Source organism: Protomyctophum parallelum (genome assembly GCF_964188405.1).
Source record: "Protomyctophum parallelum genome assembly, chromosome: 5".
NCBI lineage: Eukaryota > Metazoa > Chordata > Actinopteri > Myctophiformes > Myctophidae > Protomyctophum > Protomyctophum parallelum.
Window position 1 is genome coordinate 374,646 of NC_139702.1, and position 72,089 is coordinate 446,734.

The 72,089-nt window shown below is 42.9% G+C and overlaps 2 protein-coding genes and 1 long non-coding RNA gene across 3 annotated transcripts in view; all 3 read right to left on the reverse strand.

Annotated features, from left to right (window-relative positions):
* Positions 1–2,232, reverse strand: part of LOC310858829 — a 5,170-nt gene extending 2,938 nt beyond the window's left edge. Inside the window, exons 1-2 of the long non-coding RNA XR_014569235.1 lie at positions 2,130–2,232; positions 1–106 (exon numbers count right to left, since the gene is read on the reverse strand). The exon at positions 1–106 is cut by the window's left edge and continues 83 nt beyond it. This is a non-coding gene — a long non-coding RNA (uncharacterized lncRNA). The remainder of the gene's footprint in view (positions 107–2,129) is intronic.
* Positions 2,233–12,770: 10,538 nt separating this feature from the next.
* Positions 12,771–17,986, reverse strand: LOC310859177 (serine/threonine-protein kinase TBK1-like; the record flags this gene model as incomplete). The annotated part of the gene is made up of 7 exons (XM_083765579.1): positions 12,771–12,873; positions 14,140–14,241; positions 15,407–15,446; positions 16,373–16,449; positions 16,599–16,720; positions 16,905–16,983; positions 17,892–17,986. 7 exons carry the CDS (start codon positions 17,984–17,986, stop codon positions 12,771–12,773), a joined length of 618 nt encoding a protein of 205 aa, XP_083621705.1.
* Positions 17,987–22,459: 4,473 nt separating this feature from the next.
* Positions 22,460–36,427, reverse strand: LOC310859178 (uncharacterized protein; the record flags this gene model as incomplete). Its single annotated transcript, XM_083765580.1, has 3 exons — positions 36,325–36,427; positions 26,771–26,911; positions 22,460–22,654 (listed from the first exon to the last, which is right to left on the reverse strand). The coding sequence occupies exons 2-3, from the start codon at positions 26,882–26,884 to the stop codon at positions 22,460–22,462; spliced, it is 309 nt and encodes a 102-aa protein (XP_083621706.1). The 5' UTR covers positions 26,885–26,911; positions 36,325–36,427.
* Between the last annotated feature and the right edge of the window lie 35,662 nt (positions 36,428–72,089).

The window sequence follows — 72,089 nt, forward strand, 5'->3', positions numbered from 1 at the left end:
CCCCGTGGCCCTTTCTGAAACCAGTCGCTTGACTTGAAGTGCTCTCGGGAGGTTCCCTCGTCAGGAAGTGCCCCTCCAGCTGAATCAAGTTCCCTTGATTAGGGTCCTGGGTATAAAAAAACAGTTTGGAAATACACTCGCCCTCCTTGTGCAGAAACAGGAAACAGACACCATTCGTTGCCATGGTTACCATCATGCAATTGTGTTACCTGTTATTTTGTTTGTACAGTTATATTGCATTGCATCGTGTACGTTTGTGTGACATGTGGATTTCATTAATATGGAAAAAGGAAATACAGCGTGACTGTCAAAAATGACATGTCATATACATCCATGGTGTTTATAAATCATTGTTAAAAGTTGTTTTGTTTGTGTGGTTTCATTTATAGCTTTTCACGGTGGGGTAAATAAAGAGCCCTTGTGAACATCAGTTAGAGCGTTGTCTATTCTGCATCAGATGAAGATTGTTTAGGAGGAGTTTATTTATCATTTATTTGTGGTGGTACTTACATTTGTAGGTGGCGGTTTCCATGCGGACAGAGAGCAGGGCTGCACAAGGCAATCGAGTCTAGATCGGCACAGACTCGCTCTTGAGGGCTTTATAAGCCACTTCCACTCAAGGCTGCTTGGTTTCAGACGACACTTAATATGGCGCAGCCTCGCGTGAACGCGCATATCGAGGGCAAGTGTGTAGGGCGAGTGGCGAGGAGCTGGTTTCATCCAGGTCTATCAGCTTCACGTCCACCTGCATGCTAACAGACACACACAGACCAAACAGATCAGCTGTTATAGTAGTAGACCACAGCTGACTTTTAACCTCTTTTTGGGAGAAATGACAGCTAATCAAGTCACTTTGTGTTGGCTTACGGCTCTGCTGGCAGGTAAATGAATCCCCTGGCAGCTAAATAAAACACTAAGGGTTGCCCACCTTCCCCTGGCAGCTAAATAAAACACTAAGGGTCGCCCACCTGCCTCTTGCAGCTAAATAAAACACTAAGGGTTGCCCACCTGCCCCTGGCAGCTAAATAAAACACTAAGGGTCGCCCACCTGCCCCTGGCAGCTAAATAAAACACTAAGGGTTGCCCACCTGCCCCTGGCAGGTAAATAAAACACTAAGGGTTGCCCACCTGCCCCTGGCAGCTAAATAAAACACTACGGGTTGCCCACCTGCCCCTGGCAGCTAAATAAAACACTAAGGGTCGCCCACCAGCCCCTGGCAGCTAAATAAAACACTAAAGGTCATTACACACTGGCGAATTAGCGACGCGATATATTCGTGCGAATAATTCGCATTTAAAAAAAAACTATTGAAGTCCATGCAAGCTTCCACATCAGTGGCGAATGTGCGAATGTGCGAAAATGCGACCGTTTTCGCTTTTATTTGTTCGCTCTGGTGTCGTATTTTGCAGAGATTCGCAGGCGAACTGCAACATGCAATATTTCGCATTTTCAGATCGCTTATTCGCATCGCGTCGCTAATTCGCCAGTGTGTAATGACCTTAAGGGTTGCCCACCTGCCCCTGGCAGCTAAATGAAACACTAAGGGTTGCCCACCTGCCCCCTGGCAGCTAAATAAAACACTAAGGGTTGCCCACCTGCCCCTTGGCAGCTAAATAAAACACTAAGGGTTGCCCACCTGCCCCTTGGCAGCTAAATAAAACACTAAGGGTTGCCCACCTGCCCCTGGCAGCTAAATAAAACACTAAGGGTTGCCCACCTGCCCCCTGGCAGCTAAATAAAACACTAAGGGTCGCCCACCTGCCCCTGGCAGCTAAATAAAACACTAAGGGTCGCCCACCTGCCCCCTGGCAGCTAAATAAAACACTAAGGGTTGCCCACCTGCCCCTGGCAGCTAAATAAAACACTAAGGGTCGCCCACCTGCCCCTGGCAGCTAAATAAAACACTAAGGGTCGCCCACCTGCCCCCTGGCAGCTAAATAAAACACTAAGGGTTGCCCACCTGCCCCTGGCAGCTAAATAAAACACTAAGGGTTGCCCACTTGAACCCTGGCAGCTAAATAAAACACTAAGGGTTGCCCACCTGGCCCTGGCACGTAAATACATAAGTGTAGTGTAGTGTAGTGTAGTGTAGTGTAGTGTACAGTACAGTACAGTACAGTGTACGTACCAGACAGTGAGTATAAGTACTCTCAGAGTAGTGGTACATCAGAGACAGAACCAGACAGAGGATCAGTCCAGTCAGAGCCAACAGAACCGTCCCTACGGCCAGGTGGGGAAACGGGACTCTGATGAGAGGACGGTCCCTCTCCAGCCCGATGTACCCCGCGTGTACCATCCTGGAGTACACACATATACACATGTATTTATACACATACAGTATATGTGTACAGTATAAATACTTCACTAAGATACCCATGTACCTGTCCAAATACTTCACTAAGATACCCATGTACCTGTCTAAATACTTCACTAAGATACCCATGTACCTGTCTAGATACTTCACTAAGATATCCATGTACCTGTCTAAATACTTCACTAAGATACCCATGTACCTGTCTAAATACTTCACTAAGATACCCATGTACCTGTCCAAATACTTCACTAAGATACCCATGTACCTGTCTAAATACTTCACTAAGATACCCATGTACCCGTCTAAATACTTCACTAAGATACCCATGTACCTGTCTAAATACTTCACTAAGATACCCATGTACCTGTCTAAATACTTCACTAAGATACCCATGTACCTGTCTACATACTTCACTAAGATACCCATGTACCTGTCTAGATACTTCACTAAGATACCCATGTACCTGTCTAAATACTTCACTAAGATACCCATGTACCTGTCTAGATACTTCACTAAGATACCCATGTACCTGTCTACATACTTCACTAAGATACCCATGTACCTGTCTAGATACTTCACTAAGATACCCATGTACCTGTCTAAATACTTCACTAAGATACCCATGTACCTGTCTAGATACTTCACTAAGATACCCATGTACCTGTCCAAATACTTCACTAAGATCAATATGTCAGTTTGTCACATTCAATAGATCCTGTGATCTTTTCAGATGAAACAACAATTTAATTGAACATGGTGGACCCTCTTGTAAACAAGTGTAATACTTAATGGTGTCGTCCAGTCATATAGTAACGGTCTTTGTATTGAGTTGTGCTTGAAATGTACTGTAATTCTGCAAACTGTTAACAAATACTTCAATCAATAATTATAATGTTATAACAGATAAGTGCTCTTACCTTCAACCTTCACAACTGCAGCTCCATGTGAGCCAATCACATGGACTTTAATATGACGACACCATAAAGCAGTGGTTCCCAAACCTTTTCATGTCAAGGACCCCCAAATAAACACGAGTAGAATTCATAGTTTTATAATTATTATCGTTAGCCTATAAACTTCATAGTTAGGCTATATAATTAGTATCGTTATAAACACCAGCAGCTAGAATGCATAGTTGTGTATTCTGCATGTGTCCATGGTCACCACAAGGCGGCAAATATTTTGCGTGTATGTTCTAAATGTTAGTCATTGTTGTGGCGAAGCAACGTGTGTGTGTGTGTGTGTGTTCGTGTGTTCGTGCGTGTGTCCAAATGGACCCATATTGTATTGATCAAAGTTTGCTCGTTATCTCTTATAGAGGGTATGCACATCAGCACATGCATAAAGTGAATGGCAAATCGAGTGGAAAATTGAGTGACAAAGTTAATTTAAGGTTGTTTAAAGTCATTTAATGCAGTCAAATAGGACTTTTCTGTTTGGATGTATGGGCTGTCAAGGCCAGAAAGTAGTTTTTTGCCACTCAGTGGGGCAGTGGGCATTCCTGCATAACTTACAGTTATGATGATGATGTCACGTGCATACCCTCTATTATCTTATTGGTCCTTGAGCTTTATCACATTCTACACATTTTATCTAAATTTACATACATAGCATCCATCTAGATGTAGATCTGTTATCTCTCCTATTAGTTCGGGAGCATTATATCACATATCTAGATGTCTCACCATACATTATCTGTTATCTCTCTTATTAGTTTCTATCTATATATAATATTAAACACATGCAAAATAACTGACTAACTAAAAATAACAAATGAACGAAAACAAATAACTATAAACCAACTAATTTAAAATATTATTCATTATTTATTTATATATTTAATATTATTTCACTATTTATTGAACTGTATACGGCAACATAGAAAGGTGAAATAGTTTGACTCAACACAGTGATTGGCATAATATGCATTGTATATCATAATATATGGTATACATTATATAATTATCTTAGGAATCACATGTGACATGTTTCTATTTCCTTATTATAAACCACCTGTTTATACAACATAGGGCTGGGCAATTAAAGAACCAAATGATACAAATATTTAGAAGCAATAACCAACTTAATCTAGTAGGTTAATCAAATAACCGAGAAGCTGTTTTCTTTTTTTCTCTCCACAACAAATTGAGTCGTTGTACAAGGGTGGCTATTTTAGATTTTAGATTAAATCAAAGACTTTGTTCAGCTGTGTTGCAACCATAATATTTACAGTATAGAGCAGCGTCGCAGTCCCGCCCCCCTCAAGAGAACCGGAAAATAAATAAAGTATTTATTTAAAGACATTTACGCCGCCGACAAAGCCAACTCTTGTCGTGACAAATCATGACAACAAACACAATTTTTCGGGCTGAACAAATAATTAGAAAGAAGTTGAAAACAGCAGGTTACAACACTTTTTTTGTTGTTTTTCAAGAGTTGGCTTCGTACGACGCTTATAAGGTCTTTAAATAAATACGTTTTGAAATGTCTATGAGGGGAAAATGCATTGGGAACTATTTCCTGGGCCTGGCGTCGTCATGAAAGGGGGGCGGGACTGCGACGCTCTATAGGCCCTGTAAAACAAAGAGTATAAAAGAATCCTTCGTCTAATGTTTGAAATAAATTGTGATATATATTGATTTGACCGTATCGCCCGGCCCTGCGACACGCTTCCCTTTTTGCTTTGGCACATTGTATTAAGCTTCTCTGAGTGCGTCGGGGGTTCTTCTTCCTGCCACAAGAGGGGGTTAGAGGACACAGCACCTCTTCGGCTTCTTGCCACTAGAGCCGTTCTTCTCTTTGCTCTCCAACAGTTTCTTTTTACGAACGTCACGCATGAGATCAAAGAACACCTGGGAGAGAGGGAGAGAGAGAGAGAGAGAGAGAGACAGAGACAGAGAGAGAGAGAGAGAGAGAGAGAGAGAGAGAGAAAGACACACACACACACACACACACACACACACACACACACACACACACACACACACACAGAGAGAGAGACAGAGACAGAGACAGAGAGAGAGAGACTGAGCGATCATAGTCTGGCAATAGAGAAGGGCGGGCAGACAGACAGACCTGGCTGCCCAGAGAGGAGAGGCTGTGCTGTCACTGTGATGACGGAGCTATAGAGACAGAGTTACACTTCTTAACACAATGTAAAAACTACACACTGTGATGACGGAGCTATAGAGACAGAGTTACACTTCTTAACACAATGTAAAAACTAATTACTATTAGAGAGGAGTTCTTCCCAAAATTTGAAAGAAATTTCCCAGAATTTCGAAGTATGACAGAAAGGGAAAGATTTACCAGTCCTTCTGGGGGAACAGAAAGAATGTGCCATGTGGCTGCAAAATATGTCAATTCCTGTCACAAGAAAAGGGACAACCAGTAGGACACACATACAGTATGCCATGTTTTATTTTCTGCACCACCTGCTTTATTTTATATTATTTCTATTTATTTTTTCATATCATTGATATTATGTTATGTTGTTGTTTGTCATATCTGATTGTGCTTTGGCAACACTTGTAAAACGTCATGCCAATAAATCCTGTTGAATTGAATTGAGAGAGAGAGAGAGAAAGGAGGGAGAGAGATACTTTTAGTAACCCTTTATGTCACCATTACAGCCCATTTGAAGCAGACGCTTCATCAGATCGTCATGTATTTCACACAACAGTCTTTTTTTTTAATCGTCTGTCATTATATCGTTGTGGCTTTAATTTCACACTAAACGATTGGTCGCCGACTAGGCATCAAACACACAAGTTCACCAAGACGCCATCTGGACCCCATACATATAGACTACAAAGGAGAACGGCCATAGCCATAGACCTCATCAGTTTGTGATGAGGTCAGCACATTTTGGTCAAGTGGATATGGCCTAATTTAGCCCAAGGAGTGTATTTGTGTAAAACTAATGCTTGGAATGGATTTAGAATCATGAAAACCCCCTAGTTCCATATGTCACATGCTATGAGGATGTTACATATTATGCTAATAACTCAAATTCCCACGGGAGTTGAATTTAAATCTTTTAGTAGACACCTTTAGAAACACATTAGCATGTGCATCCCATACATTCCCTGGGGCTGGAGCACACATGGACTGGACATAATGTCATATGACATCCTCAACTTGCGACAGGAGCCGTTTCTATTGAGTGAAAGATAAACAGTGTACACTACCCAACTTTATTTTATGAAAGAAATACAAATATTTATGTCCAAATACATTCTTAAAAAATAGCCAATTTAACCCATTTTGGGCGAGAACCCCTTTTGGTGTTAGCATCATGTTATGCTTTAGCTATTGAAAAATAGCAGATCTACGAGACCTACGAGCTTGTAGGTCTGCTATTTTTGAAAAATCGAAGAATGACTGACATAGAAACATAGCTTTTTCAAAAAACTGTCAGGACGTAGAAAACATTCTTTTAATCAGGTCAAAATGGGTCAATGTTTAGGTGCCCACTCTTCCTGCACCCTTTTGCAATGTGAAATGCCACTGAATCTGTAGGCCTAATCCTTTTCCATTTTGATTCTGTCTCGTCATATTATGGGTTTTCGATTAAAATTTCGATTAATCGTGCAGCCCTAGTGGGAACCTCTTTTGGTGTTTTAACTAATCTTTATGTTATACTTTAACTATTGAAAAATAGCAGATCTACAAGCTCATAGCGCGCCTCCGAGTGGCGCTCTACGAGCTTGTAGGTCTGCTATTTTTTGAAAAATCGTGAAAATGCGGCACAAATCTTTGAATATAGCCTATATTCTTTCAGAAGACTTATTTTTAGATTTTTTGACGTCAGGCCTAAATGGGTTAAAGGTCGCTGTACCTAGATTTCGAGTTTAGGGTTTCCAGGTCCGACTTGTTCCCCACGAGCAGGAGAGGAATTCCCTCCTCCTCCCCCTTCACACGCAGGATCTGCTCCCTGAGACAGACACACAGACACAGACACAGACACAGACACAGACACAGACACACACACACACACACACACACACACACACACACACACACACACACACACACAGGAGAGTGAAGGTCAGTTTGTGGGAGGGGAGATAAAAACGGAATAGTAAAGGAGACGAGGCTGGCAGACATACAGCTTCATTCACTGTGGCTGGGCAGATACAATGTATCCACTCAAAGCACAGAAACATCAACGGACAGTGAAAAGGTTAATAATGTAGTAGTAGTAGGTGAGAACATTAGATTGGATGAGGCCAAACCAGCCTCAAATAGGAAGGTCACGCTAATGAGACTAGGTGGGTGGTGTGGGGCGGCGCTAGAACATGACACGGACACATCACAGGATGATTGACACAGGGGTGAAAAATGGGTTACAAAATTGTGGGACAAAAAATATAAATTTAGACAAAAGAGCTAATCAGATGACTGGAGGAGGGCGGTTGGTGGTGTCCTACCTGTGACGTTGATAGGGACAATGTCTGTGGGCACGTTCTTGGCCACCTGCCTCATCTTCTCCTCCGGGGTGGGCAGGGGGGGCGGGGCCTTTTTCCACGCCGCCTGTCCGTCAGGCACGTCCACGCCGTCCTCCTCGTCGTCGTCCCCGCGGGGGGTCTGGGGCCTCATGGAGAGCAGGGACGACGAAGCCGTGGACTGCATGGGGGGAGAGAGAGACAGAGAGAGGAGGTTAAAATGAGAGAGATCCTGATTTAACCTTGTTGATCAACTGTCTTTGAGATTGGGCTTCAGGCTTCGGGGCGGCGGTGGCTCAGGGGTAGAGTGCCTGGATGGTAACCGTAAGGTTGCCAGTTCGAACCCGGGCTCCCCCAGAGTTACTGTCGAAGTGTCCTTGAGCAAGACACTGAACCCCTAATTGCTCCCGATGTGCTAGTTGGTGCCTTGCATGGTTTCCGCTGCCATCGGTGTATGAATGTGTGTGTGAATGGGTGAATGTAATGCACAATCTCTGTAAAGCGCCTTGGATAAAGGCGCTATATAAATGCACCATTTACCATTTAGGCTACACACCTGAGCCTCTGAGGAGAGGACAGGTTTGTGTGTGTGTGAGTGAGCGAGCGAGCGCCACATCTGTGGCTGCTCTCTGTTTACTACTAATCTTCTTCAGAGCAGTTGAGCGCACCCAGACACACACTCATGGGTTATTATGTATACAAAGGCTGGGGGTGCAGTAAACATGTTCATGGTCAATCACACCTAGGGGTGGGTCCCGAATCTCGGGACCAAGTATGTACCGAACCGAACGTGCCTGGGTACCGGGTACCCATTACAATAATTCAATTTCGGTTCTCTCTATCGGTTCCCACAGACACGCAGTCACACGATATTTATTTATTTTCTTCCCTTAATAGATGCGCAGGGAACAGAGCTGATCTACAAGTCTACATTGCGTTGCATTAGCGACGAGTTGTGGGCTTGTGGCTTGCAGAGGCGGAGCCATCTCTCTGCATGGAGTTAGTTGTCGAGGAGTCTAGAGACAGTGACACGCGCTGTGCCTGGCATCATTATTAAAGTTTCTTAAACGTAATTTTCAAGTGAAGTTTATGGGAGGAAACTTTTAAGAGGGGACAGGAATCTTGCGCCTTGTCTGAGTCTTCACTGCATACGTGCGCAGCACGCTGGCTGCGCAGCATTGAATCAACATGAGACAAGGAGAGAAAGCGCTGGTGCACTCACTTCGAGTGCGCACCCGTGTGTGTGTGTGTGTGTGTGTGATCACGGCGTAGGATTCAGATACCCAGTCTAACTTCGAGAGGTGGCGAAAAAACAACAAAAGATAGCCTACTTTGGGCAGCCCGTGTGCATGCACATTTCTGTTTGTAGCAAACCACAGCATGCAAGCCGCCTTTGTTTTCAATGATCCCCCATTGATGCGCTGCCCCCTCCCCTTCATTAGCGATGCTAATTTACACAGTCAATCGTGTGTGTGTTGCTCTCAGATCTCAGACATGCTTTTATTTGTTATTGGTAATAAGAGAAGTAGCCTACAACACTATTGCCCTGGGTAAATACAGAATCGATATTATATAGATACATTTAAAAGAATCACTATATTATCCACAAATGGTTCAATAAAGGAGAAGATGTTATACTATTCATTATACATGTCTTTAGTATACAGTATACACTCTGCTCTGACATGCCATGCAGACTGCACCACATGAGACTACATGAGACTATCTTTTTATTTTTTTCTAGATTTCTGACTTTGTGTTGCAGTGATGTGATGCAGTGATGTTTATGTTGTGTAGTCTCTCAGGCATATTTGTTGTCATTGTCAGTAGTAGTAAGAGGTAACTGTAGTATCCACAAATGGCTCAACTGTTAAAGGAAAGGATGTTGGTCTATACTCTATTCATCAGTCTTAAATCAAAGTCTTAAAAATAAAAACTTTGTGACAAACAATTGACCTTAAGTTTAATTTATTTTTTTACTATATTATCCACAAATGGCTCAACTGAATGAGGAGGAAGAGGATGTTACACTATTTATTCATTACATCTCTTAAATTGACATTGAGCTTTTTTGTTAAACATTTGACCTCTTTTATATCATTTTGGAACCGAAATAGGGAACCGTTAAGAACCGGAATCGATAAGCAGAACCGGAATCGGTACCGGACTCGAAAAAATCCTAACGATACCCATCCCTATGTGTAGAGAGTACTTTTGGATAGAGTACCACAGTCTACATGTAAACAACAATGTGGAGCAGAGAGCCACCGATAAACACAATGAAGGAGTTCTTATGGACTTCTGAAATACACACAATAATATAGTATAAATACACACAATACATTACCCTGAAATACACACAATAATATAGTATAAATACACACAATACATTACCCTGAAATACACACAATAATATAGTATAAATACACACAATACATTACCCTGAAATACACACAATAATATAGTATAAATACACACAATACATTACCCTGAAATACACACAATAATATAGTATAAATACACACAATACATTACCCTGAAATACACACAATAATATAGTATAAATACACACAATACATTACCCTGAAATACACACAATAATATAGTATAAATACACACACTACTAGTTGAAATACACACAATACATTACCCTGAAATACACACACGATACATAAACAGAGTTCTTATGGACTTAATATACTTGGCTGTAGACAAATGTACAAGAAGCAGATCCGACTACATTTCTTTTGGCCCCAGACGGTTGAAAAGGGTTTGGTTTCATTAAGGATCTTAGATGTACAGTCCAACAAGGATTGGATATAAAGGCTATTTTATGTGACTACATGTTGTATTTATATCTGGGCCACAGACAAGACAGTACTTTCATTACAGATGTGACTACAGGTTGTATTTATATATCGACACCACAGCGGTCAGTAAATACTTACTGAATGTCTCTGTGGAGGAGACGTACGTGAGCAGTAATAATAATAATACTTACTGCATGTCTCTGTGGAGGAGACGTACGTTAGCAGTAATAATAATAATACTTACTGTATGTCTCTGTGGAGGAGACGTACGTTAGCAGTAACAGTCCAGTGTTCTCACACAGAGAACACAGACACACCGCGGCCGTCAGCAGGCGGTCAGTCAGGCTGCTGCTGCGTCGCCAGTATAACATGCAGTAAGAGGCGGTGATCAGATAGCGGGGGGCGCTGTGGAGCCCGATGCACGTCCTCCAGATGTAGCGCTCTGGAACCAGACTGATGGAGGCGGAGATGGAGGGGAGGTAGTTATCCACCTAAAACACAATGCACATACCAGACAGTTGAGTATAAGTCACAGGCGTTGACACCAAGGGTTGCCCACCTGCTCCTGGCAGATAAATAAAACACTAAGGGTTGCCCACCGGCTCCTGGCAGCTAAATAAAACACTAAGGGTTGCCCACCGGCTCCTGGCAGCTAAATAAAACACTAAGGGTTGCCCACCTGTCCCTGGCAGCTAAATAAAACACTAAGGGTTCCCCACCTGCCCCTGGCAGCTAAATAAAACACTAACGGTTGCCCACCTGCCCCTGGCAGCTAAATGAAACACTGTTTACTTACTGTTATCCTTATATCCTAATGTTTTACTGTATCTCAACGGGTGAGCTCTGATTTTGGCGTAAGTTAAGATGCAGTCAAAACCATGTAAAACTAATAACTAATAAACTGATTTATGTGTGTGTGTACATGCGTGCGTGTCACCTCCTAAGTAGACTTATCTTAGCTCATGCCGCTAAGTGGCACATTATGAAACAGGAGAAGGAGAAAATGTCCGCACACTGTTGAGTAGCTCCCACTGGCAATTGTATTTGAATAAAGGATGACAACGTTTCGACCCCTTATGGGTCTTCGTCATGTATGACATTATGAAACAGGAGCACGTCCAAACACGAACGCTTGACATGATGTGTGGTGAAAGTTAATTAGATTGTAGTTTAAAATATATTATGTGAAATGATTTTCAAGACGTGAGTCTGTACCCCTCGCTCAGTCCCATTAGGGACAAACCAGGGCCACACAATACGTTGCTCCGGAACTACTCTGCCGGGACTGGAAGAACCAGCCGTCTACATTCCGGCTGTCACCCGTCTCTCCAGTGGTCACCATAATATAGTATAAATAGTAAATACACACAATAATATAGTATAAATACACACAATACATTACCCTGAAATACACACAATAATATAGTATAAATACACACACTACTAGTTGAAATACACACAATACATTACCCTGAAATACACACACGATACATAAACAGAGTTCTTATGGACTTAATATACTTGGCTGTAGACAAATGTACAAGAAGCAGATCCGACTACATTTCTTTTGGCCCCAGACGGTTGAAAAGGGTTTGGTTTCATTAAGGATCTTAGATGTACAGTCCAACAAGGATTGGATATAAAGGCTATTTTATGTGACTACATGTTGTAGTTATATCTGGGCCACAGACAAGACAGTACTTTCATTACAGATGTGACTACAGGTTGTATTTATATATATCGACACCACAGCGGTCAGTAAATACTTATTGTATTTTCTCTGTGGAGGAGACGTACGTTAGCAGTAAGAATAATAATAATAATAATAATAATAATACTTACTGTATGTCTCTGTGGAGGAGACGTACTTTAGCAGTAATAATAATAATACTTACTGTATGTCTCTGTGGAGGAGACGTACGTTAGCAGTAATAATAATAATACTTACTGTATGTCTCTGTGGAGGAGACGTACGTTAGCAGTAATAATAATAATACTTACTGCATGTCTCTGTGGAGGAGACGTACGTTAGCAGTAATAATAATAATACTTACTGTATGTCTCTGTGGAGGAGACGTACGTTAGCAGTAACAGTCCAGTGTTCTCACACAGAGAACACAGACACACCGCGGCCGTCAGCAGGCGGTCAGTCAGGCTGCTGCTGCGTCGCCAGTATAACATGCAGTAAGAGGCGGTGATCAGATAGCGGGGGGCGCTGTGGAGCCCGATGCACGTCCTCCAGATGTAGCGCTCTGGAACCAGACTGATGGAGGCGGAGATGGAGGGGAGGTAGTTATCCACCTAAAACACAATGCACATACCAGACAGTTGAGTATAAGTCACAGGCGTTGACACCAAGGGTTGCCCACCTGCTCCTGGCAGATAAATAAAACACTAAGGGTTGCCCACTTGCCCCTGGCAGCTAAATAAAACACTAAGGGTTGCCCACTTGCCCCTGGCAGCTAAATAAAACACTAAGGGTTGCCCACCTGCCCCTGGCAGCTAAATAAAACAATAAGGGTTGCCTACCTGCCCCTGGCAGCTAAATAAAACACTATGGAAAGGCAAACGTCCCAGGCTTAAACTAGAGAAATTACAGGTACCAGAGATAGAAGGGGGATTAGCGCTCCCAAACATAATGTATTACCACTGGGCATCACAAATCAGATATATAGCGGTAAAAATGATACAAATTCATCTTTTCTTGACTTGGAGGGTGTTGGATGTTTGTCCACTCTTTCTGAGTTGCCATTTATAAAACGGAGCTATTTCACACTTTATCGTGAGAAATACCTTGAAATCTTGGAATCAAATACGTAAACATTTTGGTATTACTAATACATACTCAGTTCTTGCTCCTGTTTTTTGTAATCCTGAATTTGCTCAATCATGTTCAGATGTTGGGTTCAGAGCCTGGAAAGAGGCTGGAATTTTAAAAATACAAGATCTCGTTCTGGGTGGAACCTTAAAATCCTTTGCCCAAATTAGGAATGAATTTAATTTGCCTCAAGTACAATTCTTCAGGTATCTACAATTTAGGAGTTATATTCAATCTGTACCATTTTACAAAAGAGAGGTGAGGGAAAACAATTTGGAACAAATATTAATGAAAGCCTCTTCCTAAAAGAAGACAGTGATAAGCTATATATACTCTCAAATGTTAATTAAAACCACAAATATAAGTAGTAAAACATTTTGGGCAGAGGATTTTGGGTGCCAAATTGATTCTAAAAAGTGGAAAAGAATCTTGCTAAATGCAAAACAAATTACATGTTCTAACAGAACTCATGAGACACAGTACAAGATCATTCACAGGTTACATGTAACTCCAGCTATACGCAGTAAATATGATCCAACATGTTCTGGGCAGTGCTTTAAATGTAAAAATAATGAAAACCACCCAAAAAGGTAACTTTCATTCCACATAGCATTGATGGCCGTCCCCAACGTGCGTCGTTGCCGTGTTTGAAGTGATAGCGGTTGTATTAACGTCAGCCTCAGTAGTATCATCTCATGTGCTTGCCTATGTTTAGCAGTAGTTGAGGCCCAGTTGGCGGAACTACTCACCTCATCCACTCCTCGCTCTTGGAGATGAAGAGGCGGTATTTCATGGCACACTCCTCTGTGAACAGAGACCTGGCCTTGCTAGCATGAAGGACCAACTTCTGCCTGCGGAGGAGAAAAAGAAACACACACACACACACACCAATGACACCATTGGAGCATTTCTCAAACAGTGGGTTGGGTCCCATGATTGGGTCGCGGATCATTTTGTATGGGTCGCGAGTAATTATCCCCTTTTTTGTCTTCCATTCAACTCTCTCTCTCTCTCTCTTATTATTAAGTAGTGAAAATAGCAGATCTACAATCTCATAACGTATGCTATTTTCACTTGTTTGGGTCGCGGGTCTTGAGCTAAAAAAGTTTGGAAACCACTGGGCAGAACACGTCAGGAAACTGGACAATAGAAGAGTGCCCAGTTAGTCTAGTGAGTGTTTATTTCCTCTGCGACATTGGGATTGTATAGCATCTACAACATGAAGAATGGATCCATCCTGCCTTTTCAATGGTTCTTGTTGAATCTATGCCACAGTACTATCTATGGCTCTATGCCAGTGGTCCTCAACAGGCGGACCGCGGCACACTACCGGACCGTCGCACACCTCTCTGCGGACCTTGGAGAAATGATAGAATAAAGAGAAAAGGCCTGGGCCGTGGCTCAGCGGGAGTGACCCCCCATCTCTCTCCCCATTTCCTGTCAGCCTACTGTCTGTCAGCCTACTGTCTGTCTGTCTGTCTGAATATTTGTCAAAGTGAAAACATATATTTTCATACTCTGCCACCCCAGTGTTGGTTGGAATGGGACCCGGTTTGTATAGCTTGGTTTGACTGTACTAAAAAGGCATAGTTGTTTCTAGGGGTGGGGGACGAGGGGGGCAGCCCCACCCCGTGGGGCCCACGTGGCCTGCGACCCGCAATTGTAGTGCGCATGAGACTGGACTATGGTCTTATTCAAAAGATATTTGTGGACCTTCAGCATTTCTAGTTGAGGACCTGCTCTATGCCATAGTTAGGCAGTTCCAAAGGAAAAAAGGGGATCGAACCCTGTACTAGCAAGTTTTGATGGATTTATCCTCAAACAGAGGAGTCACTCTACGACACAGTAGGGGAATTACGTTCTCCTCTGCATGTATTCATTGTATTGTAGACATAATATTCATATCTAGCTAAAATAAAGCATGCCCACACATGCTACAGTGCGCGCACGCACGCACGCACGTGCGTGCGCACGCACGCATGCACACACACATGCACGTGCACACGCACAGCTTACTTGTCAAATTTATGGATCTGTTCCTCATTGTAGGGTAGACCTAAATGGAAAGGACAGGAAGAGCAAACCTGGAATCACATATTGCCTTCTATGCATACTAGTATTGCATACAGTAGGAACACAGCTAAATCATTCTTCATTTATCAATTTGTAACTCTGAGAGTGTACACTTTGTGTATGTAAGCAAATGTACCCATAAATAATAATATTTCTACACTCAATATTGTGATGCTAGGGTTTAAGTGGTTAAAGGTGCCTCAAAAGAACAAAGAATGGTTAAAAGAAGAAAAAAACCCACATACCAAATGTTCAAGCTCACAGCACGTTAGCGAGCTTGTACATCTGCTATTTTTGAACATTTATGAAATAATGTTGAGTGCGAGAACTACCGAATTAGACGGCATTGGAAGAATCGGCCTCAGGTCTTATAGTCTGGCAGCCGAGGTGGACGGGTGGGAAATTTGGTATATAGTCTTTTTTATTGGCCTAAAATATTGTCTATATACATACCGGTACATTCATGAATCCACTTGCTGAACGGGCTGAAAGTATTGGGCAATTCTTTTATAGGGGTTTCTTGTGACCCTACCACTAACATCCTATGGCTGGCAAAAATGTCAAACATTCCTTTTGCTTTAAGTAGCATGTGATATGTTAAACTAGGGGGTTGTCATGAATGTATGTATATAGTATATATTTTAGGCCAAAAATGTCCCACTTTAAACAAAATAAGTCTGTCAGCTGCCGGACTAACTCATTGCCTAGGGACGAGTTTGGAGTTCTGAGCAGTCCTAGACAGTAGACGGCCATCTTTACTTACGGTTCATTGGGGTGAATTTGGGAGTTTTGAAAATAAAAGGCCCTGTACATCATGTTGGCAGTGAAGGGACAGCGCCGGAGTTCAATGGTGGCAGTCAAAGTGTTTTAAGAAGCATTTCTCTGTGTTGGCTCGGTTCATGTACTCACGCCTCTCCGCCTTGTCCTTCTTGAACTGCTGGTAGATGGAGGAGATGGCATCCAGCAGCACTTTGATCTTCTCCACACTGTAGAGACATGACAACACTCACACACCGAGACCCTGCTTTGATGTGTGCGCACTGCTGCACAGCATGTGACTGGACGCATGGGCGCACAATGCACATACACACACACACACACACACACACACACACACACGCACATGCATACATACTTGCGATCTTCTGGGTGTGTCTCCACTTGCTGTATCCATGTTTCTGACAACTGACCCCCTGGCATGATCTTGTTCTTGATGTCCTGTGTTGTCCTTTCCATGGGCTCCAGGGAGCTGGAGATCTGCAGTGCACACACACACGTTACAAAGGTGAGACAGTTGTTGTCATACAGTGATGCATAGCATTACAGACACGTCAAAATCAGTTAAAACATAGTCACAACAACCCGCAGATGCTATGATCGACGAGTGACGCGGTCGCACGACGGAGCATGAATGAGGCTCCGGGGTTGGCGGTGAACTCACTCTCAAAACCTTCTTGCGCATGTCGGAGATCTGGTCGTATTCTGACGACAGCATGTTGGCCTGCATCAGCACCTCGAACCTAGAGAACGACACCATGAGACAAACAATGATGACACACAGACACCACGAGTCACACAAACCTATACAAAGACACTGTGGGAGTCCCTCTGTAAGCAGTGCTCATTTGGTTGACTAAGACTAAACTATTTCAGATGATCAAAATAAGACGTGTGGTCAGGCCCGGATTAACAATGGAAGTAACTGTGTAAGACTATTTCAAATAGGTACAGCTGTTGCTTCCATTGAAAAATGTAACGCAACACAGGAACCCCAGCGAGTGTTTTGGTCGTCCAACAGTTTCTTAACCACTAGGTGGGAGGAGATCCAGCATCAGGGAGAAGCCGTATAACTCTCTGGGAACAGCGGTGATAGTGCTGGCGGTGCGCTGAACGCACGTGCGTTCATTCACTGGACGCAAAGTGTCATTCTTGATTGTATTACATGCATGCAGCGAATCACATGCACGCATACGAATTGCACATGCATGGGGCCTTTTGATTTGGTATGGCTCAGGGCCCTCGGCACCGTGTGTGGTGTGTTATTCAAAAGACTAAGACTAAATGAGAATTTGCTGCCAAAATTAACACTGGATCAAGGGCATGTACTTATTTCTTGTCATTCGATACTAAAATAATAACAAGACATGTTTTATGTTGTTTTATGTGACTGCAATGCACATTCAAACCAAACATTTATTTGACTAAAGATTAAAAGACTAGACTAAAATATTTTGATATTTTGTCGACTAAGAAGTCTAGACTTGGATAGATTATCATTAGTTCAGCCACTAAACCATTTCAGATGACAAAATTAGGACAAAAACTATCTGGTCTGCTAATGTCAAAGTGAAATTTGTCAAAGTGTGTGTGTGTGTGTGTGTGTGTGTGTGTGTGTGTGTGTGTGTGTGTGTGTGTGTGTGCAACTCACAGCCTATCCGTCCTCTCCAGGATCTGGGTGCAATAGTTACATAGATGGATAACCTCTGCTGTCTTGTGCACAATCTCAGTGTAGTCCTCCTTCATCAACTCACTGACGGACGGACAGACGGATGGATCGATGGACAAAGAGGTTAAATGTATAGAGTGACAGAAGGAATGCATTAGTTACATCCTACTCATCTAGAGCTTACATTCAAAGCCATTGTTAAATAGAGAAGTCCTGATGTCACTCGCTCATCGCTTGGTTTGGGGAAGTAATTTCTCAATTGGAGAATATCATCGGGCCATCTTAAAATAATCACATATAAGCATTGTGGTCCAAAGATAAACAAGCCGCCTCTATATCGTAATCGTTTACGGCAGTCAAGTTACTCATATTTGATGCAGTCCGTTTCTGGGGAAAATGTAACAAATTTGGCGGCGGCAACATTAGCGTTTTCTCGATGTCGGTTGATGCTTCATATCCATACGAGTCAAACCGCCGTGCGCATTTGTTTATTTGTTTATCTCATAGCGCGCCACTTGGTGGCGCACTATGATCTTGTCATAGAAACATAGCTTTTTCAGAAAACTGTCAGGATGTAGAAGACATTTTTTTAATCTGATCTCAGGTCAGAATGGGTTAAAACAGCATATTTGTAGGCTCACGTGGACTAAGTATAAAATAAAATAACCATTTGGCAGTACTCCTTTTCTCACCAGCTCCTGATACACCAACAGTGACTCCCAGGTCTTCCAGAGGTGCCCGATGTCACCTGCAAAGGTCTGGACGGGGGGAAAAACACTGTGAATGTGTACAGTATGTCTAATAAATCGGTTTGAGCAGATATTTATATCGGTTTGAGCAGATATTTATATCGGTTTGAGCAGATATTTATATCGGTTTGAGCAGATATTTGTATCGGTTTGAGCAGATATTTATATCGGTTTGAGCAGATATTTATATCGGTTTTAGCAGATATTTATATCGGTTTTAGAAGATATTTTATAATAATTATGTTAAATAAATAAAAGATCCTGAAACAGCCTTTTGTGATGATGCAGGCTGCAAATTATATCAGTGTTTTCTGGGGAAACTTTCAAAAGAGTCAACAAGTTGGAACATTTTTAAACTAGAAAAAGTGCCCTTCTGGGCACAGGTCTCCACCAGGAGGATAGGAGTGTGTGTGATGTTTGGCAAAATGTTTAGGAGTAATATAAACATGTTTTTGTGTTTGTTTCTTTTTCTTCATTTCTTCATTTTGTTGAGGAAATGCAGAGCCAGATCACTCATAGCATCTCTGAGGATAGAATTCTGGATGAGCAGGACATGTGCAGCATTTTGTAATCAGTGTAGAATCTGAGAAATCCAACAGGCTCGTCTTGATCACATGACTACAGAGATCATTTGTACCGATTTGCGTGAGATTTGGATGAAATCTGTGCGACTAACATAAACAATGTGTTTTGCAGAAATCGGCCTCATGGTGGCGCTATAACCGGCAGATGTGGAGGGATGCAGGGAAAATGTTTTTCCATGGCCTCTAGTATAGGGAGTGCACATACATAAGTTGTATAGACCGATTCACAGAGGGTTTCCTGGGTGCGGCCATTACTGAGGGTGTACCATTGAGTGCAGCAGCACTGATTAGCTACACCTGGCCTACGGAGCACCTGCTCCATGGATTACCCCACAGTAATGGCCGCGCCCAGGGCACCCCTCTGTGAATCGGTCTATACAGATCGATGCAGTTATAGGTAAAACAGGAATTAGCCCGTTATAGCACCACCGTGAGGCTGATTTGGGGGGGGAAATAGTGGCATGTTGTGCTCGGCCTACTGGAAATGTGTGAGTATAATTTCATGGGAATTGGACACTGTGTTTGTGATTTGTGGCATTTTGTTCGAAACGGACCAATCATGTGAGCTTTGGAAGCCAATCAGGATGGCAGATGGGATATTGTGCAGATCCGTGTTGATCACATGACTATGGAGATAGTGTATAGTACCGAATTGTGTGATGTATGGATAAAATGTACAATCTACAGAAATGTGTTTTGCCTAAATCGGCCTCATGGTGGCGCTATAACAGGCCGTTGAGGAATATTTGGGGCAGAGGTTCGTCGTTGGCATCCAGGGCGTTGTGTGTGCACAGTTTGGCATGGATTGGGCCAACGGTGCCGGAGATTAGCTAATAACGGACGGACGGACAGAAGGATGGACACACGGACGGAGTGCAAAACATACTCTCTCCCCATACTCTCTCCCCATGCCTTCGGCCTGGTGGAGACAATAAAAATACTACATTCAAGCAGGTTAGGTTGGCATATGGGCCAACATTTCAATACTGGCGCATCCCTGTTTTCATTTACTGTATTACTTATGCACGTCTTTGTCCTCCGTTTTATGTGAGAGCAGTCAGGACCACAATGGACTTACTCCATTGACTTACTCCATTGTGTTTATTTTAATCCTCGATTGTTCTTTAACCCTCGAGTGTCTTGCGATGGTTTCAAGCCATCAAATCAGATCAGATCAAACAATTCCAGCCAGTCCCAGATGAGTGTGTGAGTGCAGCTCTTTGTTGGACACAAAGCTGTGTCCATTTCCATTCCTGATCAATTATTCATGATCAAACAGCCTACAAAAACCCAGCAGCCTTTTGCAATTGTAATGTTGTACTCTTTGTCTTTGCCTAAACCCCTATATTAGGTGTTACTGGTTACCGGCAGCCAGCTTGATGTTATGACGTGTGTTCCAGAAACTGATGTTCAAACATGTGCGTAGAGTACATTAAATTATATTTATTAGCTCTGCTAAAGTGCTATACTTTTTACATACTTTGCCTATAAATAAACCAAAATAGTGTCTCAATCACACAGAGAATCAGCCTTGAATAAAAATGGTGCATTTATATAGCGCCTTTATCCAAAGCGCTTTACATAGATTGTGCATTACATTCACCCATTCACACACACATTCATACACCGATTGCGGCGGAAGCCATGCAAGGCACCAACCAGCACATCGGGAGCAATTTGGGGTTCAGTGTCTTTGCCCAAGGACACTTCGACATGTAGACAGGAGGAGCCGGGATTCGAACCGCCGACCCATGGATCATTGGACGATCTGCTCTACCTCTTGAGCCACAGTCGCCTCGAATCACAGTCTAAAACTGTCAGCAACACCTGCACCTGATTAGGGCCTGGGTTAAATACCCTCCCCGTAACCATGGCAACCTAGGCCTTGACAAATTGCCAATGCCATGCAGTGACATCATTGACACAATAAGGAGGCTCAAATGGCTCTTACTGCTACTATAGGCCCAATCGCAATTACTTGAGATAATCACAATTATTTTTGATTGTGTGTGTGTGTGTGTGTGTGTGTGTGTGTGTGTGTGTGTGTGTGTGTGTGTGTGTGTGTGTGTGTGTGTGTGTTTGTGTGTGTGTGTGTGTGTGTGTGTGTGAGAGACACACTTGAACAATGGGAAATGTGAAAGTGGAGAAGAGCTCTATGGTGGAAACTTCATTTAGTCAGAAAGTTGCACTATATCTGAGTATTTGTTTTATTTATTTTGTATACAGTTCATAAACCTTTCAGTCTGTATGCAAGTTGCATAAATATAATTTAAGTTGTATGTGTGTGTGTGTGTGTGTGTGTGTACCTTTGCATAGCTGGCGTTCAGGTCTAAGTCATAGCGAGGCTGGACTTTAGGTGGGCTGGCTGTAACGACAGGGGTCAGCGTTCAGTGGCTTTGTTTGAAGTTCTTCTAGCAGCAGCAGGTATCAGTGTCTAACTAAGTACATATACTCAAGTACTGTACTGTACTCCAAGGTGTGCCGTGATTTTTTTTCTTCCAGTTTTTCATGTGTTTATGAGGTGACAGTACCCCTTGGAATGGTTCATATGTGCAATTTATATTTAGGGATTCTTCCTGGAAGCTGAAACCTTGACAGTCAAACGTGCCAATGAAAAAAACTGATATAGTGACATCACTATATCACTGCCACCATCCGACGCAGTCCACAAGTTCACAATGTGAACAAAGTGAACTTGAGAAGCAGTGTTGATTTCGTCGACTAATGACAAAAAATTGTCGACTACCTTTTTTCACTGACGAAAACTAAATGAAAACTAAGCTATGATGACTAAAACTAAGACTAAATAAATTGACAATTTTGTCAACAAATAAAAACTAGACTAAAATGTTAGGAAGGGACAAGAGATCCAGTATAAGTAAAGGACACAAGTAATTTTACACTTGGTTGCATACTGGAAATAGCAAGTGTAAAATCAGCCATTAGACAGCATCAAGGCCCGCTAAAATACATTTTAGTCGACCAAATCAACTGTAGATTTAGTCGACTAAAATCTTGTGAAATTTAGTTGACTAAAACTAGACTAACACTAAAACATTCCAGGTGACTAAAATGTGACAAATTGAAAACTATTCAAGAGACCATGACTAAAACCAAAATCTAAATTTGCTGTCAAAAGCAACACTGTTGTGAAACTCAATGCTGCCCCCGTGTGGCGGAGTCAGGTTAGGTCTACTACCACCACTACTACTACTACTCACGGTCCTGGAAGAGGAGTCCAACGACGGACTCTGGGCTCACAAACATGATGGGGTCGTCCCGGGTGGTCCTGGGGAAGTTCTTGGCCTGCCGGTTGGGGTCCAGCACCAGGCGGCGCCCCTCGTACAGCAGCTCCTGGTTGTGAGGGGCGATGCTGGTCCGGCGAGACATCAGCTCCTGGAACAGCGTCGCCCTGTAGTGCAGAGGTTCCAAAAACGTTCTCATGTCAAGGACCCCCAAAATGACATTCATTAGCCCCGCGGACCCCCCATTTGAAAATATATGCCATAAGAGAAGATTTTTACGGCTCTAGCAATGAATTTCAACCATTTTCATTTCAAGGAGCCCCAGTTTGATACACAACAGGCTACGTACCCCCATTTATAATGGCATTTCTATCTCTGGGAGACTATCATTTAGCTGGAGAGTGGACCCCCTGGAACTCCTCGGGGACCCCTAGAGACTGGGATAATAACTACAAGCTATAAACGTTGTAGCTGCCCTCGATGTAAAAGAATGGAAGAGGATTGGTCTCAACGGGTGTTTTTATTTCCTTTGGAAGTATGGATTTTACACCGTGAAAACTGGAAAAATAGAGAATAAATACTTTAACATTTCATAGTTTTCATTCAACAATAAAAGCAGTGCATTTGCATAATCACGTTAGTACAATCCAACAATAAGATACTTTATAGTCAGTTATAATTCAGTGATTCAATCCGTAGTAAAAGGCATCAACATAGAGACCCAGACAGGAATAAAGTAGCCCTGTAAACATGACTCTCGTATTCATACGAGAGTCATGACGCAACTTCACCCTGGTCTTTGCAGACGCTACATTTACAAATAATAAAAATATATAAACATTCGCATTTCAAATATAAAGTACTCACAAAGTGTCCCACGGGTGTTAGTTAGTAGCAGCGCCAGCGATTAGAATTTCTGCATCCCGCGTTGTTTAATAAAAAGCATTTTTATCCGAGGTGTTATTTTGCCATTGGCTTTCAACTACGCGCCCCTATCGGTCGGGAGGAGGGTGGCACTCGGTGTGTTCGATATAGGTACGCTGACCGCCCTGCCAATACAGACTAATAGGCGAGTGCGCTCCCGGTGTGCAACTGTGGATTTCCCAAACGAACCCCGTTTGAAAAAAGTAGCCGGAGAGCTCGGACAAAAATGCTTTTTATTAAACAACGCGGGACGCAGCAATTCTAATCGCTCGCGCTGCTACTAACTAACACCCGTGGGACACTTTGTGAGTACTTTATATTTGAAATCTGAATGTTTATATATACGGAAATCTTGTAAATGCAGCGACTGCAAAAAACAGGGCAAAGTTACTGCATGACTGTCATGATAATTATCATGGCAGTCATGTTCCAGGGCTAGGAATAAAGTAAAGTGAACCAAAACAAATCATCATAGACCCAAACAAAACCAAACAAAAGCAATAAAGCCCAAAGTAAATAACAAACGAAAACCCAAAACAAACAATCCTAACCTTGCTCCGGCTATCGAGGGGCTAACATGCTGTTTGGACGCCGCCTGGAACCTTCAATACACCGTCACCCATCATTATATGTCAACACTGCGTGAAGCAGGCGGGCACTGTGGAAAACATAAACTGCTCAATCTACTGAAAGTGCAAATGTCTCGGTTCAACATTTACCGCATTAACGTGTGAGAAGCGTTTCCAAACAAACATACCGTAGGGTGGCCACGTATACGCACACGCCGTATAGTCTCTCTCTCCTGTCACTGTCTGACTGAGTGTGAATGAATGGGGCGTGCGTGAAGCGAGCGGTTTTAGGTGCGTGCCGGTGCGGTAACAGGGCACTTCAAAATAAAAGTGAGTCGAAATACAGGAGACTTCAAAATAAGAAGAACAAAATAAGAAAAGTAAATAACAAATTAACTTCAACTTAGGAAATGATAGAACTAGTATCCCGGCAGTTACAAACGTGGTATGGCGATATAACGATCTATTCAGCAACGTTTTTCTTTTCTTCTTTTCTTTTATGTGTAGAATAGATTCAGTTGATCCTTTATGCATACATTATCAATGCAAATGTTCCATCAACCAAAAACACATAGATTTTTTTCTTTCCTATGGGTGAGGTCATACTGTATGCGATGTATTCATATAATAATAATAATAATTATTATTATTATAATTATTATTAAATGTGTCTGTGGCAAATTCTACATTTAGTTTTTAAAAATGTCAGTCGTTCTTCGATTTTTCAAAAATAGCAGACCTACAAGCTCGTAGCGCGCCACTCGGTGGCGCGCTATGAGCTTGTAGATCTGCTATTTTTCAATAGCTAAAGCATAACATGATGCTAACACCAAAATGGGTTCCCGTTCAGAATGGGCTAAACTTGTATTCTATTCCTAGAATACTCTTTCATCTTAATAATAACTAATGACCGAAAATAGCCTATCTAGTCTAAGCTCACAACACTGGAAATCAATAGAATCCAGATGACTGAAATCAGCTATGCCGCGGGTTCGACTCCCGATCCTGACGGCCTTTACTGCATATCACCCCCCCCCCCCCCCCCCCTATCTCCTGTCAGCCTACTGTCTGTCCCTCCATAAAAAAATAAAAGGCGAAAGCCACAAAAAATAAATAGGGAGGGAGAGAGAGAGAGAGAGAGAGAGAGAGAGAGAGAGAGAGAGAGAGAGAGAGAGAGAGAGAGAGAGAGAGAGAGAGAGAGAGAGAGAGAGAGAGAGAGAGAGAGAGAGAGAGAGAGACACACAGAGAGACACAGAGAGAGAGAGAGAGAGAGAGAGAGAGAGAGAGAGAGAGAGAGACAGAGAGAGAGAGACACACAGAGAGAGAGAGAGAGAGAGAGAGAGAGAGAGAGAGAGAGAGAGAGAGAGACAGAGAGACAGAGAGACAGAGAGAGAGAGAGAGAGAGAGAGAGAGAGAGAGAGAGAGAGAGAGAGACAGAGAGAGAGAGACACAGAGAGAGAGAGAGAGAGAGAGAGAGAGGGAGAGAGAGAGAGAGACAGAGACAGAGAGAGAGAGACGTGGACACAGATTAAAATAGGGTGCATTTTGCATCCCAAAACACAGTTTCTAAAACGGGTAGTCCCAATACTTGATTCTGATTGGCTGGTTACCGACACGTGACCGCTGTAAATTCCACCGATAACCCACTCCTTCAATCACTTTATATCATTCGCAGCTGATTCCAGCTGTTCCAGCTGGGGAAGGGGAGCGCTTGATTGCTTTACAAACACATGCCGTGCGGGAGTGTAAGCACCGCCCGGCTCATATGACTGTGAATGTGTGGCTCCAGGCAGCCCCGTAAAGACATCAAGCGCTATTCTCCCGTCACATAGCCTACTTGCCGAGCACAACAAGGAAGTGATGTGGCTCGCTCTGGTGGCGCAAAACGTAGCTACTTTTGTGAATTCAATAGTTTTATTAGGTTAATAATAACCATCCCTGCATCCTGGGACTCATTTCTAAAAGACCATCCCTGCATCCTGGGACTCATTTCTAAAAGACCATCCCTGCATCCTGGGACTCATTTCTAAAAGACCATCCCTGCATCCTGGGACTCGGCGGGCAAATACAGATAATTCTGGGGGTCCTTGACATGAAAATGTTTGTCTGTCACAGAAACACAGGATTTTCAGAAAAACTTCAGGATTTAGAAGACATTTAGTAGAAATCCTCAGGTCTAAAGTGTGTTGTTGATCCATGATGGAACTCACCTCTCCATGATCACCTCACCTCACCATGATGTAACTCACCTCATCGTACATGAACTGCAGGGTGAGTGCAGACTTCCCCACACCTCACCTCACCATGATGGAACTCACCTCATCGTACATGAACTGCAGGGTGAGTGCAGACTTCCCCACACCTCACCTCACCATGATGTAACTCACCTCACCATGATGTAACTCACCTCACCATGATCACCTCACCTCACCATGATGTAACTCACCTCACCATGATCACCTCACCTCACCATGATGTAACTCACCTCATCGTACATGAACTGCAGGGTGAGTGCAGACTTCCCCACACCTCACCTCACCATGATGGAACTCACCTCATCGTACATGAACTGCAGGGTGAGTGCAGACTTCCCCACACCTCACCTCACCATGATGTAACTCACCTCACCATGATGTAACTCACCTCACCATGATCACCTCACCTCACCATGATGTAACTCACCTCACCATGATCACCTCACCTCACCATGATGTAACTCACCTCATCGTACATGAACTGCAGGGTGAGTGCAGACTTCCCCACACCTCACCTCACCATGATGGAACTCACCTCATCGTACATGAACTGCAGGGTGAGTGCAGACTTCCCCACACCTCCGCTGCCCACCATGATCACCTTGTGGAGAACCAGAGAGCTCTGGTTCTTGTTCTTCCCGGAGGCCATGTTGTTTCTGCTGCTCTGAGAAAATACCTTTAAAAAGTAACACATCAACAGAACAGTAAGTTCTGACACACTTTCACAGTTTCCATGAATTAACAGAAAAAGAACAAGAATCTGCATCCTGTGTGTTTGATTTTAGCCTACCTTACAATAAGGGCTTTAAGCAACTAGTGGACTATTCAACTAGTGGACTAGTATATCCACTGTAAATCCACTACCTTGTTGGTACTAAATAAGAAAAGAATACAAATATATTTTTTGTAGGCCTCAAGATCAGGTAGATTATAGTTATAGTCACTGTGAAGTTGGCCGACCGGCCAAGGCTCCAAAAAGACAGACGAGTCCAAGAATGCCCTTTTAGGGGTTTTTATTCACCTTTCCAGTCCCGTGCAGATTATGGTACAGTGCGGCCTCGGCAAAGACAATGACAAAAAACAAGATTTGGCCAAAATAACAGATGTACAAACAAACACACTTGAAGACAACACTACTGAACAACACCTAAAACAAGGAGAAGCTGTAACAGGCCATACCCTTACTTTCCAAAGGGCCCTGGCAGCTCTCACTTAGACCCCTTTTCCACCGGTTGGTTCCCAATGGGAACCGGTTCAGTTCTTTTTGGTTTTTAGTCCATGAGCCAGAGCTCCAAAGTTGGTGGGCAAACTATACCCTATATTAAATTGTTTATAGGATCAATACAAGTAAATTAATACATGATAACCCTTCCACAGTAGTAGCTTTTTCATATTTTCGATTATTTTACATATTTTCCTACATAATGCCTCATTTGCATATTGAAAATTTTAAAATTTGTAATACAATAAATCATTGTCTTCGTGTATGTACTCAATTGGGGAAGTTTAATGGTGATAACAATCTAATATACGTATGGTTTTGCACACTGAATTCATAATTAACGTTTCAATTTTGGAGCTCTGGCTCATGGACTAAAAACCAAAAAGAACTGAACCGGTTCCCACTGGGAACCAACCGGTGGAAAAGGGGCCTTAGGGTGTTACCTGTGTGTCAACCAAGGTCTAACTCCCAAACATCAGCTGCTGTCTCCCCTTTATAGGAGAGAGACATACCAAACCATATCACAGCAAATTGGCAATTCAATTAACTCACCATAAGCATACAAAAGGCCAATGAGTTAACACACCATTACTGAAGGTTTTAACCTGAACTTAAACATGAAATTCCGGACGTCCATTCATACACAAACTATAGTTTGGTTTTAAATAAGATTGCTCTCGAATCAAACACCCCTCCTCCTCTGCAGCACTTGGCACCTTCCCAGTCAACAGGAATGCCACTGCAGAGGGAGAGGTGACTCACAATCAATTCAACTTCACATCAATAAATACCTTTAAAACAATTAGTATCCTTCAGCAATGCATTTCAGTTACAGTATCAATAAATAGAACATACACTTTACAACTTGAACCACCACTTCCAAGCCGGCTAATTGATGATAATTAATTGGAAGCAGGTGTAGTAAAGTTTATGAAATGTCCCCAATCATTGTCTGTGTATAGGGCACGGGCTGCCCCGTGACAGTCACCAATCTACACAGTTTTTAAATGTACAAATATATATATTTTTACATAATAGGTAGTTAAACAACTAGTCAACTAGCAAACTAAACAACTTGTCAACTAGTAAAAATTACTAGAAGTGAATGCCCTACCTTACAGCCCCCCCCCCCCTCTCTGCTCTGTGAAAGACAAAGCAAAGAGAGAAATAGACTGACTCTCATACATGATCCTCCAAAAATATAAAATACAAATACAAATACAAAAAGGAAAAAACTGCCTTGTTGACTTTATTTTTTTTGCTAGAGTTTTACTTTAAAAAGTAACAAATCAACAGAACAGTATATTCTATTAGTGGACAGGTGGTTCTGAGCAGGAGACAGTTTCCATGAATTAACAGAAAAAGAACAAGAATCTGCACAAGGTGCGTTTGATTTTAGCCTACCTTACAGCCCTCCCTCGGTATCTCCTCTGTGTACTGTCAGCCCCTCGGCCTCGGCCCAGCAGGTATCTCCTCTCCTCTCCTCTCCTCTCCTCTCCTCTCCTCTCCTCTCCTCTCCTCTCCTCTCCTCTCCTCTCCTCTCCTCTCCTCTCCTCTCCTCTCCTCTCCAACACTTGATGAGGACGACAAGAGCCTTTGGAATCTAGGAGGAGGAAGACGCACAAACACACGCCACGGAAATGAGGATTAGTGTGGCTGACATTTTGATGGATGTAATAATATCCAACTTTAGTGTAATGGCAACTGTAACCTCATCCAGCCACGGATTGTGATACCTAATCTAACTAGAGAACAGATGACAGTGAAGTGTCAATTTAAGCCCATTTTAATAATCAGGGCTGCACATAAGCGGTGCGCCAGTGCGCATGCGTCGTCAAAATTAAAAATGCGCTGTCAATCAAGCGCCGGGAAGCGCTTCTGTACCAACAGCTGGGGCCGACCAGAATGATTATTATGGCCAGAATACTAGTAAATTCTGTGGCGAGAGCATTTCCCACCGACTGTTGTTGTGGGGACTAATTGTGGGGGGAAATAAATAAATAACACAAAAAAGCAAACTGCAAAATCTGACTAAATGAGAGCCCGGCCTCTTTATAGTCTGTTTTAAAAGCTTGGCAACTTTTTTAGTTCTGCTGATGGGACATCATTTCATTTGATTTAGCCGTTCAAACATGACATGCCTGCACAACGCCGGCGCTGGCTGTGGGATAACGGAGATGCATGCATTTCCGTATTGTGTTTGTCGGGAAAGCAAAACAAGGAAATTAGATACTATCTCACACCGTCTTGACATTTTACTGTGGGCTACAATTTGATCTGAAAATGATCCTAGAATTGTGTGCTAATGACCCATGAGTTTATTCATTTATTGGTAATTATTCGGAATTAGATAAGATCCATTTTTATTTATATAATGTAGCTACTGTAGCACCTTTTTCAAAAGTAATACAACAGCCTACTCTACTGTATATGCCTTACATAGTACCAGTTCACAGACTGATGGCAGCAGAGACAACATAGGGTTTCAGTGTATTGCTCAGGGACGCATAGCCATGAACCCAGGAGCAGCGGGAATCGAACTGGTTGGGGAACCTTCTGGTTCCCAAGCAACCGCGCTACCTCCTGAGCCCCGGCGGCCACCCACTGCCAACCTCAAGAGAAACAGGGTTATCAGCACACGGCTCCAAATGGAACAGCACGCTCACCTCACTTCCAGAGGAGTCTCCTCCTGAGCCCACCGAACAGGCCTCAGAGCACGCCGCCATCTCAGCTCACACGCCCGGTAGACCTATATAAACACACACACACATCACAATACAAGTTCAAGTTATTGTCCTTCAGAACTTTACATCAGACATGCACAACAGAATACAAGTACTTTGCAATGGCTCCGTTATAAACATCACAATTCATGACCTCAACTGCATTGCACGTTTATATCCCAATTCAATCCCTCGGGATCAGAGTCAGACAGACTATAGTAGTGCATGGTTCTCAACTTTTTCTGGATCACGGCCCACTAGAAAATATCCAAAGCGTTCGCAGAAGGAGCAGTTCACCCAAACCCCATGACGCCTTGAATTCATGGACTGATGGACATGGGTTTTTTGCATTCCTAAGCCAATAATTCGATGCCCGGGTGGCTGCTCAGTAGGAGACTCAACTGAGTACTCATGAGTCTCCTACCGGAGTCGTCGCTGGTCATCAAATTATTGGCTCAGGAATGTGACAAAAACTAACAAAAATGTCCATGAATTCAAGGCTTCATATAGGGTTTTGATTCATACTTCACTAAACAGCGTCCCCGCTGTTTACATTTCTGACTATAAATGTTATAGTCAGAAATGTAAACAGCGGGGACGCCGATGGCCTAGCAATTAAGGTGCAATCACATATAGGCTCCAATGCAGCCTGACAGCATGTCAAAGGTTTGATTCCTGAGCACTTGGCCTTTGCTGCGCGTCACTCACTGTCTCTCTCCCTGGTTCCTGTCACTCTCCACTACTACTATATTCAAATAAAGACAGAAAAGGCCCAAAAATGTATCTTAAAAAAGGAAAACAAAATGTAAACACCACAAGGTATAGTCAGACATTTAGGCTAAAAGGATAACCGGGTGTGTACCGGTAATTGGAAGAGAATACGTAATTTTTGGGATGAACTTTAATGGCTGCTCTGTGACATTCATATAATATGGTACTGTATACGTGTGAGGAATGATGCCGGCTGTCCCTGATGGTTGATCATGCACAGCTTGTTAGAAAAGCAGGGTGGCTTTTCTTCTGAGGTGATGTCACCGCTGCTGCTGCCCACGCATGAGTCACACACTGTAGTGTGCACATGACAACCATGTACGTACTGTATGAGCACGCAAATGCGTGGAAAACGCATGAAAGCAGCAGCATGTACTCAGATGTTTGCATACTGTACACACATGTCCTGGCTAATTCTCACACACACACAATTTACAATTTACAATTTAGGCATTTAGCAGACGCTCTTAATCCAGAGCGACTTACATTTGAGCAAAAACAAAAGCATGGGAATACATCACATAAAAAGTATTTATCATGAAACATGTGTAAGCTAAGAAAGTAACAGTGGAATATCTATATAGTGAAACTATACATACACTATACATATAAACTATACATCTTTACTACTATGCTATACATGTGTACTATGGCGTGCTATGACTACATACAATACAATTACAGTGCTGTCTACATAACATGCTATAAGTCTGTATCAAATGCTATATAATCCAACAGAAATGCTATCTAAGGGTTTAGGGTAAGTGCTATGGGCTAACACACACACACACACACACACACACACACACACACACACACACACACACACACACACACACACACACACACACACACACACACACACACAATACTCATCTTTTACTTTGTCTAATAACAGCCTAAAACATGAACCTTGGTTGAAAAAAACTAAACAAGCCTTTATGTTTACCGTTGTATCCATAATGCACACCACAACTTTTATGTAAATATATAGCCTATAGCCTATATGTCACACTTAATGCTTCTCTAGCCATTACTGAAAATTAGCCTAATTGATACACTGTACCTACTGTACCTCCTTGACGAAATTAAACTTTTTAGGGGTTCTGTTCTCATTTGGATTACGTAAATTAAGTTAAACTAAATTAGTTTATAACAAAGGCATATCCTTTCTTGTACTGGCACAGCACAGCTATAACCATTTGTCTATTTCTAGAAAAGTATTAGCATTTATATTTGAGGGAATGAATGTCGCTGTCCATGCGGTTCCAAGAAGAGTGTCAGAGCAACTTGTTAACTTGCAGCAGTTTCAAGCTTAGGCTATAGTCGCGTAGATCGCTTCCAGAAAAGGGACATCCTACGCATTAAAAGTATATCGTCGCTATCGGGTGGAACTGGAAACCTCTTATGTCCAAAAGTGTTTTCAGGAAATGGAAGGATGTAGAAGTAGTGTTCAGAAGTAAAGAACCTCTGCCCGTACAGGGCATTGACTTTGACTCATTCTAACAATTCAAATGAATCCAAAAGAATAAATAACTGGGGGGGGGGGGGGGGCGAAAAAGTACAACACATACACAAAAATGAGCAACAACATGTCAGGTCCTTCCTAAAGTCATATCTGATAAGCCCAGGCAAGCAGGTCTTGTCAGGTCAGAGATTTGATGGAACCACACAACGCTCCTCTGGATTCCTAACAGTCAGAGCCCTGCTGCGGAGTGGACGTCAGAGGTGCATTACACTCAGCGTTACATTAACGTTGCCTGTGATGACACCACCAAAGCCAACATTTAACACAGGACTGCACAGCAGGCATCTATAGATGATGTTTTCTGAGAGTTACAATGTTGTTCTGTTCCCTTCTTCCACATCATGGAAGTATAGCTCTGTTCCATAGCCTTCCGCTTCGCAGAAGGCTATGCGACTTACCGGTTTGAATCTCAAATCGAAATCAGACCAGCCTCTCCTCTTTAGTGGAAATCTCACGAACGTTTGACCTACTCACCAATACAAACACGGGTTGTGTCATAGAAAGCCTACTTTCCTTAGTGGACGCACTCTGAGCCCCCCCCCCCCCCCCCCCCACCACACGTATAAACTGTACTTTTTGGCCAAAAGGGGATTTTGTTTCCACCGGAAAAAAAATACTTTTAGTTACTCCGCTGCGCCCTCTACTGATATTGCCCAGAGAACTGCCTCATAGAGAATATTTTTCCTCCGGTGGAAAGAAATCCCTTTCTGGCCAAAAAGTACCGTTTATACGTGTGGTGGGGGGCTCAGAGTGCTTCCACTAAGGAAAGTAGGCTTTCTATTGACACAACCCGTGTTTGTATTGGTGAGTAGGTCAAACGTTCGTGAGATTTCCACTAAAGAGGAGAGGCTGGTCTGACTTCGATTTGAGATTCAAACCGGTAAGTCGCATAGCCTTCTGCGAAGCGGAAGGCTATGGAACAGAGCTAATGGAAGTATAGGTGTTGTGGAAGAGAATTTGCATACAATGCTGCAAGGTATCTGCAATGCAGGGATGCAGCTCTTGTTTGAAATTAACTTCACATTTCCATTCCCAGTAGCGGCTGTGTAGGCAACATGAGTTAGACTTTAACATAATAGCGGCCCTCACTTCACACGGGTGGGGGAATTAGCAGCAGCAACATTAACATGCTTATCGTGAACACGTGCACTGTGATGCACACACTTTCCCAGTGGCCTAAAGGCGTTTCGTTCCAGACCACAAAATGGAACGAGCGGGTCCATTTGGTTACACTCCCAATGTTAAATTACTCATACGGTGTACTTTTTATATCGATTATATCAACTAGTCCTTACCCGTTCTGAATATATGCAAACAGCAAATCATGTTCAGTGTGTGATGTAATAGATCACATTACTGATAGGGGGGGGAATTGTTTACAGATGGTCTTGGGAAGTTGGGTTGGGCACTAAAGTATAGGCTAATTAAATGCTGTAGTACAATCATAAGTACACCATTGATGTGTGATGTAAATATGGTGGTGATATTCTGCCTATAAATGGAAGTTATTGAATATTTTCAAGGTCGGTGTTGCACTTTGTAGACGGTCCCTAACCGCTCACCGTCTGCTGCCCGTGGAGATATAAGCTATTAAACGGTGAACGCGGAGGTTGGCTTTTTGGGCTTCAAAGCAAGTTGTAGTTTGTTCTTTATATAATCAGGATAAGAATTAGGTGTTTTGTGTGATTTAGGAACGTGTCGTTGTCATTGCATCTGTCTGTATGTATTTTGTCATTGTGTTGTTCCGACAGCACGGGATCTGTCTTCTCCAAACGTCTCCATTTGGCCACCCCGAGACCCCGACAGATAAGCATTCCGTTGTGTTCGTGCTGTTCAGTGTGTCACGCAGCCACGCTGGGTGCGCGCAGGGCTGTAAGCTGTCGTTGTCAGTGTCCAGGCTTTGAGCGTGCATGTAGCCCATGTGTAATGCACGGCGAAGGAGGTGGTTGAGGAGGGGGCGGACAGTGTAAATGGTGCATTTATATATAGCGGCTAAGCGGCTGCAGTCCTGGCTGTGTGTCGCTGATCATAAGCCCAGAAACAGTGTCCTCGGAGCGGCTGCAGTCCTGGCTGTGTGTCACTGATCATAAGCCCAGAAACAGTGTCCTCGGAGCGGCTGCAGTCCTGGCTGTGTGTCGCTGGTCATTCACATCCAACACGGACACAGAACAGATGCTCCGACGGGGCTGGGTTTCGCTTCCTACGTCACACTACAAACGGTGACCTATCGAATTATGCGTCCCACACCCCCTCCACAGGCACACAATTCTTCAAGTTACAATTCTCCATGATCGTGTGGTGATGTAAAAACAATATCTGTACAGTAAATATGACAGTTGCGTCGGTAAAAAAGTAGCCTAGCTGGATTGTGGGAGCGTGCAGATTTATTTTGGCATGGAGAGATGTGTGCTAATAGTGTGGCTCGGTCGGAGATAGAGCACGGACAAATAAACGGGTTTTTATTCACTAATAAATTCATTATTAATCTTATTGGAAAAATGGCTTCGTTAAGACCTCCATATTATTATGGTCAATGCCTGTGTGAAAAGTGGGAGCGATTGGTGCAGGCAATGAGGAGATAAGTGTTTGTTTCTGACAGACAGACAGACAGACAGACAGACAGACATTCAGACATTCGCTCTATTATTATTAGGATAATCACTCGAGGGAGGGGGAAGACAGCTACAGATCTTGCATCTTTAGCGTGGCTTCCTCCCTGATGTCACAGCGGGGAGGAGGCGTGAGTGAATCCACGTTGTGTCATGCAAGCCTCCACCGCACCGACCCGTTTAGTTGACCTACCAGCCTGGCTGCAGACCAGCCTAGCTGCAGACCAGCCTGGCTGCAGACCAGCCTACGGACCCCCATTTAATGGCATTTCTACCTCTGGGACCCCCTATTTAAATCAATGTTAATTTAACTAGGGTTAGGGTTAGGGTTAGACTATAATTTTATGTAACTCTGAGTTACAGACCCATAAGGGTCCATTTGGTTCCTAACTATCATTTAGCTGGGGACCCCCTGGGACTCCCTCAAGGACCCCTGGGGGTCCCCGGACCGCACTTTGGGAACCACTGGTCTATACTGGAGCGTTGCGATAGTTGCCTGGCTATTGTATATAAACTATTATATTATATAAAGTATTATATATAAACCAAACCTTCTACTGGAGCGTTGCGATAGTTGCCTGGCTATTGTATATAAACTACTATATTATATAAACTATTGTATATAATCTAAACCTTCTACTGGTAGAAAACACACTGTTACATTCTATTGTATTGTTTGATTGATTGAAATATTTAACAGTTTGCAGAATTATTTCAAGCACAAACTCAATACAAAGACTGTTAACTGTGAGTGGACGACCCAATTAAGCATTACACTTGTTTACAACAGGGTCCACCATGTTCAATTCATCAAAACATTTAGAGACGTACAAATAGACACTTCTATATAGTTAAAGAACAGAACAGGAATTAATCATAAAGGAGGTAAAAAGGGAAAAGATACATATACAGTGAGGGGAAAAACTACCTTCTACTGGTAGAAAACACACATTCTTAGTGTATATATTCTTATTGTATATATTATATATTCTTATTGTATATATTCTTATTGTATATATTATATATTCTTATTGTATATAGTATAAACATAAACATACCGTCTTGTTCTGGTAGAAACGCCTCCAGTCCAACGTGTGTACTTGAAGCTAGCTCAGCGTTAGCTTAGCTTACTAAACAAACAAACTCTGTATGAAATAAATAAATTCCTCCCGTTTTCACAACGAGACAATCTGTCCGTTATTCTCTTTAGTCACACAGACACAGGCTCGTTCATACCGTTTAAACATCATGAAGAAAGGTTTCCTCCATGGAGGATAAGCTGTTTATTCTAATAACTTCTAACAGACTTTCTGTGAATCTCGTCCACTCTGCTCTGTTTGTTTACCGTTTCCACCCGGACGACAGACAGGGACGGTAGAGGAACTCTGTCCGTCTCTCTCTCTCGTCCGGGTGGAAACACACACACTGTTCTGAGTTCCTGTCGGCAGGAACCCCGTTTTCGAATTGCAGCCATCCGTAGGTGCCCTTTGAGAGCGGTTTTGAAGGAGTCAAGGGATTCACATGTCTTAATGACTGTTGGTAGGGCGTTCCACATTTTGGTGCCATAGAAGTGAAAAGAATTTAGTCCCTTGTTTGTGCCGAATCTGGGTTGTACATCATGATGCACATCATGCACTGTGAATTGATTGATTGATTGAAATATTTATTAACAGTTTGTAGAATTTACAGTAGGCCTACATTTTAAGCACAAACTCAATACAAAGACTGTCAACTGTGAGTGGACGACCCAATTAAGCATTACACTTGTTTACAACAGGGTCAACATTGTTCAATTCATCAAAACATTTAAAGACATACAAACATTTAGAGACATACAAATAGACATTTCTATGTAGCTAAAGTACAGAACAGGAATTCATCATATGGGAAGCAAAAAAGGGAAAAGATACAATATACAGTGAGGGAAAATGGGGGTGGGGGGGATTCAGATTTTACAGAGGCCAGTTTCGAATTGCAGCCATCCGTAGGTGCCCTTTGAGAGCGGTTTTGAAGGAGTCAAGGGATTCACATGTCTTAATGACTGTTGGTAGGGCGTTCCACATTTTGGTGGCATAGGAGCGAAAAGAATTTAGATGAAGATCTTTTCGTGTGATAATATTGTCACCCACTCTAACCAAGAAGCCATCTGCCTTGCTGAGATTACTATTTGATCCGAAGAGAATGGATTCAGTTTTTCCCAGGTGTAAGGATTGATTGATTGATTGATTGAAATATTTATTAACAGTTTGCAGAATTTACAGTACATTTCAAGCACAAACTCAATACAAAGACTGTTAACTGTGAGTGGACGACCCAATTAAGCATTACACTTGTTTACAACAGGGTCCACATTGTCCAATTCATCAAAACATTTAGAGACATACAAATAGACATTTCTATGTAGCTAAAGAACAGAACAGGAATTCATCATATAGGAAGCAAAAAGGGAAAAGATACATATACAGTGAGGGGAAAGGGGTGGGGTGGGGGGGATTCAGATTTTACAGAGGCCAGTTTCGAATTGCAGCCCTTTGAGAGCGGTTTTGAAGGAGTCAAGGGATTCACATGTCTTAATGACTGTTGGTAGGGCGTTCCACATTTTGGTGCCATAGGAGCGAAAATAATTTAGATGAAGATCTTTTCGTGTGATAATATTGTCACCCACTCTAACCAAGAAGCCATCTGCCTTGCTGAGATTACTATTTGATCCGAAGAGAATGGATTCAGTTTTTCCCAGGTGTATAAGGATAGTTTGTTATCAGCGAGCCAGGTGCAGATTCTACCGAGTTCAGAGCTGAGGGTCTTTTCAACCTGCAGTTTGTTCCTGTCCGAGACCAGCAGTGCTGAGTCATCTGCGAACAGGAACACTGGTGAATAGTGAAGAAAAGTGGGGGGGGAAAGCAGAGCATGGTCTAAAGTGCAGCAGGTAGATATATTTAATTATGAGTGAATAAATAGATGTGCAGCAGAAGCTGTCCCTCAGTCTAGTCTGTTTAGCATGCATGTGATACTCAGAGTAATCTAGTAAGAGTGGCGACACGCTTTGATCTCGCCGCAAAGCCCGGGTGCCTAATGCCTATATGCTATATAGTTCCAATCATTGCTCCTATGGCTGGAACTATCCCATTGAGATAGGATGAGCACTTCCGCATTCCATTGTTACACTTACAAGGGGAGTCAACAGAGGGTCATTACTCTCCTACTAGATTACAGATGGCGCCTGCCTCATGTTCATATTCTTCCTATTACTTATGTAAGGATGAGGATGTCTCTTGTTGCTTTGTCTGTTCACAGTTCATTATGCATTATATACTGCATGTCATGCTGTTTACAAGTTTGTCCACCAGGGGATGGTCATGTAACACACTTCTAGGTTTAGCTCATGATCAGTTTAGCAGTAGTCTCTCAACAGACTGTTGACTGGCAAAGAGGGCGCTGTTTGTCCTTTATTGTTTGACGATGGGTTCTCAGATTGTGTTAGCAGAGACAGTGGTGGCCCTGCTGATGTTTAACTTCTACATAAAATAGAACCAGAACCTACTGTACATGCCAACGCATGCATAGGCTATACTAACATTATAACATAGACACAAATAGCCCTGTCTATAGTCCAGAAGACTATATCTCATTTGGCCAGGGGGACTGAGAACAAAATGCATTTATTATCAGATAGAATGAACACATGTTTTGCATATATTTTCCAGTGGCCCCGGCCTCAGTGCCAGGAACCCCCCTGAAGATGATGGAGAGGTATTATGATTATTTAGGATTCTTCATTGTTCTTTGCTCTGGTGTAACGTGTGCGCTGTGATGTTTTCACTCTGCATTAATTGTTTTTGTGTTGTTTTGAATGAAAATGTGTTTGACGAGGATCTTCCATGGCCAAATCCCTCTTGAAAAGGGTTAGTGTGTAATCCACGTTGGCACTTTAAATTGTCAATAAAGTATTTTATCTATGTTAAAAGGTCAGTTTAGTTACCGTAGCAGCTTTCGGTTTAGATATGTTGAAAACACTGTGTCTCCTGCTGCTGCTGTTGGATGCGTTTGTGTTCATGGTAACCGATGGGAGCTTCCTCTACAACACACAACACATTGTGGAGAGAACGTTCTTCATTTTCAGGACTTTTGTCTTTATTTCAAAAGGCACAAAGAAACAAACATTACATTATCTCATCAATTCAACTGTTTAAAACTGTATGAATAGTTAAGTGGCAACCGTCGACTTTACAGTAATGAAGGTGCATTCAGTTCCAATGCGCTTTGAATGGGTTTCATGCCTTCATAATGGACTATATGTACAGTATACCAACTTCAATGAGGTGTTCATCCAACAATAGAGATAAGTAACACAAAGAAAAGGATACAATACAAAGTAAAGTTGCTTAACTGTGATTTAAAAAAAACCTTTAAATCTTTAAATCTTAAAGAAAAAGAACAAAAACATGGTAATATATCACATACATATTTTTTTTTATCATGAATCATACGTAAGCAAACAACCTAACAGTGGAATATCTATATAATGACGCTATGCGCATACACTATACTATAGAGTGCTACTGTATGTCTACATAAAATGCTATCTAAGTTACATAAGTTGAGCCTATGCAAAGGAACAATAACCTCCTATTTACACTATGGCTTACTGCTCATAACAAACACTGTTCTGTAAAAAAATATATAGACAAAACACATATCATAAAATGGAGGGATTACACATTAGCTTGAATGACAATGCAAGATTATTCATATTAATACCATAATCGCGTAAAATATGTAAAAGTAACAATTGTATAGCAACCACTGACCATAGCCCTTCATCAAGTTGACTATTTTAATTATTAAAAGACTATTTACATGTTGCTGTTGCCTCCTTGGGATATTAATTCTCGGGGCACGGTTCCATAATCTTCTACAGAGGAACCACAGAGAGCATCCTGCCTGCATAGGCGGCAGTTGAGCCTGACGTTTGGGACGGCTAATATTTGTAGTATTATACAGCGCCAGCATGGATGACTGACCGTGACACTAAATACATTGATTTAACCATGCCCCCATAACAAGCTAAATAAAAACGCAACAAGGCTTCCGTTTCAAAATCACATCTTCTGTCTGTCCTCGTTTAGCTTTGGTCTGTGTGGACTGGGAGGAATTATTTCTATTTACAACCACAAACACCAGGTAAAGTATCTTCTGTCTGTCTGTTCCTGTCAATCATTTTTTATTTTATTTTTTGCCCCTTTTTATCCCCAATTTCTATTTACAACCACAAACACCAGGTAAAGTACAGTACTTGTTCTTCTGTCTGTCTGTTCCTGTCAATCTTTTTTTCTTTTCTTTTTTCCCCCTTTCTTTGCCCCCCCCCCCCCCCCCACACACATTGCTGTACATTGTCACAAGCTCACCTGGAGATCATACCGGGAGGATGTAGAGCCTTCATCTTACTACTACTTAGGATTATGTGCAGTGACTATATAAATATCACCCTCCCCCGAACATGGGCCAAATGTGTTTGTGTAGATGCTCGACAAAGCCAGATGAGGTGGATTCGAACCCCCCTAGACTCCGCAATGGTGGGCACAGCTACTTTACTGTGCCACCCGAGCGTCTCAAGTGTCTATGGGGCCTGGACTCCTGTCTCAGCACTGGGTCCAGCTTCAACAACTCCTTGTTGATCTATCTCTTCATACTGGTGGTATTCTGTCTCCTCACTGGGTCCAGCAGCTTCAACAACTACTTGTTGGTCTATCTCTTCATAGTCTGAGTCTTCTGCCTCTTCAATGGGGCCAGATTCAACAACTACTTGTTCATCTATCACGTCATACTCGAGGCCAGATTCAGAATGAGAACTATCAACATTATAATACTCAATATCAATGTTCTCATTTTCGACATTATAATGAACCGTCGCAGTGTCCCACACTCCTGCATTATGTCTTCTGCTGGCCTGGAGAAACACAGAAACACCCAACGTTAAGTCACTGAATCACGTCTGGCTGAAAACCCTCCTATCTCTCTATTGTTTGTTTGTATGAAGACACTTTAACTGTCATTTATGTACATTCCAGTCTTGTGTTGTGTAAAGATGTATTACCTTCCAGAGACAATAGAGACAATGGATGGGTACCAGCACCAACAGCAGCACCACCACAGTGACTGTAACTCTGCTGCTGTTGTCCTCAGGTGTCAGAGGGACTGTAGGAGGAGGGACTGTAGGAGGGACTGTGAAAAATAAAACATCATCAAATCATGTAAGAACATTTGATAAACCTTCATGTTTGATTGAATCATGCCTGACGGAGATTCATATTGTGAGTTTAAAGGTAATTTCATTCAGGTTACCTGTGACGGTGAGAGAGAGGATGTCGCTCTCAGAGGAGACATTGTGAGAAAACACGTTGGTGTGATTTATAACAACGTCGACGTGATAAGCACAGCTGTAATTCCCTTGGTGGCCGGGGCCTGCTTCGAAGAACAGGAAGTTGGCAGAGTGATTGACAGCTGGCTGGGTGTGGTTGTGTGTGCTGTTGGCTCCAGTGAAGGTGAGAAGGAAGGAGCCGTCTGGGTACTGTGGCAGGATGGAGCAGCTGATGCTGAAGTTGGAACCTTCCAACACCTGCTGCCCCTGCTGCTGGCCCTCAGAAACCCCGTTTAGAGTGGGGAAGACGCTGATGTTTGGCTTAAACAGAAGATCTGTAACAAGACACGAGTGATTGAATTATAGTACAGCAGATATTTACATTTACAGTATAGAGTAGCCAATGAGATGGAACCAAGATTAGAGATCCAACATATTGTATGGCTTTCTGTATGGCTTTTGCTGAAATTAGACGATGCAAAAAATGTTGTTTTAAATTCATTCAGAAAAAGAAAGATAGGTAGGTTAAGTGAGTAGGCAAGTAGACGGACGTCACTGTTTGTGTTACCTGAACAGATCACCTCCAATGTGACAGTGGAATTCTCAGACAGTGTCATTCCACACTCCCTCAGTGAAGCCTCGGTTCCAACACAGTCAGCTGTGATCCACCACACAGGTTGAAGCGTTGAAGCAGGACTCCTTTGTGTTGAAACGTCAGATCCACAGTCCATCTGCCTACACACGACAGAGGATGACTCCAGGTTCCAGTCGGACTGACCATCCACGGGTCTCCAGTCTCCCTGGTGTTGCATCTCCAGTACACCACTACAGTTACTGCTTCCTCCCACCAGCCTGACGTCATCAGGCTCTGTACAGAGACAAGACCGTTACAAACCATTTAGAGCAGACATGCCTTGTGAGCCGAAAGTGTTCAGTTCTCCCACTCCATGTTAATGGATGGTGGTGTTCTGTTGGGACGCATACTTTGGTTAGACATAGCATTGGTCCGACTAGATTAAGGTTGGTGAGGGGTGCGTTAAAACGACCGGATTAAAGTTGGTGAGGGGTGCGTTAAGGGTTGGGAGAGGGTTTAAGGTTAGGTTTAGGTGTGCTGCCCCGTGGGAGGTTAGGGTGAGGGTGAGGGTTTGAGATATCAGACCAATGGTATGTCTAACCAAAAGCATGCACCCGTTCTGTTAACAGATGGTGGGGATCTATTCCTAACACTGTCTAACACTAACACATGGTGAGCTGTCACTCCCAAGACGGCAAACGGGTGACTTCTTGTAACGGAATTGACCAAACGTCAAACTCAAAACTCAAACTTTGAGCACGGAATATCTGCAACTTATATATAACGGTTGTCCCTGGCTGTGGCACACCCGTTATGCCATGCTCAGCCAATCACAGCGCATAATGGGAATAACGGCACAGCTTCCAGCCAATCACAACGGCCAACCACATCGCCAATGTCGGCGCCATACATGGTTCATTTTGCTGCAATTCCGTCCTCAAATTTTGGCGGCATAGATGGTAATTTTCCCTCCTCATATTTTGAGGACATTACTAAAATGATTAGATTATACCTGAGCAGGCGAGTCCAACAGTCATGTCAGGTGAGCAGGTCGTGTTTCTAGTTGAATCTGAGGTTCTACAGTCCAGGAGAACAGACTCGTTGCCTTCACACTGGAACTCTTTGGTCCACATCGAAGCGTTCACTTCTCCATAGAGCGCCCCCTGGAGGACTGAAGGAGCCCCGCAGCCAAGATCCCTACAGACCACCTCTGCATCCTGCTGGTCAAAGTCATCTTCACACACTGAGACCCACGACTGGTTAGACTTCACCTCGACTCTGCCTGAACACACACTGGTCCCATTCACCAACCTCACAGACTCTGGAGAGAGAGAGAGAGAGAGAGAGATCATTTTAATCATAGAACATTACACTTTTCCAGGACTGCTCCGAGAGAGAGAGAGAGAGAGAGAGAGAGAGAGAGAGAGAGAGAGAGAGAGAGAGAGAGAGAGAGAGAGAGAGAAAGGAGGAGGGAGAGAAGGGGGGTGTCAATGTACGTGTATCTTATTAAGGGCAATTATTGCAACATGTTTCAACACGCACGCGCATGCACGCACACACGCAGTGGAGTTGTGTAGGTGAAGTGGAGTGCACATTATTGCAATAGTGGAGGTCACTGTTTATGTGTTTTACCCGAACAGAACACCTCCAGTCTCTCAGTGGAATTACGAGACTCCTTTGCTCCACACTCCCTCAGTGAAGATTGAGATCCAACACATGGAATCTTCCACACAGGTTCAACGGTTGCATCAGACCTCCTTTGTGTTGAAACAGCAGAGCCGCAGTTCAGCTGTCTACACACTACAGATGATGACTTCAGGTTCCAGTCATAAATAGAACCCACTGGTCTCCACTCTTCCTGGTGTTTCAGCTCCAGGATACCAGAACAGTTACTGGTTCCTCCCTCCAACATGACGTCACCAGGCTCTGTACAGTGGCAAAAAAGAAAATGAACTACTATTACTTTCATTGTTAAATAGGAATGTGAATTACAAGTATAGTTGGTATTTTACTGTTTTATCTCAGGCTAGCAATGTCATTTTCATGTTTTAAACTAGAAATATGTGCTCCTCTGCATGAGCACAGGACTCCACCGACAATATAGACCGATTCACAGAGGGTTTCCTGGGTGCGGCCATTACTGAGGGTGTACCACTGAGTACTGCAGCACTGATTAGCTACACCTGGCCTACGGAGCACCTGCTCCATGGATTACCCCTCAGTAATGGCCGCGCCCAGGGCACCCCTCTGTGAATCGGTCTATAGTAGAGGTCAATCTTAGCCAATCAGGATGACATGTGAAATATTGGACAAGTCTCCCTTGATGACATTACTATAGAGGTAATCAGGGACGCTGCTGGCCATTTGGGTGCCCTAAGCATAACATATTTGTGGTGCCTTGTGCTTTGTGGTGCGGTGCTGGATTACTTCTTCAATTCGACCAATTCCACAATTCAATTGGACTACGGTGGCAGCAGGAAGTACAAGGTAATAGCCTAAATAGCTCCAGTTTTACCACCTTGGTGATTCACAACCATATGCTTATATTGGATGTGATTTCTCATCCCATCAGAATCAAAGTAATCACAGACATGACAGTGTCTGCAGCTAGAGTACATTCCACTCACTGCACAGGGAAGTGAATGATGCCAGGCTGCAGGTGACCACAAACCAGTCACATTATGTGAAATTATTATGTTCTTTTCTAGATTATTATTACCTGAGCAGGCGAGTCCAACAGTCTTGTCAGGTGAGCAGGTCGTGTTTCTAGTTGAATCTGAGGTTCTACAGTCCAGGAGAGCAGATTTGTTGCCTTCACACTGGAACTCTTTGGTCCACATCGAAGCGTTCACTTCCCCATAGAGCGCCCCCTGGAGGACTGAAGGAGCCCCGCAGCCAAGCTCCCTACAGAGCACCTCTGCATCCTGCTGGTCAAAGTCATCTTCACACACTGAGACCCACGACTGGTTAGACTTCACCTCGACTCTGCCTGAACACACACTGGTCCCATTCACCAACCTCACAGACTCTGGAGAGAGAGAGAGAGAGAGAGAGAGAGAGAGAGAGATCATTTTAATCATAGAACATTACACTTTTCCAGGACTGCTCCGCTCATCTCTGAAATGCCATTTTTTAAGAGTGGGGATCTTAGTTGAGATCATTCAAGAATACATTTTCCAACATCACTGCGCACAAATAAGGAGTTGTCTAAATGTAATAACTAACTTTTTGTGTATTCATAATTCCTAACATGTCTCTGTAATGGACGGTCAGGACTCGGTAACCTATTAATATGTGAGCATTTTGTTGGTGGTACTTTATTTCGTACTTTAGGTTAATACAAGTAAAGAATGTGTAGCCCTCAGTGGCAAGGGAGGTGTGTGTTCTGTGTGACAGACAGACAGACAGACAGACAGACAGACAGACAGACAGACAGACAGACAGACAGACAGACAGACAGACAGACAGACACCTGAACAGGTGTTACCTGAACAGATCACCTCCAGTCTGTGGGCTGAAGTATAAGACGCATTTGTTCCACAGTCCTTCAGTGAAGACTCAGAGCCAACACAGGGAGATGTTATCCACCATACAGGTTGATTTGTAGAACCAACCAGTCTTAGTGATGAAACAGCAGAACCACAGCGTAGCTGTCTACACACTACAGATGATGACTGCAGGGTCCAGTCAGAATCATCCACTGGTCTCAACCCATCATGGAGTTTCATCTCAAGTTTTCCAGCACAGTTACTGGTTCCTTCCACCAACCTGACATCTGTACAGAGACGAAAGTAAGCAGTAAAAACAAAATTATAAAATGCATTACTTTCATTTTAAGTAATGGACACAAAAGATGCTACACATACTCGGAGTCGGATCATATAGGATACCGGATAAGTTTGTGAAAACTGTGGCCGAGTCTTACACACAGTCTGTCCTGCAGGGGACACAGAAAGCACCACCGGTACGTTCCAAAAATATCTTTCAACTTAAATCAGAGTAAGTAAAGGGGCAGTGGATCAGGGGATAGAGTGGCCGGTAGAGTAGCCGGTTCGATGCTGGGTTCCCCCAGAGTTAGTGTAGGTTCTAAGTAGGTTAGACTAAAGGTGGTTGCACACCGACGCGTTTTTCGGAAAATCGATAGAAACGCAGCTAAAACTCCGAAAAACGCGCTCGGTGTGTGGGGACCTTAACTCTGCCATCGGTGTGTGAATGTGTGTGTGAATGGGTGAATGTAATGCACAATCTATGTAAAGCACTCTGGATAAAAGCACCATTTACCATTTAAAGCAAATCACACGCATGTTGAAAAGAATGCTAATTAAAGTTATTGAAATGAGACGCTGCTGTCATAGGAGGAGGAGGCAGAGGAGATGGGTCAGGTGGGTGTGTCCACATTTAAACACATACTGTACACCAGCGTTACTCAACCCGCGGGCCGCGGGCCGCATGCGGCCCCTGCTTCATGTCTCTGCGGCCCATCGTGGTCATGCCAATGAAATGATAGTTTTTGTACTTTCAGTGTGGGGAAAGCATTTGCAATCGTGATGAGATTCAGCTGATATAGGAAAGTGACCTGGTATCTGTTCTATTCTATTTTATGTTGTTCGTTTCATTAATGTATTTAAGTATTCTTTTTGTTTGAGTATATATTGGCTTTACTGCATCATTGCACTGGTTACAATTTGTTCTAGATCCTAGTGTTCATTTAAAATGAGAAATTCCTCTAAATCTGGGTAGTAAAAAAGAAAAGAATCAGGCCACAGCCCTGGCTCTCCTGGTCCCTCTGCACGTCCCTGATTACCTGAGCAGGTGAGTCCAACAGTCTTGTCAGGTGAGCAGGTGGTGTTTCTAGTTGAGTCTGACATTCTACAGTCTAGGAGAACAGACTCGTTGCCTTCACACTGGAACTCTTTGGTCCCCATTGAAGCGTTCACTTCCCCATAGAGCGCCCCCTGGAGGACTGAAGGAGGCCCGCAGTCAAGCTCCCTACAGACCACCTCTGCATCCTGCTGGTCAAAGTCATCTTCACACACTGAGACCCACGACTGGTTAGACTTCACCTCGACTCTGCCTGAACACACACTGGTCCCATTCACCAACCTCACTGACTCTGGAGAGAGAGAAAGAGAGAGAGAGAGAGAGAGAGAGAGAGAGAGAGAGAGAGAGAGAGACAAAGTGTGTTCAACATTTTCATTCATTAAAGGTAGGCTACAACAGATGAAAACATGAGGACACACACACACACACACACACACACACACACACACACACAATTTATAATGTAGGCATTTAGCAGACGCTCTTGACCCATTCAGGACGGGAACCCGTTTGGTGTTTTAAGCATTGTGTTATACTTTAGTTATTGAAAAGCACAGCACTAGCTTGTAGATCTGCTTTTTTTTAAATTGTGAAAACGTGTGCAAATCTTTGGATTTAAATTATTTCAGAGCAAACGTTTTTATTTCATATGTTCGCTTCTGGGGGTCCCTGGAACAACATATTTTCAGATATGCCAGCCACATACATATAATTCTGGGGGTCCTTGACATGAATTAGTTTGAGAACCACTGACATAGAAACGTAGGTTTTTCATTTGTAAAATAGTCCTCAGGTCTAATTGGGTTAAATTAATCCAGAGCGATTTACAGTACAATTTACAATTTAGGCATTTAGCAGACGCTCTTAATCCAGAGCGACTTACATTTAAGCAAGAACAAAAGCATGGGAATACATCACATAAAAGCATTTATCATGAAACATGCGTAAGCTAAGAAGGTAACAGTGGAATATCTATATGATGAAACTATACATACACTATACATAATAAACTATACATATTCACTACTATGATATACATATGTACTATGGCGTGCTATGACTATATACAATACAATTATAGTGCTGTCTACATAACATGCTATAAGTCTGTGTCAAATGCTATCTAAGCCAACAGAAATGCTATCTAAGGGGTTAGGGTAAGCAAGAACAACACGGTAATACAGCAAATACATAACACACACACACGCACACAGATAGACATGAATCAACGGATGGACAGACGTATGGGGACAGACAGACAGACAGACAAGCCAGATCAATTTAATAGCAGACTGTACAGATTACTGTTATTGTTGAAGTATTGTTTGTGTTACCTGAACAGATCACCTCCAGACTGGCAGAGGACAAGACAGACCTCATTGCTCCACACTCCCTCAGTGAAGACTCAGTACCATCACAGGAAGATATAATCGACCATACATCAGTACGACCAGCAGAACTACTTTGTGTCGACAGAGCAGAGCCACAGTCTATCTGCCGACACACTACAGATGCTGCCTTCAGGTTCCAGACAGACTGACCAACCCCTCGTCTCCATTCTCTCTGGTGTTTGATCTCCAGTCCACCAGTACAGTTACTGCTTCCTCCCACCAACCTAACATCATCAGGCCCTGTACAGAGACAAGTGAGAATACCGTAAGTACAGTTAAACAAAGTACTATTACTTTTCCTTACAAAAAAATCCTAACAAAGCGTGTAGATTGTTATGTCAGGCTATCGAAACCACATCCTTGTGTTTGTTTTCTGTTTGAACTCATTCTAGCCCCTCCCACGTCCAGAGTCTGTGTCCATAGTCGTTTCATAGTGTCTGAGCAAATAGACAATGTGTCTAATTTTACGTCATGCTGATGTGCCCCTCACTTCACATGGGTGTGATTTTTCAACTAAGATTTTGGTTTGTAAAGCATGTAACCTTTGTCCTATTTTTGTCCAGCTATGTCCAGCTTTCAGTGTTTACACAAACATTGGAGACAAAAGTGTGTAAACCCAAACATTGGAGACAAAAGTGTGTAAACCCAAACATTGAGGACAAAAGTGTGTAAACACAAACATTGAGGACAAATGTGAGGACGCAAATTGTAATTGGCCGGAATGTGATGATGTATGATGATAAGAGCGCCCCTCACTTACACACGGGTGTGATTTTTATTATTACCTGAGCAGGTGAGTCCAACAGTCTTGTCAGGTGAGCAGGTGGTGTTTCTAGTCGAGTCTGATGTTCTACAGTCCAGGAGAACAGACTCGTTGCCGTCACACTGGAACTCTGTGGTCCACATTGAAGCGTTAACTTCTCCATAGAGCGCCCCCTGGAGGACTGAAGGAGCCCCGCAGTCAAGCTCCCTACAGACCACCTCTGCATCCTGCTGGTCAAAGTCATCTTCACACACTGAGACCCACGACTGGTTAGACTTCACCTCGACTCTGCCTGAACACACACTGGTCCCATTCACCAACCTCACAGACTCTGGAGAGAGAGAGAGAGAGAGAGAGAGAGAGATCATTTTAATCAAGAACATTAATGAGAATCATTTGAATAGAATGAAGGCGTGAACGAAGTATGCCATTGTTACAGGAGGCTATTGATCTGTTATCAGCTAGGCAAAGCAGTAGCCATGCAGTGGGAAATCAGCTTTCGATGGGCACAGTCTAAGATGAAATAAATATCGCTTTTGTGAGGCAGGTTGTCACAGACCCCCAGTGAATGGGCTCCAATTTTGACAACCCGTGCCCTGCACGGTCCATAGACCGTCCAGTCACCAGCGATTATATCAGAATACAAACCAGACCCGCCCCACCCGTCAAATTAGGGACCCGTTGTAAGCCCTGTTATCCGTGATTACATGATACAGTAAATAGCCTACAGCCAGTCACTCAATTTAAAACTGTGTTAAAATGCTTTTAACACAAGACAGCAGCCGTCAACCATAGCGGTACATTCAGTGGTCAAGTTCGTTCATAAATCTACACGTCAAGTGAAGAACGGAGGAGTGAGCTTTCCATATAGCCACGCGCCAGAACGTGCATACATGCAGTACGCACATGTCGTTGTTTGCATTGTCAGATGATTTTTATTTGAAGGTTAAACAGGATGATAAATGTGTTTTTGTGAGTTAAGTCAACTGACCGGCGTGCTGTGTTAAGTTACGTGCTAGTGCTGATATCCCAAAGCGCCCTCCCGCTCATAAAACATATGTTGGACTTGGGCCGTAAATTAAAGCCCTTTATAAGTTTGCAGCATGTGTGTGTGTGTGTGTGTGTGTGTGTGTGTGTGTGTGTGTGTGTGTGTGTGTGTGTGTGTGTGTGTGTGTGTGTGTGTGTGTGTTGTGGTGTTCACTGTGTGGCAGTGTCTGGCCAGCAGCTACGATCCGAATCTCTGGTGTTTACACAGAAACGCTAATAAACAACTTAAATGTTAAAAACAGGCGTTGTGGTTGTGTGTATATGCTAATGGCCAATGCCTGTGTGCAGAGCAATTGCTCAAGCCACTGAGGAGAACCATCCAGAACAGACAGGAGTGACTGCCTGACTGACTGGTTTCCTTATTATAGAAGGATAGGATAGTGAAGGTAGCAGATCTACAAGCTCACAATGTGTCACATCGGAACATGTTGTGAACTTGTAGATCTGCTATTTTCACTGTATTTGAAAGTGCATTTAAGTGGTTAAACTTTTCCCTTCCTAGAGATGTCTTTGAAATGTAGTGGAGTAAAAGTATACAAAAATAGAAGTACTTAAGTAATAGTACTCAATACAAGTAAACATACTTTGCTACTGTCCACCACTGTGCATAACAGACACGGACATGAGTTTCAACAAAGACACAGACAGACAGACAGACAGACAGACAGACAGACAGATCAATTAAATGAACTGTACAGATTACAGTCATTGCTGAAGTGATTGTTAGTGTTACCTGAACAGAATACCTCCAGGATCCTATAGGAAGTATCAGACGTCTTTGTTCCACACTCCCTCAGTGAAGATTCAGATCCATCACAGGACACTGTCATCTTCCATACCGGTTGAAGTTGATATTCTGAAGTATAACTCCATCGTGTTGAAACAGCAGAGCCACACTCCATCTGCCTACACACTACAGAGGATGACTGCAGGGTCCAGTCAGACCGACCATCCACAGGTTTCCAGTCTCCCTGGTGTTGCGTCTCCAGTCGACCAGTACACTTACTGCTTCCTCCCACCAGCCTGACAGGCTCTGTACAGAGACAAGGGAGTAAGTATTACAACAACGTTTTATTTCATCAAAAACTAAAAGTGTCGTTATCTCAGAGAGATATTTTTTAAATTTTGAATATCTTCAATATATTTAAGTTGATACTTTTTGAGTGGTGCAACCACTCCTACAACCAGCAATGTCCGTGTCCGCCTAACTATGTGTGTCTGTGACGTTAATGAGCACGAGAATGAGTACCAGTAGGGGCGCTGTTGTGCGCTGTTGTGCCAGAAACAGAGAGAGTGCTGCAGTTGCCTGCTAATGAGAGAGGGGGGAGGGGGGAAGTTGCACCACTCAGTTCACACAGGTGTGATTTTTTTCTCATGTATCTCGTTTGTGTTATATTATAGTAAAATATGTATCTTGTTTTGTCAAGCCCAATATGTCATGACATGAAATAAATTGATTTAACCATAATAACAGTCACAAAAAGGGCAATATAACTGCATGAGGAACGCTTTAAACTATTTATTTATGAACGTGGAAAACTCTCCCTCTCTCTCATCTGTGCATAAACCCTTGTTTCTCTTCTGTCTGTGCGTAGGGGACAAATTGTTACGGCTCGCTCCTCCTCCTAACCTTCACAAATCACATCCATGTACTGTGACAATGTGCACGTGAAACACTCGTTATCAGACTAAACACAATGTGCACGTGCAACATTAATATGGAGTTGTAAACATTGACATGGAGTTGTAAACATTGACATGGAGTTGTAAACATTGACATGGAGTTGTAAACATTGACATGGAGTTGTAAACATTAACATGGAGTTGTAAACATTGACATGGAGTTGTAAACATTGACATGGAGTTGTAAACATTAACATGGAGTTGTAAACATTGATATGGAGTTGTAAACATTAACATGGAGTTGTAAACATTGACATGGAGTTGTAAACATTGACATGGAGTTGTAAACATTAACATGGAGTTGTAAACATTGACATGGAGTTGTAAACATTAACATGGAGTTGTAAACATTGACATGGAGTTGTAAACATTGGCAACTGCTTTGACAGCAGGGGGAGGCGGGGCTGTGTGTTATTTGCAGAGCCCTCCATACCTAGCGTAATGAACATATAGACAGCTGCAACCATTTTCTTTCTAACAGCAAATTATGAAGTGGTTATTGTGGCGATTTATGAACTTAATATATATATACGGTATATATATATATATATAAATATATATATATATATATAATAATTACCTGAGCAGGTGAGTCCAACAGTCTTGTCAGGTGAGCAGGTGGTGTTTCTAGTCGAGTCTGAGGTTCTACAGTCTAGGAGAACAGACTCACTGCCGTCACACTGGAACTCTGTGGTCCACATTGAAGCGTTAACTTCTCCATAGAGCGCCCCCTGGAGGACTGAAGGAGCCCCGCACTCAAGCTCCCTACAGAGCACCTTTGCGTCCTGCTGGTCAAAGTCATCTTCACACACTGAGACCCACGACTGGTTAGACTTCACCTCGACTCTGCCTGAACACACACTGGTCCCATTCACCAACCTCACAGACTCTGGAGAGAGAGAGAGAGAGAGAGAGAGAGAGAGAGAGAGAGAGAGAGAGAGAGAGAGAGAGAGAGAGAGAGAGAGAGAGAGAGAGATTTAATTAGAAGAAGCTCTTGGTCTATCTATAATCTATGATGATTTGTAATCTTTGTTTACCTGTTGTGTTGTGTGTTTGTTCAGCCTGGAGAGCTGAAGGGAAACAAATAACACAATCAATTAGCTTCACAACAGAGAACGTGGATTGTCTCTATTACTGTAATACATTGTCTCCACCAGGTCGGGCGTTACATTTCGACCCGTAACTCTTGAATCAAAGGTCGTACAATCACTGACATTCCCTGGATTCCTTGGATCATGACAACTACCCACACAGTCAATGCCCACCTCAGAATGAGTATCAGAATCAGATGGGAACTCGCGCAGAAAGTTTCAAACACCCAGTTCTCTTTTCTCATTGGACAATATTTTCCCCTAGCGATGGGATCCACGCAAGACGTTAACGTCACCAAAGGCCAGCTAGCTGGCCCTGGCACTTGAAAGAAGACGCCCAGCAGTGAAAACTTGAAATCTGATTGGCTAAGGAACCTGTCAATCTCTATATTGCTCCCATTCATTTCAACAGCAAGGGGATTCAGTGGAGTTTATGAAGGCCTTACCCAGAGACAACAAAAGGAAATAATCCCATTGGTTAAAAAAAAACAAGCGCTGTTGTACCTGCACAGAATGGAAGCAGAGCATCCAGCCTGTCTGAGTGAGAAATAGTGCAGCGGCAGCGAAATAAATACAATATATAATATTTGTTAAAAAGAAAAACTTATTATAAAATATAAATTTCTGCATCAGGAAAGTGCAGGGCCAGCAGAGAAGGCCCTACATGTGTTGTGCAGCGACGTTGTCCCACTCCCCAAACTATGTGTATATTTTTATTGGTGGATATCTGCTTTGTGCCTGTTCCTGGAATATAGCTATTTTAACTAAGTTTCAAATGGCATAGTGGACGGACGACACATTTTGTTTCACTACCGTGAACAGTCCTCAAATATGAAGTGCGTCAGGAACAAAGTGAGGGGTACATTGCTCCTGCCGCACTTCATATTTGAGGATTGTTCACGGTACATTACGGTATCGTATTACTTTATAGCATGTATAGCCTATAGTTAAAAACTTCAAACGGCCACCATCAAACTGTATAGGCTACAGTGAGTAAGAAAAATCTCTGCTGTGTGTCGTTAAAGGACATTTATTATCACCTGGCTTTCAGACAGAAGTATCCTACATAAACTGATGTCTTACCAGATAAACCGTGATGGCATGAATGATGAGGCCAGCTGCTGTGCTAGGTTACCACTGTTGTTGGACCAATCATCACTAAACTCGCAGGATGACATAAGTACCTAAAAATACCCTGAAAGATGTATTCTAATCGGCCACCAAGGGTTGCTACAAATGGAAATACAAATGTGACTATGCAGAGGCAAGGAAGCAACCCGGTGCTCAGGAGGTGTGCAGGTATACAAAATATAAAATTAGTAAAAAGGTGCTCCTGGATCAATCGGGATAACACATGGTATGAAACCGACAAGACCGGTATAGGTCGAAGCATGTCGGTTTAATAAAGTTTTCCGCCTTTTTAACTAATCTCCGCTTTTTTCTACAAATGCACTGACTATAATGAATTGTTTAGTCCAAACATTACAACTCACAGGACATGTTTCATAACACTGTGTGTAAAGTTATTTTGTAATTGCCCAACAGGGGAAGCCATCAGTTCTAAATGTGTGTGTGCACTGTGCATGGACTTGACCGAAATGTGGCCTTAAACCCATTCAGGACGGGAACCCCTTTTGGTATTTTCAGCATTATGTTATACTTTAGCTATTGAAAAGTAGCACATCTACAAGCTCATAGCGCGGCACCGAATTCTGGGCTATACGAGATCTTGTAGATCTGCTCATTTTGAAAAATCGTGAAAATGTGGCGCAAATCTTTGAATATATATGAATGAGTGAACGTTTTTAACTCAAATCTTCCCCTGGTCCCTGGAAAGACATATTTTCAGATGGGGGTACATGGCGAAATACAGATAATTATGGGGGTCCTTGACCTGAAAAATGTTGAGCACCACTGACATAGAAACACAGGTTTTACAGAAAACTTTTAGGATTTAGAAGCCATTTGTTTTTAATTGTTTACATTAGTAGGCTATTTTATTATTATTATTATTATTATTTTTTACATTGTTTGTATGGTCTGTTGGTTGTTTTAAAATGGACCTCTATTTCATTTTTACCAATATGTTGTACTCAAAAAGGACTCATAGCACGACACAGAGTGCCGTGCGCGCTATGAGCTTGTAGATCTGCTATTTTTTTTAAATCGTGAAAATGTGGCGCAAATCTTTGACTATATATTCTTTCAAAGTGAACATTTTTAATTCAAATATTTGGAACAACATATTTTCAGATGGGGGTCCACGGCCAAATGCATATTATTCTGGGGGTCCATGACATGAAAAGGTTTGAGCACCACTGACATGCAGAAACAGGATTTTAAGAAACTGTCATGAATTAGAAGACATTTGTAGTTATATATTTAATGCAGGCGTCAGAAACAGTTAAAGGACATTGGAGTACAAAGTAATACTAAGTGTAATCAGTGTAAACACATGTAGTAAGATGTGTTTCAGTCTCTGAGTCTCTACTCACAGCAGTCTGCAGGTTCGTCTGAGCCGTCCCCACAGTCATCTGCCGTGTCACACTTCCACCACAACGGAATGCACTTGTAGTTCTTACAAGCAAACTGACGGGAGAGACGACACACATCTTTAGAATGACTATCGACAGCAGACACGAGACCTATAAAGACATAAACGCGTATAACACAAGTGAACTGGAGGTGAATCACCTGGCTGGCCGTGCAGCTGGACATGCACTGCTTGTTGTCCGCTGCCAAGTAGAAGTAGGTTGGACAGGAACACTTGTAGCCTCCTCCAGGTGAGAGCAGACACAGGTTACTGCATCCTCCATTGTTGGTCTGACACGGATGAGCAGACACTGCAGGAAAACATGTACACATGTAATGAATATGAGAGCCCTGAATACTATTACTATACTGATACAACACTACTAGCTACTACTATTATGTTACAATACTGTTTAGGGGTGCACAGTTATGAAATTATAATGACCGATGACCAATCTCCCATTATTTGCAGGGTCATATCTGCCGATACCAATTATTACATATTATACAGAGGGCCACAATGGAAACAAGCCTATAGGTCCTCTAGGGGCTTGGCCCAAAGCCAATCAATACATACTGTAGCCTATACTCTTTTTCCAAGTGTGAATGAATTAATTAATTAAATGTAGAACTTTTCATTTCTTTTGCTGGTGTAAACCGATTAAATAATCTGGATTATTTTGAGACCGATCCGATACCAATATGGCATTTGTATGGCCGATGTGGCCAATTCCGATTATACTATACTAATACTATTACTACTACTATGTCACGATATGACTATTATTATTGTTGCTGTTGTTGTTGTTATTATTATAGGGTGTATTTATACTGTATACGTAATGCTTTTCAAAACAGATCAGATAATAATACAATGATAGACAGTTAATAGAAGTCATAAAACATTATGCAGAGTCATAATGAGAGTGTTGTGTACAGTAGGTGGTACAGACCCTCAGGTTGTTGATATGGGTGGTAGATCTGGATGATCCTTAGACTCTTCAGGTTTCTGATGAGTGTGGTGGGGTTGGTTCCCTGAGTCTTGTGAGCTCTGGAGATGGAGCCGCCGGAGCTCCAGTAGATGTACTCCTCAAACAGGGTAATACCATAGATATCGCCGCCCTGACGCAGAACTACAGACACACAAAACCAAAAGCGTCAGAATATTATGAAATAGCAGTAAGACTATTTATAATAAGATATACAATGTTTTAGTAAAGTGTACTCTGAAGTAAATCATGTTCTTACTGCTTTAATTACTTTTTCTTCCACTACTCATGGACAACATTTACAAAAGCTGTTCTTGAACACAGTCAAATCTGGAGCATTCCTTTAACACAGAGTGTAAAATGGACCTGGAATTGTGTAATTACAGTGTCTTCAGTATGTGAGTATGATGTGTGTGTGTGTGTGTGTGTGTGTGTGTGTGTGTGTGTGTGTGTGTGTGTGTGTGTGTGTGTGTGTGTGTGTGTGTGTGCGCGCGCGTGTGCGCGTGCATGTGAGCGTATGTGCGTGCTTGCGTGTGTGGCTGCGTTCTTACATACGTGGCTGCGTGCATGCGTGCGTGCGTGAGTGTGCGTTTGTGTGCATGTGTGCATGTGTGTGTGTGTGTGTGTGTGTGTGTGCGCATGCGTGAATTATACCTTACATATTTAACTGCACACTGGTGTCACTCACCAAGAATAGCAGATCTACAAGCTCACGACGCGTCGCACTGTGAGACTGTAGATCAGCTATATTTGGCTCTCTATGATTTGTGTTGACCAAAATATTTGTAAAAATGGCATCCATGAATCCCCAGACTAAGGGAAGTTGTATTTATACAACGTAGTTTCGGGAGAAGAGGCCTCCTTCCGCTCGACCTTAACCACTCCCCCCTCCTTATCAATCACTCCCCTCCTTATCAAACCCACCTGCCTGTCGTTATCACCTGGCCAATCCTGCCACAATCACCACAGTATAAATACACCTGTGCGCCAACATCTACCTGTTCTCACTACGTGATCCAGAACCTTCAGACAAGCAGAATCCCTTCTCGCTCCGTCTCCAACCTCACCTCAGCATACAGAACGTAAGCGTCACATTGTTTTGACAACCTGTCACTCGATCCACGCCGATCAAATTGCTAAATACGACCAAAGCTAAATATCACTTGTTTACTTGTTTAATTTACTTGTTTACTTGTAGTGATTCAAGCGGTAACTACTTGTGTTCGTGTCCTACATTGAACAAAAGTGCTGCTTAGCAGCGGCGCATATCGCTCGTTTTCTTTCTCTCTTTTTCTTCAACCAAAAAAGAAAAGAGAGAGGAAACCGCAGCACCGCTGCAGCGAAAAATCCATAAAATGGATTCTCGCTACCAGCGCGAGCTGGAGCTTCACGCCTCCGACAGCGAGGATGTTCTATCTACGTCAGGAAGCTCCAGGCGTGTCTACTCGTCTGCCATCCCCGACACCGGCACGTCAAGCTCGCGCTCGGTCCCGCCGGCACAGCCAAGGCCGGCGGCGGAACCGAGCAGCAGCAGCAGCCGCGCTACGTCCTCTCGGTCCTCCTTCTCCGTCGCCCCCGTCATCGCCAGCCTCGGCCAACTACACCTGTCAGTCGCCGACTGGACGGTGGCCGGGCTCCAGCGCCTTCTCACGGCCAGAGGAATTCCATTCCAGAGGACCGACCGAAAGGCGGCATTGTTCGCATCGTGGCTGGCGAAACCGTCAAGCCGCTCTGGACGCGGCCCCGCCCCCTCCTGCTTCCCGACAGCAACAACAGGCACGTGCCCGGCCCACTTCCCCCTCCCCCCTCCCTCACACACACGCCGGCCGGCGCACGCATCGCCTGCTACAAACCCCCCTTCCTCCCCCTCCTCCCCCTCCTCCCTCTCTCCCCCCCCCCCCCACAAGCACGCTGGCACGTGCGTCAATGGACCTAACCCTAGAATGCATGTTCCTCCTCGCCTTCTTGGGGTTCCTGCGCTGCGCAGAGTTCACATCCTCCTTCGCCCGTTACGACCCTTCCCGTCATCCTAGCCTCTCCGACATCACCTTCCACTCCTCTGACTCCCTCACTTTCACCCTCAAACACAGCAAGACAGACCAGCTCGGGCGTTCCTCAGCAATCCACCTCTTCCGTACAGATCCCCCTCTCAGCCCCTACGAAGCCATTCTCCGCTACGTCTCCACGAGACGCTCCCTCAACGCCTCACCACACGACCCCCTGTTCACCACAGAGACGGGTTCCATCGCCACCCGCTCCTGGTTCCACAAGCACCTCCGCCGAATCCTCGCTCTGTCCGGCCTTCCCTCCCAGCTCTACTCCGGCCACTCGTTCCGCATCGGCGCAGCCACCACCGCGTCTAGGCGAGGCCTCTCGGACCACCTCATCCGAATCCTCGGCCGCTGGTCCTCCCAGGCCTACCAGTCCTACATCAGGACCAACATCTCAGACGTCCAAAACGCCCATCTCCACCTAGGCCGCCTATAAACCCTCTCCCCCTTCTCGAGGATCCTCACTCGCGTCCCTTCCTCCAGTCCCGCACTCGTCTCCCAGCCAGCTCTTTTTGGGGCAGTTCCGGAGCAGAGACGCCCGCTCTCCGAGCGCGCATACATACACGGCGTCCTCTCCCGAGACCACACCCCCATCCTGAGTCTCACCCATCCCGGGTTCCCCTCCTCCCCCCCATTTCATCATTCAATTTACCAATAAATGCTTGAACTTGAGCGAAGGTGTGGTCTCTTACTAAGTGAAAGTGTGTGTGTGTGTGTGTGTGTGTGTGTGTGTGTGTGTGTGTGTGTGTGTGTGTGTGTGTGTGTGTGTGTGTGTGTGTGTGTGTGTGTGTGTGCGTGCGTGTAACCTGTGTGTCTGTTGGTTCCATCCAGGTTGGCAAACTCAATGCTCCCCCCCGTGGTGCTCCAGTATATGTGATCATTGATGTAGTCTAACGTCAGGCCCCTGGGCCTGGTGATCACATCCACTATGATGCTCCTGTTGGTGCCGTCCATCCCTATCCTCCCTATGTGGGGGTTGTTTCTGGCCGAGTCTGCCCAGTACAAGTAGCTGTCAGAGGAGACACTGTGTCAGGTCACTGTTCACAACAAATCACACATACAGTACTGTCTGTACAGCAGCGGTTCTCAAACATTTTTGTCTCAGTGCACCTCGATCGGCAAAATAACGTTTTCGTCAACCGCACCCCTGAATTGCATTGTTACTTTATAGAACCTTTATGTCATTTTACGGTACGTAAACCATGCAACTTCATACTTGACGTTTACTTTAAACACTTGAACTTCAGCATCCCTATTCTGGGGGGAACATACACCAAAGATAGCTGATCTACAAGCTCACACAACATGTCTCTGTGAGACGCGTTGTGTGAGCTTGTAGATCGGATATATATACTCATACTCATGTGATACATCCTAGTCTTATACAAAAAAATAACTAATGTGACTTTTATTTAACTAGATCTGCAAGACTGTTAATTATGTTGTGTAGTAAACTAAAATAGGACTCAGATGACTAAAATAGGACTAAAACCAAATGCTGTGTTGTTCAAAAGACTAAGACTAAATCTTTAAAAATGTAAACTGCATTAAGACTAAGACTAAGATTAAAATAATAAAAGACCACAATATTTTGATATTTAGTCGACTAAGACTAAACAATTTCAGAAGACTAAAATAGGACTAAAACTAAATGGTGTTATTCAAAAGACTAAGACTAAATCTGAATTTGCTGTCAAAATGAACAGTGCTGCCAAGAGGTACAACAAATAAACATGATGCAATGTCATCCGTTTAGCTTTTAGATGTAAATCCAGTCTTCTTGTATCTGTGGTGTTTCACAGGACGGTTGATAAAGTCAGTGTAAGGTTCATGATCACCACACCACAGTACACTTACCCGTAGCGTACATCCACAGCCATGGAGCCTGGCGCCTCCAGGCCGGTGTTGACCAGGACTGTTCGGTACGCCCCGTTTAGTTTGGACACCTCTATGGTGTCCTGCTCATAGTCACTCCAGTAGAGGTTTCCTCCCACCCAATCAACAGCCAGACCGTATGGTGCACTGAGTGACGTGTGGAGGACCTGTCAATGAGACATACATTCACTCTGGATATACTCCACTGCGCAAAAAGCTTGGAATACGGATGTGTATATTACAGGAAACTCCCGTTAATCTTTCCAACAAACTCCCATAAACTCCCGTATTGTACCATCACACCTGTATATTACCGTATATATTACATGTATATGCTGCTAAACTTGAGGTTTACGGGCAAAATACAGTTCCCGTAATTGCCCGTTAACTCCTCTTTTCACGCAGTGCTCACCACGTTTTATTGTTCTATTTGTAAGTCATTTGTTCAACATATTAATATCACAGGATATTGTAAAAAGAGCATATTGTCTACTCAACCTTTCTGCTTGTTTGCACAACTCTCAGCACTTAACCCATTCTGACTGGGCACCCATTTTGGTGTTGGCATCATGTTATGCTTTAGCTATTTAAAAATAGCAGATCTACAAGCTCATATCGCGCCACCGAGTGGCGCGATACGAGCTTGTAGGTCTGCTATTTATTTTTTAAATCGAAGAACGACTGACATTTTTAGAATCTGATCTCAGGTCAGAATGGGTTCATCAGACCAGTGTGTGTCCAGTGGAAACCTCGTATGAATCTGATCTCAGGTCAGAATGGGTTAAGCCTTATTTCATAATTTGGCTTTTTGAAAATAGCAGGTCTATACATGCTATAAAGCTCACAATGCATTGTGACATGATGCGTTGTGAGCTTGTAGATCTGCTATTTTCTAACTATGTTGAATATTTTCAATAATGAATGTTATTATTTATAACATCATAACAATCTAAATCTACAAAGTAACTAGTAACCAGTGGTGGACAAAGTACTCAAGCCCAGTATACTTGAGTCAAAGAATAGATACTCAACTACGTATACTGTAGATACGTAGTTGAGTACACGTATAGCAAGTATACATTTCTCTATAAACGTGTACTTGAGCTAAAGTACTGGCGTACTTGTATATACTGTATAATGTGTACATAAAGAAGTTGTATCAATGCATTGCTGTATTTAGACCCCCCCCCCCCCCATCCGGCCCAATCCACCACCACCTTCAAAACAATACCAATGGTAGTAAAAATAGCTGATCTACAAGCATCACAACGTGTCCTGATGCGACGCGGTGTGAGCTTATAGATCGTTAATTCAGAATGTACCTTTTACCTTCCTAGAAATGTAGTGGAGTCAAAAGTACAATATTACGTCTTTGGAATGCAGTGGATTGAAATACTAAAGTAAACCACACATACACATACTTAAGAACACTACTAAAACAAAGTACCTCATTCATTACTGTCCAGCACTGCAAGTAACTAAAGCTGTCAAATAAGTAAAACGTACAAATATGCCTCTGAGATATAGTGGAGTACCAGGCCAGTATGTATGTATTAGGAAATATAAATACTTGGGAAATTACACGTATACCTTACAGTGTTTAATATGTACAGTACCTGAGTAAAAATACTTAGTTACCACCACACTGTCTAACAACAGTGATATTACAAAGCATTTTGAATACAAGTATAACCATTTTCTGACATTATTTCACTTCCCATCTGTGTATTTGTCACACTGACCTGGACGTCACTGCCATCGATGTGCATACGACTGATCGTCTTGTTGGGGAGACCTGATGAGAACCCTTCTATCCAATAGACCATCTGCTGCTCGTAGTCAAAGTCCAGACCCCTCGCTCCATTCACGTCCTGTCACAGCACAGCAGTTAGTTAGTTAGTTAGCAGTTAGTCTCTGACAGGTGGAATACATTCCGACATGTCAAAAGCAGTGTGTGAATTGTATCAAATCAAATCATCCTTCATTTATAGCACATTTAACACAACCGAAATCGACCAAAGTGCTTCACAGGAAAGAAAAAGCATTTAGATCAAATAACATTTAAAGCAATTTACATCAAGTAGAACCAGATACATGGCAAATGAGGCAAACATGATACATGGACAATATAGGAATATATATATTTAGATTACATTAAAGTACGTTTTAACCCATTCTGAACGGGAACCCATTTTGGTGTTAGCATCATGTGATGCTTTAGCTATTGAAAAATAGCAGATCTACAAGCTCATAGCGCGCCACCGAGTGGCGCGCTACGAGCTTGTAGGTCTGCTATTTTTGAAAAAATCAAAGAACGACTGACATTTTTTAGAATCTGATCTCAGGTCAGAATGGGTTCATCAGACCAGTGTGTGTCCCAGTGGAAACCTCGTATGAATCTGATCTCAGGTCAGAATGGGTTAAGTAAGGATTTAATAATCTCCTGACCTCGATGGATTGGGCAGCTCTAATAAAGGGGGGGGGGGGGTTGTTCCACAGCTCTGGGGCCGCCGCCGCTAAAGCGCGGTCACCTCTTGTTCTGAGGGTTCAGGTGGTTGGCACGGTCAGCAGTGATTGGTCAGCAGACCTCAGAGCTCTGGGAGGGTTGTAGCGCTGTATACGTTCAGCCATACAGGGCAAGAGATTTAACCCATTTAGTTTTTTTTCTTTTGCGCCTGTGTTGATATTGGAAGTGAGGGGGCGAGGTTGTTGACAGGAGGGGTGGAGCCACTGGAGCGTTGTCCAAAGATGATGATTTCCCTTTTATTGTCATTGAGATATAAGAGGTTTTCATCCATCCAGGTTTTAATATCGTCTATGCAGTTCATTAGGGGCTCAAATGTGTTATGGTTGGTGGATGTATAAGCGTGTATAGGATGTGTTGTTACAGTATGTTCAATGGTTTTCACCTTGAGCACAGTGTGGTTGGAGCCGTTCAAGTTCATCTTATTCAGTTCTTTGAAGGTGGTGAAGATGAGGAAGGGCTCCACATCTAGAGAAAATCACATTTATTTAGCGTAAAATGCAATGCTTCATTTGTTTGTTTGGGAGAGACAGAACATATTCATGAACACAGCATCATTTATAAAACTACATACAGTAGAGAAGAGAAAGCAATGTAAATATTAGAGTTAGTTACCAAGAATGATAATTCACAACCGTAGATTGTATTAGACCAATAACACACAATATTAGTACAGAAAGAAACAGATACCTGTTCCTGCCATGTGACATCAGACAAACAAACAATAGGCCAATACAACAATAGAAGATGCAAATAAAACCAAACTCTGTATCTATGTATGTTAACCCATTTAGGACTGAGACCAGATTCTTTAAAATCATGACAGTTTTCAGTGGTTTTCAAATTACTTCATGTCAAGGACCCCAACAACTATATGTTATTGGCCGCCGAACCGCATCCGAAAATATGTTGTTCCAGGGACACCCCCCCCCCCCCCCCCCCCCCCAGAAGCAAAGATATGACTTCAAAATGTTCGCTCTCAAATAATATATATTCAAAGATGTGCGCCAGATTTTCATGATTTTTCAAAAATAGCAGATCTACAATGTCTTAGCGCGGCACTCGGTGCCGTGCTATAAGCTTATAGATCTGCTATTTTTCAATAGAAGTTCAAAATTATGCTTAAAACACCAAAAGGGGTTCTCGTTAAAATAGACAAAAATAACAGTTACAAAGAGATTGACAAAAAGAGACAACAAAAATATTCATAAATTAATTAAAATAACCAACTCAGACAGACGTCAGACTCAGGCCTCCTATAAGGTACTGCGTATAGAGTTTATGCAGTATCTTCAGTAGTATAGCAGCTGGTTCTCAAGTGCACAGCATTACGTGCTGCTACCTAACTGCTTTCAGGAAGCACTACTTAAGTTGGTTCTCAAGAGCACAGCATTACGAGTCTTCTTATCTGGCTTCGGGAAAACACCTCCTGGATGAATTAACTTAGAAGCAAAACAATTTCCTGAAAGCCTTCTTAGCTTCAGTCTACTGTCGTACGCAGCAGTTTGTAAGAGGGATCTGGGACGATCTGGGCTTCGTAGCGAAGGGTGTTACCCACTGATACTGATGTCGACAGGTTATTGATCTGACAGAGACAGCAGCACACCATGAAACCAATGCTTATACAAAGTACTATCATCACGGATGATCCAATCATCTTATAAAAATGGTAATCATATGCCAAGTTAATTCAAGTCAGATGATGCTGAGCTAAACATGTTTGTTTCATTTAAAAGTTTCATCAGTATTTATATTTAAACAAGATGAAGAAAGTCCTCACTCCCCACACAGTGACAGCAGCTGTTGTGCTCGACAGACAGACAGACAGACAGACAGACAGACAGACAGACAGACAGACAGACAGACAGACACTAAACTATTTCACAGCGTTGGCCGCTCGGCGTGGTGCGGCCTCTCTCTGTCTCTGTCTCTCTCTCTCTCTGACAGACAGACACGCAGTTAAACCCATGAAGACCTGAGGCCGATTCTACAAATGTTTTCTAAACCCAAACAGTTTTCTGAAAAATGTCGGTGGTTCTCAAAAGTATTCATGTCAAAATTTTCTGTAACTGGCCCCCATCTCAAAGTATTTTGTTACAGGGACCCCCAGAAGCACAGATTTGAGTAAAAAAAAATTGCTTAAAAAAAGATTTATATATTCAAAGATTTGTCGTATTTTTTTTCAAACATAGCAGAGCTATACGAGCCGGATTTACCTTGCAGAGGGCACCCGGGCTGGAGCTAATTTGAGGGCCCCCCTTGGGGCGCGCGACGCAGCCCCGCGACCCGCGAAAATAATTTGTGCTATTTAGTTTTGTCTCTAAAAGGAGACAATTTTATAATAAAAACAAAATAATAATATATATATATATAATATATATATATATATAATCTTTTTAATATTTAAAATATTAGTCGGGGGCCCCGGGCTGCAACCCACCCTAGCCCGACGGTAAGTCCGCCTCTGGCTATACGATCTCATAGCTCGGCACATAGTGCCGCGCTATGAGCTTGTATAATGTACGTATATCTGCTATTCTTGGAATAGACAACCAATGTGCTTTCAGTGCTTTGAGCTCCCACTGTTTCCTACCAGATGTGGACCTGCAGATGGTGGGGTCTTCAGGGCTGAGCTGGTAACCCTCCACACAGAGACAGTGGAAGCTGCCCTGTGTGTTGTTGCAGTGCTGGGTGCAGGGATAGCTGCTACACTCGTCTACGTCCACACACGTCTTCTCCTTCAGACGGAAGCCGCTGGGACATGTGCACTGTAAGGAGACAGGAACAGAGCGTGATGCTGACCAGGTGTTTCATCAGTGTCTTGGTGGAATCTGTGTCAAATGGCGCTGTTGATTCCATACCTTGAAGCCTATCTTGACGTCTTTACAGCTGAGCTGGGAGGAGCAGCCACTCAGCTCGCTGTTCAGACACTCGTTAACAGAGCAGCTGCTGAGCTCATCAGAGCCGTCGCCACAGTCGTCCTTGCCGTCACACAGCAATGTCTCCTGGACACAGTTCCCGTTGTGACAGACATAGGCTGGGTGATGATCACATTTCTTCACTGTTGGAGTGGAAGAGCAATGGAAGCAGAGGAGGTTTAGATGAATGTGATTCTGATCGTGTAAAAGTTTACGACACAAAGTCTTCATTGCTGGAATGTATTTGGAGATGTTAGAGGTGCACTCATAGCTGTGTGTGTGTGTGTGTGTGTGTGTGTGTGTGTGTGTGTGTGTGTGTGTGTGTGTGTGTGTGTGTGTGTGTGTGTGTGTGCGTGTGTGTGTGTGCGTGTGCGTGTGCGTGTGCGTGCGTGCGTCTTACCTGGGTTATTACAGTGAGCCTCATCTGAGTTGTCGTCACAGTCATTGTATCCGTCACACTCCCAACTCTTGCGGATGCATCGTTTATTTTGACACATGAACTGGTCGCTGCGGCACAGGTTTGCTGAGACACAGGAAGTAGTTGTTTAGGTCAATCCATTATCATAGAATAAGAGCAAAAAGCCAGTTCTATAGTTATGTCTATGGATGATGTTTGACGTTCTCTTATTAATGTATCTGTTTATTCATTTAATGTGTGACTGATATCTTCAATATCCTACCTTGTAATATAGAATAGTGTATTCTCTATTGTTTGCATAAGACCTTGATGGAAACAATCCATCCAGGCCACTTTTTGTGTTTGACTGTACTCATGCTGTTTGCATTTCTGTCTAATATTATATTCATTCAATCAATCAATCAATCAATCAATACATATTGATATATCTCTCCACAACGTATAATATGTATGGGGAATGACCCCACCTCACATGAGACGTGGGTATTTCTTTAACCCATTCTGACCGGGCACCCATTTTGGTGTTGGCATCATGTTATGCTTTAGCTATTTAAAAATAGCAGATCTACAAGCTCATATCGCGCCACCGAGTGGCGCGATACGAGCTTGTAGGTCTGCTATTTTTGAAAAATCGAAGAGCGACTGACATTTTTAGAATCTTATCTCAGGTCAGAATGGGTTCATCAGACCAGTGTGTGTCCGGCGGAAACCTCGTATGAATCTGATCTCAGGTCAGAATGGGTTAAGACACACCAGTAGTTCTGACATGCACAGGTACAGTATATATAGGTACAGTATATACTGTAAGAGACAGGAGTTTGACAGCCATCTATTCCACTTCACTGAGCAGCAAAGAGAGCGTGCGTGTGCGTGTATACATGCGTGTGCGTTTCTTACTTGGGTCTTTGCAGCGAGTATTCTTTGGAGCTTCATCTGAGTGGTCGTGACAGTCGAGCTCTCCGTCACACTCCCACGCTCTCTGGATGAGACAGCGGCCGTTGGCACAGCGGAACTGGTTGGAGTCACATGGTGGATACTCTGGAAGGAACAGGAAGTAGAGCTTGACATTGTGAATATGTTTGAAACGTTTTAACAGGAAACGTTTTAACAGGATCTCGCACAACATATTTTCCTATCCGTCTGAGACCAAATGAATTCATATCCATATTCATTCAGTATGAGAAGCGTCCACTCACCACACTCCTTCTCCTCATCTGAGCCGTCACCACAGTCGTCGTCATGGTCGCACACAAAGCTCTTGGGGACACATATTTTGTTTTGACACAGGAACTCTTCGCTGTCACACGCGCTGTTGAACACTGAGGCACAGGAAGCAGTTGTTGGGATATCATCACACAATAAGAGGAAAAAGCAACAGTTCTATCGACAGTTATGCGTGAAGTTCATTTATGAATGTCTGTGTTTATTATCGTCAATACCACACCTGGGATATATCGTTAACCTCTTATTTCCATATTTCAACTTTTTTCCCTGCTTGTTCCTATAATATCCGATCTACAAGCACACAACGCAATAAAGTAAGACAGTGAAAATAGCAGATCTACAAGCCCACAACGTGAGCTTGTGGATCTACTATTTTCCTATCTATTAGGGCTTGTAAGTTTTGGTCTCTGTAACGCATCGCAACATCGCATGTAGATCGGCTATTTTAGCTATTTAAAAATAAATCAAAATAAACATATATAAGTGAAAGTTTTATGAACATCTAACCAACCAACCAACCAACCTCTGCTTGCGCAAGTAATAATGTGTTCTTTGTTTACCTGTTGTGTTGTGTGATTCAGTCTGGAGAGCTGAGGATCAGCTACAGAGCGACACTACATGTGTTGTGCAGCAACGTTGTCCCACTCCCCAAACTATGTGTATATTTGTATTGGTGGATATCTGCTTTGTGCCTGTTCCTGGAATATAGCTATTTTAACTAAGTTTCAAATGGCATAGTGGACGGACGACACATTTTGTTTCACTACCGTGAACAATCCTCAAATATGCAACAAAGTGAGGGGTACATTGCTCCTGCCGCACTTCATATTTGAGGATTGGTCACGGTACATTACGGAATCGTATTACTTCCTAGCATGTATAGCCTATAGTTCAAAACTTCAAACGGCCACCATCAAACTGTATAGGCTACAGTGAGTAAGAAAAATCTCTGCTGTGTGTCGTTAAAGGACATTTATTATCACCTGGCTTTCAGACAGAAGTATCCTACATAAACTGATGTCTTACCAGATAAACCGTGATGGCATGAGGCCAGCTGCTGTGCTAGGTTACCACTGTTGTTGGACCAATCATCACTAAACTCGCAGGATGACATAAGTACCTAAAAATACCCTGAAAGATGTATTCTAATCGGCCACCAAGGGTTGCTACAAATGGAAATACAAATGTGACTATGCAGAGGCAAGGAAGCAACCCGGTGCTCAGGAGGTGTGCAGGTATACAAAATATAAAAATAGTAAAAAGGTGCTCCTGGATCAATCGGGATAACACATGTATGAAACCGACAAGACCGGTATAGGTCGAAGCATGTCGGTTTAATAAAGTTTTCCGCCTTTTTAACTTATCTCCGCTTTTTTCTACAAATGCACTGACTATAATGAATTGTTTAGTCCAAACATTACAACTCACAGGACATGTTTCATAACACTGTGTGTACAGTTCTTTTGTAATTGCCCAACAGGGGAAGCCATCAGTTCTAAATGTGTGTGTGCACTGTGCATGGACTTGACCGAAATGTGGCCTTAAACCCATTCAGGACAGGAACCCCTTTTGGTATTTCCAGCATTATGTTATACTTTAGCTATTGAAAAATAGCACATCTACAAGCTCATAGCGCGGCACCGAATGCTGGGCTATACGAGCTTGTAGATCTGCTCATTTTGAAATGTCGTGAAAATGTGGCGCAAATCTTTGAATATATATTCGTTCAGAGTGAACGTTTTTAACTCAAATCTTCCCCTGGTCCCTGGGAAGATTATTTTCAGATGGGGGTACATGGCGAAATACAGATAATTCTGGGGGTCCTTGACCTGAAAAATGTTGAGCACCACTGACATAGAAACACAGGTTTTACAGAAAACTTTTAGGATTTAGAAGCCATTTGTTTTTAATTGTTTACATTAGTAGGCTATTTTATTAATTAATTCATTTATTTCTTTTTTACATTGTTTGTATGGTCTGTTGGATGTTGGTTGTTTTAAAATGGACCTCTATTTCATTTTTACCAATATGTTGTACTCAAAAAGGACTCATTGCACGACACAGAGTGCCGTGCGCGCTATGAGCTTGTAGATCTGCTATTTTTGAAAAATCGTGAAAATGTGGTGCAAATCTTTGACTATATATTCTTTCAAAGTGAACATTTTTAATTCAAATATTTGGAACAACATATTTTCAGATGGGGGTCCACGGCCAAATGCATATTATTCTGGGGGTCCTTGACATGAAAAGGTTTGAGCACCACTGACATGCAGAAACAGGATTTTAAGAAACTGTCATGAATTAGAAGACATTTGTAGTTATATATTTAATGCAGGCGTCAGAAACAGTTAAAGGACATTGGAGTACAAAGTAATACTAAGTGTAATCAGTGTAAACACATGTAGTAAGATGTGTTTCAGTCTCTGAGTCTCTACTCACAGCAGTCTGCAGGTTCGTCTGAGCCGTCCCCACAGTCATCTGCCGTGTCACACTTCCACCACAACGGAATGCACTTGTAGTTCTTACAAGCAAACTGACGGGAGAGACGACACACATCTTTAGAATGACTATCGACAGCAGACACGAGACCTATAAAGACATAAACGCGTATAACACAAGTGAACTGGAGGTGAATCACCTGGCTGGCCGTGCAGCTGGACATGCACTGCTTGTTGTCCGCTGCCAAGTAGAAGTAGGTTGGACAGGAACACTTGTAGCCTCCTCCAGGTGAGAGCAGACACAGGTTACTGCATCCTCCATTGTTGGTCTGACACGGATGAGCAGACACTGCAGGAAAACATGTACACATGTAATGAATATGAGAGCCCTGAATACTACTACTATACTGATACAACACTACTAGCTACTACTATTATGTTACAATACTGTTTAGGGGTGCACAGTTATGAAATTATAATGACCGATGACCGATCTCCCATTATTTGCAGGGTCATATCTGCCGATACCAATTATTACATAATACAGAGGGCCACAATGGAAACAAGCCTATAGGTCCTCTAGGGGCTTGGCCCAAAGCCAATCAATACATACTGTAGCCTATACTCTTTTTCCAAGTGTGAATGAATTAATATGAATGAATGAATTAAATGTAGAACTTTTCATTTATTTTGCTGGTGTAAACCGATGAAATAATCTGGATTATTTTGAGACCGATCTGATACCAATATGGCATTTGTATGGCCGATGTGGCCAATTCCGATTATACTATACTAATACTATTACTACTACTATGTCACAATATGACTATTATTATTGTTGCTGTTGTTATTATTATAGGGTGTATTTATACTGTATACGTAATGCTTTTCAAAACAGATCAGATAATAATACAATGATAGACAGTTAATAGAAGTCATAAAACATTATGCAGAGTCATAATGAGAGTGTTGTGTACAGTAGGTGGTACAGACCCTCAGGTTGTTGATATGGGTGGTAGATCTGGATGTCCCATGGATAGTTCAGGTTTCTGATGAGTGTGGTGGGGTTGGTTCCCTGAGTCTTGTGAGCTCTGGAGATGGAGCCGTCGCTGGAGCTCCAGTAGATGTACTCCTCAAACAGGGTAATACTATCGATATCTCTGCCCTGCAGAACTACAGACACACAAAACCAAAAGTGTCAGAATATTATGAAATAGCAATAAGACTATTTATAATAAGATATACAATGTTTTAGTAAAGTGTACTCTGAAGTAAATCATGTTCTTACTGCTTTAATTACTTTTTCTTCCACTACTCATGGACAACATTTACAAAAGCTGTTCTTGAACACAGTCAAATCTGGAGCATTCCTTTAACACAGAGTGTAAAATGGACCTGGAATTGTGTAATTACAGTGTCTTCAGTATGTGAGTATGATGTGTGTGTGTGTGTGTGTGTGTGTGTGTGTGTGTGTGTGTGTGTGTGTGTGTGTGTGTGTGTGTGTGTGTGTGTGCGCGCGCGTGTGCGCGTGCATGTGAGCGTATGTGCGTGCTTGCGTGTGTGGCTGCGTTCTTACATACGTGGCTGCGTGCATGCGTGCGTGCGTGAGTGTGCGTTTGTGTGCATGTGTGCATGTGTGTGTGTGTGTGTGTGTGTGTGTGCGCATGCGTGAATTATACCTTACATATTTAACTGCACACTGGTGTCACTCACCAAGAATAGCAGATCTACAAGCTCACGACGCGTCGCACTGTGAGACTGTAGATCAGCTATATTTGGCTCTCTATGATTTGTGTTGACCAAAATATTTGTAAAAATGGCATCCATGAATCCCCAGACTAAGGGAAGTTGTATTTATACAACGTAGTTTCGGGAGAAGAGGCCTCCTTCCGCTCGACCTTAACCACTCCCCCCTCCTTATCAATCACTCCCCTCCTTATCAAACCCACCTGCCTGTCGTTATCACCTGGCCAATCCTGCCACAATCACCACAGTATAAATACACCTGTGCGCCAACATCTACCTGTTCTCACTACGTGATCCAGAACCTTCAGACAAGCAGAATCCCTTCTCGCTCCGTCTCCAACCTCACCTCAGCATACAGAACGTAAGCGTCACATTGTTTTGACAACCTGTCACTCGATCCACGCCGATCAAATTGCTAAATACGACCAAAGCTAAATATCACTTGTTTACTTGTTTAATTTACTTGTTTACTTGTAGTGATTCAAGCGGTAACTACTTGTGTTCGTGTCCTACATTGAACAAAAGTGCTGCTTAGCAGCGGCGCATATCGCTCGTTTT